The 71,134-nt window shown below is 44.5% G+C and overlaps 3 protein-coding genes across 6 annotated transcripts in view; all 3 read right to left on the minus strand.

The window, feature by feature from the left end:
- Positions 1 to 10,821, minus strand: part of LOC118857259 (zinc finger protein 665-like) — a 21,806-nt gene extending 10,985 nt beyond the window's left edge. Inside the window, exons 1-2 of one of the 3 annotated variants that reach the window (XM_036767932.1) lie at positions 9,899 to 10,047; positions 9,508 to 9,599 (exon numbers count right to left, since the gene is read on the minus strand). In XM_036767932.1, coding sequence (XP_036623827.1) covers positions 9,508 to 9,543 — 36 coding nt within the window. In that variant the 5' untranslated portion in view covers positions 9,544 to 9,599; positions 9,899 to 10,047. Of the gene's footprint in view, positions 1 to 9,507; positions 9,600 to 9,898; positions 10,048 to 10,159; positions 10,253 to 10,773 lie in introns of those variants that run through there. The other 2 variants (XM_036767930.1, XM_036767931.1) reach the window with 2 other exon arrangements.
- Positions 10,822 to 38,161: 27,340 nt separating this feature from the next.
- LOC118857421 (zinc finger protein 665-like) lies at positions 38,162 to 47,186 on the minus strand. Its single transcript, XM_036768110.1, has 6 exons — positions 47,181 to 47,186; positions 46,831 to 46,984; positions 46,539 to 46,787; positions 46,248 to 46,342; positions 45,691 to 45,850; positions 38,162 to 41,359 (listed from the first exon to the last, which is right to left on the minus strand). Exons 1-6 carry the CDS (start codon positions 47,184 to 47,186, stop codon positions 39,135 to 39,137), a joined length of 2,889 nt encoding a protein of 962 aa, XP_036624005.1. The 3' UTR covers positions 38,162 to 39,134.
- A 321-nt stretch (positions 47,187 to 47,507) lies between these two features.
- Positions 47,508 to 56,089, minus strand: LOC118855748 (tRNA (uracil(54)-C(5))-methyltransferase homolog). Of its 2 annotated transcripts, XM_036765762.1 has the most exons (13): positions 56,000 to 56,089; positions 55,244 to 55,495; positions 54,118 to 54,172; positions 52,839 to 52,958; positions 52,132 to 52,231; positions 50,805 to 50,875; positions 49,531 to 49,677; positions 49,195 to 49,289; positions 48,896 to 49,113; positions 48,702 to 48,803; positions 48,060 to 48,179; positions 47,839 to 47,938; positions 47,508 to 47,761 (listed from the first exon to the last, which is right to left on the minus strand). In XM_036765762.1, exons 2-13 carry the CDS (start codon positions 55,456 to 55,458, stop codon positions 47,638 to 47,640), a joined length of 1,467 nt encoding a protein of 488 aa, XP_036621657.1. In that variant the 5' UTR covers positions 55,459 to 55,495; positions 56,000 to 56,089; the 3' UTR covers positions 47,508 to 47,637. The 2 variants fall into 2 exon arrangements, with proteins under 2 accessions (XP_036621657.1, XP_036621656.1); XM_036765761.1 differs by lacking the exon at positions 56,000 to 56,089 and having other exon boundaries at positions 55,244 to 55,988.
- Between the last annotated feature and the right edge of the window lie 15,045 nt (positions 56,090 to 71,134).

Genomic DNA, 71,134 nt, shown 5'->3' on the forward strand with positions numbered 1-71,134 from the left:
GCAATACTGGAGGTCACCTGTGCTTAAAGGGTTTGATGTGGAGGAGGATCCAGCAAAGAAGACTGAGAAGGAGTGGTCAGAGAGGCAGGAGGAGAGGGGTGTCCTGAGAATCTAGAGAGGAGATATTGAATATCAGGGAGAAAAGGATGAACACGTATTGAAGCCTGCAGAGAGGTCAATGAAGAACTAGGATAGAAAAAAATGACCACTGGATTTGTCCCAAAGAGATCATTGGTCACTGTGGAGGGAGCAGTTTTGGTGGAATGATAAAGTCAAAAGCCAGACTGTAGGGGGTAAAGAACAGTGAGAAGAAAGTGGAAGCACCAATTATAAATGACCTTTTTGAGGAGTTTAGCTATAAAGGGCTAAAAAATATAGAAAAACAGTTAGCAGGGAGGGATCACATGAGAGTTTATTCATGATAGGGAGGCATGAGCATGTCTGTGGGCAGTAGAAAGGAGCCAGTAAACAGGGAGAGCGAATGGGGATGACAGAGGGGCTGATCTGCTGGAGGAGACAGGATGGAATGGGATCCCTTGAGCAGGTAGAGGGGTCAGGAGTAAGGATATCTCATCATGTGAGACAGGGATGAGAGAGGAGAGTGGCAAAAGGCATCTGGGTGACAGATGAGGAAGGGAAAAGGGAGCTCATGGCAAATGGCCTCAGTTTTTTCTGTAAAATAGGATCTCAGCTGAGAGAGGGAGGGATGGGGCATGGGTGATTTGAGGAGGGATGAGGTTTGGAAGAGCTGCTGTGGAGAGTAGGAGAATGAGTCTAGAAGAGAGGTATAGTAGGATTGCCTGGCAGCAGTGAGAGCCCAACTGAGATTGTGTAACATAAACTTGCAATGAACCCAATTACTATGCCTGATTTTCTCCACCTTTGTTTCAGCAGCACATGTAGACATGAAGGTGACAAATGATGGGAGTGATCTAAAGCTGAAGCCTGGCTGGGCATAATCGGTGATTTGATATGGGGGCTAAGTGTTCAAAAGAAGACAGTGTGGAGTTAGCTTGGTTCACCAAAGGGTCAAGATAGGAAAAAGAGGAAAAAATGGGAGAGATGGCTTGGGAGAGAACTGAGGGATTGAGAGACTGGAAGTATGGAGGAAGAGCAGTTCTGTTAAGGAGACAGAGGTGGGAAGCAACTAGATTATGGTCAGAAAAGGGGATTTCAGAACTCTTGAACATGGATGTGGGACATTTTTGAATGATGAGAAGATCGAGAGTGTGACCATTGAGAGTGTGTGTGGCCGAGGTGGGTTGGAGGAGTAGCTCATGGGAAGTGAGTAGATTGAAGAACTGAGTGGTTCCAGTGTTTGAGGGAGAGTTAGTGTATATGCTGAAGTTCCCTACTATGAGGGCAGAACTGAACTTATTAGAGAAGGCAGAGCAGTGACCTGGAGCTCTGTAGACAACAGCTACAAGGATTTTCATTGGGTGCTGGAGGTGGGGAGAGAACCTGGAAGTGATAATGGGGAGTGAGGAATATCCTAACTTCTCCATCTCGTCCAGTGAGGAAGGGGAATGAGGTGCAGCCAATACTGGAAAGGGTGGCCAGGGAGGCTGAGTTATCAGAAGGAAGCCAGGTTTTAGACAGAGCCAGTAGATGGAAGGATGGGAAATGAAAAGACAGAGGATGAAGGGGAGTTTCTTTCTTATAGATTAGGCATTCCAGAGGACACTCTGGAAGAGGCGGGCAGTATCTGGTGGGAACTGTGGGGTGAGTTAGGGTTGAGGTGGATAGAAATAATCAAACAGGTGGTGGAGGATAGGATGTGGGGCTTAGATGATGACAAGGGGGGTTCAGAATCATTGGGGTGTGCAGGGTGTGACCAGGCGTGTCAATATTTATCATTAAGTGGAAGGCACCACTCTTCTTCCCAAAGGAGGCTGGAGATGGGAGGCACATGGTCAGATGGTCAGATGGGAGGAACCATTTCACTCCTCCACTCAGGGAGGAACGGGTGCAGCTGGAGACAGAAGTCCCATTCCCCACGGACTTTCTTCTTTCTCTTCCCCAACACAAAGCACTAAGAGTTGGAAAGCCTGAGGCCAAAGCAAAGACTGGTACTGGAGGTACTCTTGGTCCTGGAGGCTCTCCACACCACAGTGGGGAGATCAGGCCTGGTCCTCAGGTGGCTCTGAATCTCACAGGCCCCTGCCACCTCACCTCAAGGGACATGAAGTGCAGCCAGAGAGGGAGAGAGAAGGAAGATGCATGGTTGGGCTCCTCTCTCCATATGTACAGATCTTAGCACAGATACATATTAAACTAGAATGGGAAACTGGAGTAGATGGGGCAAGGGAGGAGCAGAGAGAGGTCTAACAGAGAGGGCAGCACAGGTAAGGGATCTTTAGAAGCAAAACAATCTCCAGGGTTAGAGGGAGCATTAAAAGGAAAGGAAGAAAAAGTCAAAACCCGGGGGCAGGTGAGGAGAAGAGCCAACAGAAGGGAAACATTTCACTTGCACACATACAAAATGCTTAGCAAACCTTAAAGTGTTATCATTGTCAGGCAAACGCTCTCTTTCTTCTTATTTAGAAAGAGGGAGGTGGGAGGAAACCTAAGGAAAACTCATAAGTGACAATCTTAATTATAAATGTGAGTGGGATGAACTAATCCGTAAAATGGAAAAAGGGAGCAAAAAAGTGCAACAACATGTTTGCTTGTTTTAATTATAAAAACACAAGCTTTAAACACATTGATTCACAAAGAATTAAAATGAGGGCCTGGAGCAAAATCTGTGATGCTTCAGCTGAACTCCAAAAAGCAGGCAGAGTAGTGACCATGATCTAGATAAGGCAGCAGTTAATGTAGAAAAGATAAAAAAAGACAAACAGGGAAATAACATTCTGCCAAAAGACACCACTGATGACAAATCAATATAAAAACATTATACACACACACACACACATAACTAATAATTATAGCAGCTAATACTTTTTTTTGGCAAGGCAATTGGGGTTAAGTGACTTGCCCAAGGTCACACAGCTAGTATATGTGTCAAGTGTCTAAGGTCACATTTGAACTCAGGTCCTCTTGACTCCAGGGCCAGTGCTCTACTCACTGAGTCACCTAGCTGCCCCAGCATCTAATACTTAAAGGAAAAGTTAATTGAATTTGAGGAAGAAACAGATAGTAAAACTATGGTAGCAAAGGACTTTAATGTACTACTTTGAGACTTAGACAAATCTAACCCAAAGAAAAATTAGCATGAAGTTAAGGACCTAGGTAGAACTTTAAAAAAATGAAGGACGTGTTTCTTCTTTCTTGTCGTTCCTCCCATTAGTTCTAATTCTTCTTTACATCATGACTAATGTGAAAATGTTTAATTTAATAGGAAGGTATAAGTAGAGCTTATATCAGATTGCTCACTGTCTTGGGAAGGAGGAGGAGAAGGTGGGAGAGAAAATTCAAAACTCAGAATCTTATGGAAGTGAATGTCAAAAACTAAAAATAAATAAATTAATTATATTAAAGAAAAAGAAAAGTAAAGTAAAAAAAATTAAAGATGATAAGAGCTCTGGTGATTACTAAATGAGAATAGAATGGAATTTACATTTATATACTACTTAGCCATACATAGAAGTCTAAAAATATCTGTGTTTGGGGCATAAAGACCTCAGCCAAAAAGAAAGGCAGAAAAGCAAAAATGCTAAACACCTCATTTATTAATTATAATACGATAACATTATCTTCAGTAAAGGGCCTCAAAGACAGACTTTAAAAGGAATTGGAGTCTAAATAACATAATGTTAAAGAACTGGCAGGTCAAAGAACAAGGTATAAAAACAATAAAACATTTCAACAAAGAGAATGACAGCAAAATACATGAGAAGCCTTTACGCAATTTTGAGGGCGAAATTTTATCTTGCTCTGTTCTTCCACTGACAGAAGAAAGAACAAATCAATGAGCTGGGCACGCAATTAAAAAACAACCACCACCTAAACAACAGAATCAAAAGCCCTTAATCAAATAACGAAGTAGAAACTCTCAAAATTAAAGAGTAGGCAATTAAAAGCAAAAAGACCATGGAATTGATAAATAAAACTAGGAGCCGGTTTAAAGGAAATACTAGTAAAACAGATAAACAGTTAACCTGGTTTTTCAAAAGAGAAAAATGAAATTGTTTATATTTAAAATGAAAAAGGAGAACTTACAACAACTAAAAAGAAAATGAAGGAAATCATTAGAAACTATTTTGCCCAATTTTATGCCAATAAAACTGATAATTTAGAAGAATTAGATGAATACTCAGTCAACAAGCATTTATCAAGGACCTACCATGTGCCAAGCACTGTGCTACGTTCTGGGTATGAGATAAAGAAAGGCCAAATGGTCCTGCTCTCAAGGAGCTCCCAGATGACTAATTGCAAACAAGATAAATGCAGGATAATCGGGATTATCTCAGGGGGGAAGGTCCTAAGATTAGGGATGATTGGGAAAGACTTCTTGCAGAAGGTGGGACTGAGACTTGAAGGAAGCCAAGAAAGACAGGAGGTGGAGACAAGGAGGGAGCAAAAATACCAGTGAAAATGCTGGATGTTGGCAATACTTAACAAAAATATAAAATACTCACATTAACAAAAGAAACAAGACTATTTGAGTTACTCAATATCAGAAAAAGCCTGAATAAGCCACAAAGGAATTTCCAAAGGGAGGTGGGGGTGAGGAGCTACTCCAGAACCATACAGAACCACCAGTGATTCTATCAAACAGTGATTCTGGGATTCTATCAAACATTCAAAGAACAATTAATTCCAAAACCACATAAATGAGAGAAGAAGACACCTTCCAGTCTCTCAGTATATAAACAAGGTCTTGATACCCATATCAAGGGACAATGGGAAGGACAAAGGAGGCCATTTAAGGAGGAGTCAAACATCTCATCTCTCAACTGGCTGAACTGCTTTGGGACTTCACTGACTTCTCCACCACTCCCCAACCTTGGGATACTTTACCCCTACCCCCTTTTAGCTTTTTATGTGCTATCTTCCCCAAGAGATCGCTCCTAGAGGTCAGGGACTGCTAAATGTTGATTAACTGCCTGACCAATACTCCTAATGTACACTGATGCAAAAATTTTAAATATTAGCCAGTAGGCTAAAACAACACATTAGAAAGATTATGCACCTATGAACAAGTTGCGTTCATACCAGGAATACAGGGTTAGCTAAACTTAAAGAAAATTATAAACACAATAAATCATGTTAATGATATAAATAATAAAAAACCATATGGTTATGTTGCTAGATGTTGAAAAGGCTTTTGACAAAATCCAGCACACACTTCTATTACAAACACTATGACTACAAAATCATAGGAAATGATGGACCTGTCTTGAATACAGTATACAGTAATGATCTAAATCCAACAGCAAACAATATATGCAATGAATGATTCCCAGTAAGAGCAGGGGTAAAACTAGGGTGTCTAATATTGACATTACTACTGGACATACTGGTAGAAATGACAGCACGAGTAATAAGACAAGAAAGAGAAATCGAGAGACTAAGCATTAGACTGTGAGCTCCTTGAGGGCAGGGATGGTCTTTTGCCCCCTTTTGTATCCTCAGCACTTAGCACAGCATCTGGTACATAGTAGGTGCTTAATAAGTGTTTATTGATATTGTTAATACTCATATGCAAAGAGTAAACAAAATTATTGACTTTTGCAGATGATATGATAAGGTACTTAAAGAACCCTAGTTGGTCAACTAAAAAATTAACTGAAATAATTAGTAATCAATCAATCAATAATCAACATTTATTAAGTGCCTATTATATGCCAGGCACTGTCCTAAGTGTTAGGGATGTAAAAGGAAGCAAAAGGCAGTCCCTACCTTCAAAAAGCTTACGATCCAATGAGGGATACAATATTCAAACAAATATAGACAAAGTGAGCTCTATACAGGATAAATAGGAAATAACTAAAAGGAGGAAAGTGCTGGAATTAAGAGGAGTTGGGGAAGCTTCCTGTAGGTGAGATTTTAATTGGGACTTAAAGGAAGTCAGGGGACAGCCAGCCAGAGACAACGCCTGAACCATGAGATGGCGGATCTTGGTGGAACAGGCAGGAGGCCAGTGCCACTGAATGGAAGAACACATGTCAGGAGGTAAGGTTCAAGACCACTAGAAAGGGAGGGGGCCAGATTATGAAGGGCGTTGAAGGTCAAACAGGACATTTTGTATTTGCTTCTGGAGGCAACAGGAAACCACTGATGTATACTGAGTAGGGAGGATGGATGACATGATTGGACCTGCACTTTAGGAAAATCACTTTGATTTGAAGGATATAAAATAAATCATATAAATCATCAGCATTCCTATATAAAACCAGCAAAATTCAGTAAGCAGAGCTAGAAAGAGAAAGTCTATTCAAAACAACTACAGAAGGTATAAAAAACTAGGGCACATATTTTCCAAGATCAAGGAATCTCACTATTAAACATTCTGCAGAAATAGACAGACCTAAATCACTGAATAAACATTAGTTGTCCATGGCTAGGTCAAGCCAATATAATTTAAATGACAAAACAATCTAACCTAATTTACTTATTCAATACTGTACCAAACTCTCAAAAGAATATTTTATAGAGCTAGAAAAAATAACAACAAAATCCATATCGTGGAACAAAAGGTCAAGAATCTCAAGAGAAATAATGAAAAAAAAGTGGGATGGAAAGGTGGTCCATCAGTACCAAATCTTAAATTATACTACAAAGCAATAATCATGAAAATGATTTGATACTTGTTTTAAGAAAGAAAGAAAGAAGAGAGAGAGAAAGTGAGAGGGAGGAAGGAAGAAAGGATGGAAGGAAGAGAAAGATCAATTAGTGGATCCAATCAGGTATACAATAGGTAGGGGAAAATAAACACAGTAGAATAGTGGCTGATAAACCCAAAGACCTAAATACTGAGAAAGGATTATTTGAAAAAAACTCCTGAGAAAACAAGATAGCAGTCTGACAAAAATAAGATTTAGCGCAAGACCTCACACCATACACCAAGATAAACTAAACAGATACATGACATAGTCACATTGTAAACGAATTGGAAGAGTATGAAGAAATTACTTTTTGGATCTATGCATAGGTAAAGAGCTCATGACTAAATAAGTGATAAAGATCATACAAGATTAAACTGACAATCCTAATTTAAAAAATTTAAATTTCTTTGCCCAACAAATCTAATATAGTAAAAATTAGAAGGGAAACAGGTAATTGGGGGTAAGAATCTTTGCAAAAATTTCTCTGTTGAAGGTCTCACGTCTAAGATTATATATAAGGATTTATTCAAATGTATTAGGAGCCATTCTTAGAGGATATGAAAAAGCAGTTTTCAAAGCAAGAAATTCAAACTACCAATAATGGCCAAGAAAGAGCTAAAACTCATTAATAATTAGGGAAATGCAAGTTAAAATAACTTTGAAGTTACTCCTCACACTTATCAATCTGCAAAGATAATAAAAGAAGAAATTGAGAAAGGCTGGAGGAGCTGAGGGGGAGGACTATTGGTGGAGCTGTCCAAAATGGTCCAGCCAAACCTGGGAATGATGCCCCAAAGGTACCAAACTGGGCCTAGTCTTTGCCCTGGCTGTACTGCCCCTGAGCCCAGCCCCAAAGAAATCAAGAAGGGGAAAAAGAACCCTCATGTGCAAAAAGATTCAAAGGAGTTCTTTTTATGATATCTAAAACTTGGAAACTAAGGGGTTGTCATCACTTTGAGGAATGAATGGGTAAACAAACTGCCACCTATGAACGTAATAGAATATGGCTGTGCCAGGAGAAACCGTGAAATGGATGCTTTAGGAAGAAACTGGGAAGATCTCTAGGAACTGATGCAGTGTGAATGAAGTCAGCAAGACTTGGAAAATATTAATCCTATGATGACATTATAGAGAAGGACAACTCTGAAAGACCCATGCTGGGTAAAGCTCCCATCTAAGTTACCCTTCGCCTGTTTAACAGCTTTGCTAAGGCAGCATTAACCCCAATAACAGCCCCCCTGCCCAGCCCTTCAGGTTAGAATAGAGAGGCCCCAGCCCCCTGGTTCCCATAGGAGGACACTCGTCTTCTTTTTCTGGAGACTCGCCACACCTCTCACCTACTCCAGCTGACACAACACAGGCAAACACAAGATACAAATATTCAGCCTTTATTTATTCCTGGTCTCCTCTCATCTTGGCTAGCAATGGAGAGAACCTGGAGGCAGGAAGAAGCCCAAGAATCTATCAAGAATCCAGAACCTCGGAGCTTGGAAGAGGCACCAGAGAAAACGGGAGGGAGCTCAGTGAGGTGACAAGAGGGTTCAATTGGAGGAACAGGGCCTGAGTTCAAGTCTGGCATTCGAGACTTCCAATTTGTGTGACCTTGGCTAAGTCCTGACCTCTCTGGACCCATTTCCTCTTGAGGGAGATGGACTCAATGGCCTGGGAGGCCCCTTCCAGGGGCAGATGTAGGTCCTAGGACTGAAATCTCTACAGCTTCCTAACAAGGGGTGGGCCCAGCTCCAGTGGAAGCCCTCCAGGGCTGGGGAACTCACTACCTAATAGAGCCTGCAGCACTTCAGGATGGCTCTAATTCTTGGGAGCTGTTCCTGACACCAAGCCCAAACAGAACCTATCAGACCCTCTTCCACAAGACACCCTAGAAATACTCGGTAACAGTTATTGTGGCCTACCCAACTCTCGGCTTTCCCAGGAAAAGTGCACCTGACTCCTTTGATGCTCCCCCCATGACATGAGTCCCAGGCCCTTTCCCTTCCTGGTCCCTCCGCTGGACACCTGCCAGCTGCTCTGTCCTTTGCAGGGCCTGGGACCTCACTGGTTTGGGGACTGATCCCCTCCCCCAGAGCCTTCCCCTGTCCACCCCAACCCAGGGTGTCCAACCAAGGCACGAGAAGATGGTTCTTCCATGTCTTCTTCCACACTAGACTGTCCATCCCCCATCCCTCATTCTGCCCACCTGAGGAGCCCACCATCTGTCCTAGTCCCACGGGTCTTTCCCAATACTCCTTAAGCCATGTGGGTCTCCACCGAACGAGGAGTCTTTCTGCTGCTGCCCTGGGTAACCCACAACTCTGAAGCCTCAGAACGAGATGTATGACCACATACCACTGCTCCAAGAACGCGTGACAGCAGAAGGTGGGTCTTTGGAAGCAAAAAGAAGCCCAGAAAGGTTACTACTATGTTAAATTTAATATACATTTTATAAACAAAGTACCTAAGAGAAATGTACAATTTCACATAATACTTTTTCTTGTTTTCCTCATGCATTGGAATGTCTCTGGAGGTGTAACAGCGGTTCTGGATTCCAGTTCTAGGGCTGCAATTTACAATGACTAAGTCCTTGGGCAAGTTGCTCCCCTGAACACTGCCTCCGTTTCCTCTGCTGTAAAATGAGCGTGCTGCACTAGATGACTGAGGCCTGTCCAGCTCTAAATATACAACTGTGTTGGGCCCAGGGTGGGGCCATTTCTGGAGGCAGGAACCCCCCACTCACCTGGTGAGCCACGGCTGTCAGGAGCACAGGAGCCATTCCAGTGTCCAGAGCTCCCTCCTCTTGGGGAAGGGCAGAGAGCTGGGCAGGCCGAGCTGGGGAAGAAAATGAAACCATGAGTGGGGCTGGTTCTGCTCCACAGAGCCTGAGACTCAGGCTTGAGAATACCCCCCAAAAGCCCCTCTCTTCAGTTCTCTAGCACTGTCTGCGTGCTGGATGCCAGGGCTACAAGGAGGAAAGCAAGCCTGCCTGCTTGCCTGCCCTCCAGAAGCTTATATTCCCTTAGGAGAGGCAGGAAAGTCTAGTCTAGAGCACTGGACTGAGAATGGGGAGACTTCGGTTCAATCCCATCTCCAAAGGGAAGAATGACTTCTCTGAACTTCAGCTTCCTCACCTAGAAAATGGGTAAGTCCCACTTGCCTCCGAGGGCTAGTTTGGGCTTTAGGACCATGGACATCAGCTGTTACTACATCAAATGAGTAAAGCCAGGGCTGGGGAACCTGCGGCCTCGAGGTCTTCCAGGTCCTCGGGTGCGGCCCTTTGGCTGAGTCCAAGCTTTACATGAAGGGGATTTGTTCCGTGCAGTTTGGATTCAGTCAAAGGGCGGCGGGTGGGGGCCCCCAGCCCTGAAATCCAGGCAGAGTGCTTGGCAAACCTTAGAGGACTAAGTGCCCGCCTTTGTCATCATCATCATTATTACTGTTCCCAAGGAGAATGGAGGCTGGCCAATAATTCAAGGGGAGAAGATGATGAGGAGTGGGGGGGGGGGGAAGAGGGGGGAAGGGAGGAGGGGGAAGAAGGGGAGGGAGAGGAAGAGGAGGGAGAGGAAGGGGAGGAAAAGGAGGGGAGGAGGGGGAGGAAGAAAAGAAGGAAGACGAGGGAGAGGAAGGGGAGGAAGGGGAGGGGAGGAGGGGGAGGAAGAGAAGGGAGAGGAAGGGGAGGAAGAAGAGGGGAGGAGGGGGAGGAAGGGGAGGGAGAGGAAGCGGAGGGAGAGGAAAGGGAGGAAAAGGAGGGGAGGAGGGGGAGGAAGAGGAGGAGGAAGAGGAGGGAGAGGAAGGGGAGGAAGAAGAGGGGAGGAGGGGGAGGAAGAAAAGGAGGAAGAGGAGGGAGAGGAAGGGGAAGGAAAAGAGGGAAGGAGGGGGAGGAAGAGGAGAAGCAGTGAGGGAGCGAGGAAGAGAAAGGGAGGGGTAAGAGGGGAGGTGGGGGAGGGGAGGAAGACAGCAGGAAGAGGTTACAGGAAGGGGACAGGAGGCGCCACCGGACACTGACCAGGAGTTCCCCTCAGACACCCGCGGGTCCTACCCGAGGAGGGACCGGGACAGTAAGAGGAAGTGGAAGTCACGTGAGAAATGCACCAATCAGTCGCCCCGAGGGGTGGGACCTATGGGTGTTTCCACGGCAACCGCTCTGTAGTGGACGGCAGCCAAGGACCGGCGCGCCAAGCTTTCTGGGAAATGTAGTCTTGAGGCTCGGGAGGGCAGTGCGCACACGCCCTATCGTTGGTGGTTGCAGCTCTGGGGTCCTGGCCACGCCCGGGTGGAGGAGGAGGGAGGGTGGGGAAACCTCTAAGATGAGGCCGAAGCTGGGGTTGGCCGCTGCTCGGGTTTTCCTGCTGCCTTGCCTCCCGTCCCCATAGACCTGCAGAGTCAAATGCCCAAGGCCTGGGCACGGGATGGGGCAGCGGCCACCCGCTGGCTGCGGGGTCAGAGGATGTGGGTTCAGGTCCTGACTCAGGCCCGGGCCCTGAGGGGCAGTCCCCAGACTGTGCCTGGAAGCCAAGAGTGTCAAGGAAGGGGGGTCAACGGGGCTCCATAAACAAAGGTCTTAGTAAATGGCACGAAATGGAGCCGCGCAGGGGTCCGTGACGTCATCAGCTTTCCCATTACCTTTCCGGTGGTTCCCACTGGGCCACTTTATTTGTGAGGGTCGTGAGCCCGGGTAGAGGGGCTGCTCAGGGCAGAAGTGTCCCGAGATAACCTCCCAAGGCTTGGGGACTGGCTCAGGGCTCCGAAATCAATGACCCAGGAGAGGCAAATGACGTCACAGCACGGGTCTTGTCCCTGGTTCAGTCTGCGTGTCTTTGTGGGCTGTACAAGTGAATGAGAAACGCCGCGACCCCGCGTGTCCTTCAAGGTCACGAGCTGAACATGCCCGAAGGAAAGTGACCTTGCTCAGCTTCTCTATGGGGAACCGGCATTTGGGGCCCACGGAGAATCCTTCCCAACTCCTTGGGCTTCCATGGGCCGCTTTCAGCCAACTCAGTGACCCCTAACTAGGAGAAAGGGCTCTGACCCCCTCCCCCAATAATAAAACAAGAAAATCAAGAATCGAAATTTCTCATAACCGGGGTCAAAGACTCCTGGCTCCGTTTTAGGGTAACCCTTTGCTAGACCACTGAGATCAGTTACAATGGGATCTGACCTCATTTTTCTGCTATCTTGACATGTAAACCTCCATGGATGATTAGATAGACAGGAACGTTTTATACCATTTTATATCATTTTTAATTTCAACTAGACCCAGAGCCTGAATTAATGAGTAACTGGATGAAGATTCAGGACCCGGGCTTCTTTGTTCTCTCTAAAAGTTTGCTCAGGAAATACCTTTACCACTGTCAACAAGGCCAGATTAGACTGACCTAAAGACATTCTTATCCCTGTTAGCCATTAAGGGATGAGACCCTAACTCCAAGGGAGAATATTAACTGACCTTGGTCAACATTCTTTACAACCCTATTCCATTAAGGAAAATCCTCTTCTTGTATCATGGTTAAACATACATGGGGGTCATAAACATGAGGTAACACAGGCTTGCTGGGTCTGCTACAATAATGTATATAGTTTTCTCATTCCTTTGTTCAGACAGCCAGAGCTTAAGCTCTGACTCCTTGTATGTACAAGTAAGCTAGCTTAGCTATGCTTGAAGGGAAAATAATAAACAACATGGATTTTTCTATCACCTAGCTCTGTTGTTTCCTTCAACCAAATTTTCAGGTTTAACAGTTATGGTGCCATGACTTTCGGATGGAAATGATGGAAACGGGACAACGCAGCCCAACCTTGCCAACGCTTTTGGGCACCATAGGATTAATTTTTCCTGGAATTTTGGCCTTGACAAGGTGGGGGTAAGTTGTCTCCATTCCCAGCTTCCAAAAAGGACTTCCACAAAATTGATTGAAGTCTGAAAATTCCCTTTAAGCTACCTCTGAGGGCAGCAATCAAATCTGTGTAGAACACAGATCTGTAGTCAAAAGCACATAGATCACCTGGAAACACTGATTGATCTAGAAAATTAGCTATGGACCAGTCAAAAACTAGAATTAGAAGTCCAACCGTTCCTCCACTCCCTCCACCCTATTCCTCACCCTCCCTCCCTTCCTTTCCTTGGAGGCCTGGATCTGGGGGAGAAAAAACTGCATTTTGCTTTTACCCCCTCCCCCTCTGCCTCCCAGGAAAGGCCCTAATCCAGGAGGAGGTAACTCTGTTCTGCTACCGTTGCCTTCTCTCTTCCCTCCCCCTTTCCCCCTTTCCCTTAAGGGCCCTGTTTTTGCCTTCTGCCCTATTCCTACTTCCTTCCCTTAAAGGCTCTGATTATGGGGAGGATAAATGCATTTTATCCTTACTCCTAGCCTTCCCTTACCTGCCCTAGTCCTCCTCCAGCTCCCCTTTTCCCCTTCCTAAGGAATACTATATGATATGGAGAGTCAGAAAAATCAGGAATGCCAAGGCTTCCCCAAAGACCATAGGGGTGGTAATAGCCAACTCCTGAAAGCTTCTAATTCTCTGTTATTTAAACTCTGAGCTCAGTCTGTATTTGTTCTGTATTTGTTTTGTTAATTGTCTGTTAACTGTCTGTGTGAGAGCATGTGCTCTATGTCTATACCGTGTAAAATCTGAAATGCAGGTAGCCAGAGAATTCTAAGGCTGCAGTTAGGGAAACAGAGACTCTTTTTTTTTTCTCCTTGTCTGGTCTGGCCAACCAGACTTGAAGAAAAAAATAGAGCTGAAACATTTTAGCAGATTCTGGGATTTAATCATTAAAAAGTTTGGAAACTGATTAGTTGGAATTTTGGAAGAGAAAACTCCTGAGACTATAGATCACTCCAGGAACTCTCACTGGTGCTAAAACACCCTCCCAATGCTGTTCACTTAGGTAAAGTTTACTTGAGTTAAAATCATTGAAATCTTTCACCATTGTTGTCCTGTCTCTGACCTCGCCAGGGCTTCAGTAAAAGAGCAGCTAAACAAACTCCTCTCTTCCCAGATCAGATTAGAAGAGAATGCAGGAGAACTGTGGGGAAAACTTAAATCACCCTTCCCCACCTGGCAAAAGGAGGAGGACAGAAATTCACAGACTGACAGTATCCTGACAGTCCTGTGCCCCTGGGTACCTTTGCAGCCCATCCTTTTTGGCAAAGCTTGGAAATGTCATCCAGGTCCTATGAATTCTGCCCATTCTGTCCCCAGAAGCTGCAAACTGCCCTAGGCTCAGTAACTTCTGCAGTTGTGGGGGAAGGGCGAGGTAGATGGATTTAGACTTTCTGCCTCCCAGAATTGTCACCACTGGGATACTAGCTTCTGCTCTAGGTAACTTCACACTTCTTTGTTCCAATTGCTAAACTGTATTTTAATCTCTGTTTGATCTGTTTCCTGATTTGTAAAGGGAAAATAATAATGATGGTTGTTACGGGATCAAAATGATAATGATTGTAAAATGCGTAACATAAAGTCTGGTATATGTTAGATACAACATTATTATTATCTCTCTCTGATTTAATGTAACTGTTAACTTTTGAAGTGGTTTTTTAAATACCAAAAGTAATAAGCTGAATAATTTCTATATGTGGTAATCTGGAAAAGCAGTTGATGTCATCTGAAAATTATTGTTTCTGTATTTCTAAAAATCTCTTAGATTGTGAAATTTGAGAAGACCATTGTGTGGTAAGAAATGATATTACAGCAATTTTAATCTGATTTTGATATATGTGAATTGGGTTTTTAAAAGGCATGTAATGAAATTTGGAACTGTTATATGTGGTTATAACAAGTAAATAATTAATAATACTGATGAGAATACCATGAGAACAGACTTTCTATGTGAAAAAGGTTTCTATTATGAGAATATATCTGGTGATTTAAAGTTATAGTTTCAATGATGAGATGAAAGATTTAGAAATGTGTTCACCTAAATTGATAAATGGGTTGTTTCAAGTTTTAAAATGCATAATTATGTTTAGGGCGCTGTTACATTTCTAAATTGTGTAATTTGGCAAACAGATGTATCAGCAATATTGGAAAAAAATGTGATTTTATAAATAATAATCTTTTACAATGCTAAGACTATTGGGCCTTAGAAATTAAAATGTTACCACTAACGAATATGAATTCAGATTTGATTTGCTCATCCAACTAAGTTATAGTCACCTGATTTTTAATTAATAGATTCTGTTTCAAGTTTTAAATACATGATAATTGTTTGTGGTATACTTATATTTCTAAATTTGTTATATTATGCAACTTGGTTAACATTGCATTGCCTCTGCTGTTAGAAAAATAATTCCCTTTCCTCTAGAATGAGTAAACAGGGAACATAAATCCATCATACTGTGAGGTTGGTCATTAACCTCTTTGCTTTGTTTAAGCTGGAACGGACTCCAGTTCAGACAGTTATGTCAGTAAAAATCACTAATTTATGAGCTATTTTGTCTTATGGTTGAAACATAAAGGAAGACTGAATAATGGGTTTGAAAGATTTGGAAAGGTAAATAAAGGTTTGATTGGAAATACAAAAGGCAGATAAGAAGGTTTACGGACAAATGGGACTTAGCTAAGCCTCTCCTGTCCCAAGAGAATACTAGTTTCATATGGTTTAAGTAAGTTGAGAAAGAGTGTGAGAAAGTATTTTAGAAGACAGAAAAGTTATGTAGCTTGATTTGATAATTATTAGCTCAATGAAGTTTGGGACAGTCCTATCTGAAGGATATTTATTTGCTATTTAAGATTTTATGGGACTACAATTTAATATTGTTTTAAGCTCTGATTACAGGGATAGGTCGCATGAAGCCAGTAGTAGAATGGCAGGCATTACAAGCTGAGAACTTTAAAGGTGGACATTTGTGCCTGGGAAAAAGTTTTGAAGACATCCTTGGACACGGCCTAGGTAGGATCTTCCTGACTCTATTTCCCAATTCTGCTATTTCCTTTCTGAAAAGGAAAATCCCCACCTATTACTCCTAAGCTCTGCTTTCAGCACCTAGTGACTATATGATTGGCTATCAGATATGACTCATGCCTGGAATCAAACAGAGCTAAGGAAGTTCTTTCCTTCTGTTAAGATATATGACATTGTCCCTCTTCTCTTTCATAGCAAATTTATATTATCTAGAAGTTTTGTAAGCACAGTGCTAAATCTATTAGGTAATAGATGAATGTTGGAATATCTCTGGGTTATTATAATAGGATGCAGGAATGAATAGCTAACAATTTTAACCTATGTTCATGACCAAATAAAAATTAAAATAATACAGAGATAGCATCCTCCAAAAGGAGGAAATGATTCGACAAAGTAATAAGAAAAAGATGTAATGTGATAAATGTCTAATAAAAAGAAAGGGGATAGCAAATTTTGAGGAAAAAGCCATAGGATCAGCTTGATTCCCCTAAGAATTATATACAGATGTGTGTGTTTGGCTCCAAAATTTATCAGTCATGGAAATTCAAGCTAATAAGTGTGTGTTGGTAATAAGATCTTAAATTAGGATTTTTGCACAAGAAAATTGTATGAGATATTGTCACAAGTGAAATTATATCTCCTTTATTAAGGTGTCTGATCATTTTAAAGGGAAGATGAGTTCAATTTATGGTTGGACCTTCATGTTTTAAAGGATTCTTATACCAGGTACAAAATTTAGGTAAGGATAGAAACAGCGGATGATACATAAACTGAAATACTCTGAAGTTTCAAAAAAGGACAGTCAAATTTAAGTGATTGTACTAAGTTATGTTAAGTAAGAATTGTCTGAGAATTTCTAGATCTGAACCAGAGAAGCAGAACTCTCTTTTACTATCTAGGGACCCGATAACTACAAACAGGCGTCTGGGATTAAAAAAAAAAATGCTACTTTAAATAGACATTGGGAATATGTAACTGGGATTTAAAGTTACTTTGTATACAAATTGTGCAATTAATTGCTGGGATTAAATCAGAAACATTTTAAGCTTTGTTAAGAATGGCTTGTGGGTTATTTTGTAAATGCCATCAAAGAGACACGGCATGATTAAAAGTTTATGATGTTATACGTACTGTGCTACTGGGATACGAGGAATTTAATGTTAGTCAACACTGCATTACTTTGTATGGTTCATGTTTAAGTTTTCTTGGTTATCTAATGTGTAAATGTAAAACATGTGACATGTAAATCTCCCCCTCTCAGTACCAGTCTATTGTGAGCCATCTAAGTGGTTTGGTTTGTACTTATTGTAATTGTACAAATTTGTGAATTATGAGAAGAACTTTATTGTATTTGTTTAAACTCAGCCCTGTGTGGCTGGGATATTGAACCATTCATTTCACTGTTTGAACTGAGCCCTGCGTGGCTGGGACCTATGTTATGCTGTTTTTCTCTCAATTATCAAATCATGTGTGTTCTGGGAGCTCCTGTCAGATCTGACTACTTCTACAGCTGCCAACTTGTGGACTGCCCCTGCTCCTGAGTGGACTTCTGAGCCCATAGGAGACTTTGCCCTCCGGTTTCAAAGAACCCGAAGGGGACAGCATCAGACGGCAGGCAGACCCTCCCAAGACTCTGGACCAGAACCTGTATGAAGGACAGCTCCCTTTCTGAGTCCCTTGCATTCCCAAGACTGTTTACCTGTACTTTTGGTGTCTTTGGCTTATTACCCCTTGCAACTTACTCCCTCTGCTTGTTTACAATTAGTTTACAATTACTGTCCATCTCTGGGGATGTCCAACCACAGAAAGAAAAAAAAACCTGAATCCACCCAGATAAGGATTTTTAGAACTTCACCCCTGAGGAAGATAGAGGCTTTTCCATACCTTAATTGGTCTTCAGGCGAAACTTCCAGTTTGCCTTCGACCAAAAGGAGGAAATGTGGAACATTTTATACCATTTTATATCATTTTTAATTTCAACCAGACCCAGAGCCTGAATTAATGAGTAACTGGATGAAGATCCAGGACCTGGGCTTCTTTGTTCTCTCTAAAGGTTTGCTCAGGAAATACCCTTACCACTGTCAACAAGGCCAGATTAGACTGACCTAAGGACATTCTTATCCCTTTTAGCCATTAAGGGATGAGACCCTAATTCCAAGGGAGAATATTAACTGACCTTTGTCAACATTCTTTACAACCCTATTCCATTAAGGAAAATCTTCTTGTATCATGGTTAAACATACATGGGGGTCATAAAAAAATGAGGTAATACAGGCTTGCTGAGTCTGCTAAGATAACGTATGTAAGTTTTCTCATTCCTTTGTTCAGGGAGCCAGAGCTTGTGCTCTGACTCCTTGTATGTACAAGTAAGCTAGCTCCGCTATGCTTTAAGGGAAAATAATAAACAACATGGATTTTTCTATCACCTAGATCTGTTGTTTCCCTCAACCAAATTTTCAGGTTTAACAACAGACAGACAGATGGATGGATGGATAGAGATAGATGGAGAGCTAGCTAGCTTTGCTTTGCTTCTCAACTCCTCTTCCCTCCTTCCAGGAATCTCAATATGTAAAAATATATTACTATCACCACTACTGATCCTAAGATGCTCATAAAGATTAGACAAAGGAGGAGATATCATATGATTTTTAAAATCTATGCAAAAAAGGTAGGCTCATATGCAATGGGAAACCCCAGAAGCTTTAGCAGTAATCACCAGGATAAAGCAAGGATTACTCCCCTTCCCCCGATGTTATTTGATATAATTCTAGAAATGCTAGAAGTGATAAGAAGAAAGAAAGATAAGGTACAAAGTAGGCAAAGAGGAGACAAAATTTTCCTCGTTTGTTGACAATCTCATGATTTACTTAGAAAATACTGCAAAATCAACAAATAACTGAGACAAGCTCCAGAAAAGTCAGAATCTACAAAACAAACTCACAAAAAGGAAAAGCATTTCTATACCAAGATAACATTATCCAGGAAGAAATATTAGAAACAAAGTAGCATTCGAAATACTTACAAAGTATCTAAAAGTTATCCTACCCTAGTACACTTGGAACGTTTAAAGACACAATTTCAAAATACAACAATGTTTCTTAAAGAACAACTTAAACACCTGGAGGAACACTCGGAGCTCATGGCTGGGCCGTGCCAAGGTAACAAAGATTAAGATACTATTCAAAGTTTATTTACAGACTTAGTGCCACACCCACCAAAATACCAAGGAGATACTTGGCACAGCTAGACAAAATAATGAAATTCATTTAGGGAAAGAAATTATGTGGGATATCAAGGGGAATAATTCAAAAGGGCCTGGCGAACAAGACCCTCCATCTCTGGGCTCTGGCCATTGTCCCCCAGGCCTGGAATGCTCCCCCTCCTCCACTCAACCTTCTCACCTCCCTGGCTTCCTTCAAGTCCCATCGAAAATCCCACCTTCTACAAGAGGCCTTCCCCAACCCACCAGTTCCAGTGCTTTCCCTCTATTAATCATTTCCTGTTTATCCCATATAGAGCTTGCCTGTGTAGACTTGTTTGCATGTAATCTCCCTCATCAGACTGTGAGCTCCTCGAGGGCAGGGACTGTCTTTTGCCTCTTTTTGTATCCTCAGAGCTTAGCACAGTGCCTGGTACATAGTAGGTGCTTAATAAACATTCCCTGATTGACTGAAAAAAGGTAGGAATAAATGGAGAATATCATGCCCAGACCTCAAACTCTAAATATATAAATAAACTCACAAACATTTGGTACTTGTCCAAAATAAATATGTAAAAGTCAATAAATGGGATTAGTGAGATAAGGAAGGAAGAATGGCTGGTGTAATTGTGGGAAATTCCTTTCTCTACCCTTAGTCTCAGAACTCCCTGTATTGGCAGGAAATCTGTAAGAAGGTAGGAGAGCCTTTAAAATAGAAACTTTCTTTTTCCTCCTGCTGTTGCCAGTAGGGAGGGAAAGTAAAGTGCAGACCTCACTGTTCTGGTCTCAGAAGTTTGTTAATCTGGAGAGAACATGTTTCCTTCAAACTCACAGTGCCCAAGTTTAGAGTCCCGAGCCCCCACAGAGCAGCTGAAATCATTCTATGCAAAGTAACCAAGGTGATAGAGACCTCCAAGGATTCCAAGTAGGGACCGCTCCAAGGCTCCGGGCTCTACATGACCTCTGGGCCACAAAGTTCTGATGAGGCTTATATAGTTACTAATTACAGCAGAGAAAAAAAAAATGCAGCTGCCAAAAAGAAAAGGTCAAGATTTGAATTTCAAAGTTAAACTTGGAAAATTTGTAGTAGAAATAGACAGACAGATAGACAGACAGATAGATAGAGGGATGGATGGATGAATGAGAAAAACGATTATTTTCTTAGTATATTAATAACTAATTTTATATATGCTTTCTCGTTCAAAGCCCAGTCTCTCAAGGCCATTTCTGACCTTGCCTCGAAGTTTGCCCCATGCAGACCATCTTATCTAGGAGGAATTCTACTTGTAACCCCCACCATCAGTCAACTCAAATAGGACCTGGTGGAAAAGAGATTCTTTCGTATTGTATAGATTGCAGAAAGCAGAATGAGCTAGGAGTGCCAATATGATCAAAGCCAAGGTCATTCCCCGCCCGCCCCCCCAGTCCCTCATTAGAAAAAGCCTACCTCCCATCACAATATTCATTCTCTCATTGATTGTTCACCAATCAGAGTTGATTTTCACCCTCTGGGACACCCCCTTTTGAACATTTATTCAAACATTTAGTGACCTCCATGTGAGGTCTTGGGTTAGAAGAGAAACCACGGACCTCAATTTATTATTTGCTAGCCTAATAAATTATTAATTACCCAGAAACTGTCTCTTGGACTTTTCATTTGTCTCAGTATGTATGTGCGTGTGTGTGCGTTTGTGTGTGTGCATACATACATATACATATATATGTATTTTGTATATTTTCGTATATGTATACAATTTTTTGCCACCACCAAAAGAATTGCTATAAATAGTTTTGTACATGTCGGTTCTTTTCCTTTTTTTATGATCTCTTTGGGATACAGACCTAGTAGTGATATTGCTGGATCAAATGGTTTGATTGCCTTTGAGTATAGTTCAAAATTGTTCTCCAGAATGGTTGGATCGGTTCACAACTCCATCAACAAAGCATTAGTGTCAATAAGTTTATGACCAAACAAGAGATAGAGAGCATCACAGGAAGTAAAATGGATCATTTTAATTATACAAAATTAAAAAGATCTTGTACAAACAAAAATAATGCAGTCAAAATTAGAAGGAAAATAGGAACTGGGGGAAATTTTACAGAAAATTTCCCTGATGAAGGCCACACTTCTCAAATTAATAGGAAAATGAGCCAAATTTATAAAAATAAGAGCCATTTCCCAGTTGATAAATGGTCAAAGGATATTAAGAGAAAGTTTTCAGAAGAAGAAATCAAAGCCATCAAGAGTCCTAGGAAAAAATGCTCTAAATTATCACTTATTAGAGAAATGCAAATTAAAACAATTCCAAGATACTGCGTTACAGCTATCAGATCACCTAACATGACAGAAAAGGAAATGATAAATGTGGAAGAGGATGTCATACTAAGGCTCTATTGGTAGAGTCAGAACTACATCCAAAGAGCTATGAAGCTGTGTATCCCCTTTAACCCAGCAATACCACTACTGGGTCTATATCCCAAAGAGTTCAAAAAGAAAGGGAAAAGGACCTACTTGTATAAAAATATTTATAGCAGGTCTTTTTGTGGTGGCAAATAATTGGAAATGGAATGGCCATCAATTGGGAAACAGCTGAACAAGTTGTGGTATACGATTGTGATGGAGTACAATAAGAATAATACTACAAGTACTATAAGAAACACTGATCAGGATGCTTTCAGAAAAACTTGGAAAGACTTACATGAAAAGGTGCAAAGTAAAATGAGCAGAATCAGAACACTGTATATAGTAACAGAAATATTATAAGGATTATCAACTGTGAAAGACTTAGCTATTGTGATCAAGACAATGATCCAGGACAATTCCAAAGGACCTATGATAAAATACTATTCACGTTCAGAGAGAGAAGCGTTGAACTCCGAATTCAGATTGAAGCAAACTTTTTTACTTTCTTTTTTTCTCATTTGGTTTGTGCTTTCTATTGCAACATGGCTAATATAAAATGTTCTGCACGACTTCAGATGTATAATCAATATCAAATTGCTTGCCTTCTCAAAGGAGGACAGGGAGAGAATTTGGAACTCAAAATTTAAAAAAATGAATGTTAAATATTTTTACATGTAATGGGTAAATATTTAAAGAAATAAGAACATGTTGATAAAATAAAGAGGAAACTGAGCCAAATTTAGAAAAATATGAGCCATTTCACAATTGATAAATGGTCAAAGTATATGAACAGGCAGTTTTCAGAAGAAATCAAAGCTATCAATAGTCACATGAAAAAGTGCTCTAAGTCACTTGATTAGAAAAATACAAATTAAAAGAACTCTGAGATGTCACCTGACACCTGTCAGATTGGCTAATATGACAGAAAAGGAAAATGATGAATTCTGGAAGGGAGGTAGAAAAATTGAGACATTGATACACTGTTGGTGGAGTTGTGAATTCATCCAACCATTCTGGACAACAACTTGGAACTATGCCCAAAGGGTTATAAAACTGTGTATGTCACAAAGAGATCAAAGAAAAGGGAAAAGGACCTATTTGTACAAAAAAATAATTCTAACAGCTCTTTTTGTAGTGGCAAAGAGTTGGAAATCGAAGAGATGCCCATGAACTGCAGAATGGCCAATTTGTAGCATAGGATTGTGATGGAATACTGCTATGCTGTAAGCAATGCTGATCAGGATGACTTCAGAAACACCTGGGAAGACTTACATGCACTGAAGCAAAATCAAGTGAGCAGAACAAAGAGAAAAGGGTACACAATAATGGTAATATTGTAAGGATGATCAACTGTGAAGGACTTGGCTACTCTGATCAAGACAATGATCTAGGATAATTCCAAAGGGCCTGGGATCAAAAATGCTATCTACCTCCAGAGAGAGAACTGATGAATTCTGAGTGCAGACTGAAGCATTTTTAAAACTCTCTCTCTCTCTCTCTCTCTCTCTCTCTCCTTCCCTCCCTCCCTCCCTCTCCTCCTTTTCCAACATGGCTAATATAGGAATATATTCTGCATGGCTTCACATGTATACTTGATATCATATTGCTCACTTTCTCAAGGGGTGAGGGAAGAGAGAGGAGAGAATTCAGAACTCAGAGCTTCAAAAAATGAATGTTAGTTTTTTATGTATAATTTGAAAATATTTAACAAAATAAGAATATATTGAAAAAGAAAAAAAAAAACTTCAGGACTAGAGTATTCCATAAGACAAAAGCTGGTGGGAAAACTGGAAAGCAGTCTAGCAGATAACCCCAAATGGGTACATGACTTAGAAGTTCACATCTTAAATTAAAGGAGTAAGAAAGCAATACCTTTTTGCAACTATGGGTGATGAAAGAGTTTATGAGCAAACAAGGGATAAAAGATGCCAGAAGTTGAGATGTATAATTTTGACTACATAAAATTTTAAAAGCTTATGCATAAACAAAACCAATGCTATTCAAATCATAAGGTAACAGTTAGGCAGATAAAGAATCTCTGCATGAAGTGACTTTGATAATGGTTTAATAATAAAGATATGTAAAGAACTGATTCATCTTTATAGAAACAAGAGCCATTCCCCAATAACTAAAGGTCAAAGTAATGTCAAAAGATAGTTTTCAAAGGAAGAAATCCAGGCTGCCTACATTGCATTAAAAAGTGCTCAGAATCACTCATTAACAAGAGAAATCTAAATTAAAACAATTTTGAGTTTCCACCTGCATTTATCATATCAGCAAAGATGGTGAAGGGGGAAGATGAGAGTCATTGGAGGTGCTCTTGGAAAACAGAAGCAGTAATGCTCTGTGTTGGTCCAATCCTTCTGGAAAGTAATTTGGAACTATGCATGTGAGAAAGTGGATTTTTGCTGACTGAAAAATATAACATTTAATTTGAAAAAGAGCAATAAAGACACAGACAGAAGAGAGTATCCAAGAGAAGGCAATAAATAGTGGCATACATTGCAGAAGGGTCAAGAAGGCTGAGAATTAACAGAAGGATATTAGATTTGGCAATTAAGAGATCATTGGGGCATTGGGATTTCCACTTCCGGGAACCAAGATGGTGTAGTTAGAGGTAAGTCACTCTCACCCTCTCTTATTGACTTCTGAAAGCCCAGAAAATATCCCCCAAAGAAAAACCTTGAAACAGGTGAGCCAGCAGAAAGACAGGATGCAGCAGTCCTTCAGCCCAGGAAACTTGGGGGATTAACTGGAAAGGCCCCTCTCGCTCTGAGGGAGGGGAAGCAGTACAGGACAGGAGGCATTCCAGCAAGCCCCACTTCAGCAAACCAGGGGGAAATCCTGAGCCCCAGGGTGGTGGAACAGCCATGTGCCAACACCAGGACCCCCCCCCCCCTCCCCCAGTGCTTCAGCACAGGTAGGACAATTGATAGACACCAGCTCGAAAAACACCGCCTGGGCTGATGTTCTCTAGCAGCCAAATCTCCCGGTGCTTCAGCACAACTCTAGGAGGCACTGCCCCTTTAATCAAAAATTCCAAAAAATAAAAAAATTACAACCCAAACACACACACAACCTGTGAGTAGCCTCCCCTCCCCTCTTCTCCCCATACATTTTGATGGCCAAAGGCTGCCTTCTTTACTTTGGGTTTACTGGCTAGATGTCTTTCTCAAAAACCAAGCCTTAAACCCACTTCACTCTGGAGCACATAGATTGGACAATAGGTCTCTATCCTCCTAGCACAGAGTGAATGTAAATACTAAATAGCAACTGTTCCTCTTTTGGCCAGGAACCCTGAGGGTCTTTTCCCTCCCAGTTTGATTTTTTTTTTTTTTGAGTTTTTGATTAAACGGATCATTCCTTAAAGACTGAATGAGTGTTACCTTGCTCACAGTGAGCACCTGAGAAGACCTTAGCCTAAAAGGGTCAGGGTCTCCCAATGCATCCTGGGCCATCTCCATTCATCTTGGTGAATATCAGGCCACTGGACCCAGATGGCTCTGGGGAGAAAGTGAGGCTGGTGACCTTGCACAGCCCTCCCTCATTCAAATCAGAGTCAACTGCAAATCATGTCATCATTTCCCTGATGTCATGTTCCTCTTCAAGAATGAAGGACAAACACACAAGGAGGCACAGCTTTAGGCTGGCAGACATCCCCCAACTGCCATTCAAGTGAAAAGCCTGGGTGAGGAGGCATCCCCCAGGGACCAGACTCCCCACCTCTACCCCGAGAACTCCAGTGTTGCTGACCCCAGCTCGACACCAGGTAAGCTGCCAGCACTTGAGGCCCCAGCACACAAAGCCAGTGACCAGGTCCTGGGCTCCTAGGACAAGAAGCTTGGGTCAGTTCCCCCTGAGCTCCAGCAAGAGAACTCAACTTTAAAAGCCAGGAAATAGGCAAACACCATGAGTAAAAAGCAGAAACAGACAATGACCGTAGATTCTTATTATGGGGATGGAGATCAAGGCACAAATTCAGAAGAGGATAACATTGTCAATATACCCACATCCAAAACCTCAAAGGGGAATATGAACTGATCACAAGCCCAAAAAGTTTTATTGGAAGAGCTCAAGAAGGATTTTAAAAGTCAAATAAGAGAGGTAGAAGAAAAATTGGGAAAAGAAATGAGAGGTGTGCAAGAGAGAATCAATAGCTTGGAAAAGGAAGGACAAAAATTGACTGTAGAAAACAGTCCTTAAAAAATATAATTGGCCAAATGGAAAAAAAAAAAGCAGACAGAAGAAAACAAGTCCTTAAAAATTACAGTTGGGTTTTCAAGTTAAATAGCTTGGTGGGGGTCAGGCCAGTGACCCAGCTGCTTACAAGTGCTGGTCTCCTGCTGGCCTGGCTTACGATCATGATGGTTCCTGGTATGGGAGGCGAGGGTGGAAGGCCCACTGGCCACTCCAGGAAAGGGTTTGTCTCAGCATCTCAAAAGCGAGTTCTGGGGCTGTTTGGATAACATGGTTTTGCAGTGTCTCCAGTCTTGGGCTTGACATTTAGGGCACATTTGGCCAAGGCTTCATCTCCAGTGCCAGCTACTGCGCTCCTTCGAAGTTCTGCCTTTTCTTTCAAAGGCCCGCTGGAAACAGGACTTCTAGAATAGCAAAATTTCTGGAAGACTGTGATCCAAGGCCATTTTTGCTGGCTACAAGCAAGGCCTACGAAACCAGAGGGAACATACAGCTTTTCTGAAAATTGAAGGAGTCCGTGCTCGGGATGAAACTGAATTCTATTTGGGCAAGAGACGCGCTTATGCATACAAAGCCAAAAACAACACAGTGACTCCTAGTGGGAAACCAAACAGAACAAGGGTTATCTGGGGAAAAGTTACTCATGGAAATAGCGGAACGGTTTGAGCCAAGTTCAGAAGCAATCTGGTACTGACGCAGAAACAGAGCGGTGGATCAGTGGAATAGACTAGGTACACAATATATTGTAGTAAGTGACCATAGTAAGCTAGTGTTTGATTAAAAAGAACTCATTATTTGACAAAAATTGCTAGGAAAACTGGAAAAAGCAGTATGGCAGAAACTAGGTAGAGAGTAGACCAAGATAAGGTCAAAGTAGGTACATGATTTACACATAAAGGGTGATACCATAAGCAGATTAGGAGAGAATGGAATAGTTTACCTGATAGATCTATGGAGAAGGGAAGAATTTAGGGCCAAACAAGATACAGAGAGCATTATGAAATATAAAATGGATCATTTGGCCCAAAATTAGAAAGTTTTTGCACAAACAAAACCAATGCAACTAAGATTAGAAGGAAAGCAGAAAACGGGGGAAAAGTTTTCCAACTCATATCTGTGATAAAGGCCTCATTTCTCAAATATATGGAGAACTGAGTCAAACTTATAAGAATCCAAGTCATTACACAATTGATAAATGGTTAAAGGACATGAACAGGCAGTTTTCAAAGAAATCCAAACTATCTAGTCATATGAAAAAAATGATTTAAATCACTATTGATTAGAGAAATGCAAATTGAAAAAACTCTGAGGTACCACTGCACACCTATCAGATTGGCTAATATGACAAAAGAGGAAAATGACAAATGTTGGAGAAGATGTGGGAAAATTGGGACACTAACGCCCTGTTGTTTGAGTTATTAACTGATTCAACCATTCTGGAGAGCAATTTGGAACTGTGCCTAAAAGGGCTATAAAATTGAATACCTTTTGATGCAACAATATTATTAGTAGGCCTGTATCCCAGAGATTTTAAAAAAAGAGGAAAGGAAAGGAGTTATTTATACAAAAATATTTATAGCATCTCTTTTTGTGGTGGCTAAGAGTTGGAAATTGAGGGGATGCCCATCAATTGGGGAATGGCTGAACAAGTTGTGGTATATGATTGTAATGGAATATTATTCTGTTATAAGTAACAGCTTTTTTAATCAATTAGGGGGGCATGAAGTTAGGCCTCACTGAGGGTCCAGGTAAGATGAGTTTTCTCTGGAAGGGATCTGTGACTTCTTTTGATCAGCACCTTGTTTTCTCTACTCAGAAGTTCCACAAGTTTTCTTGTATCATTTCTTGCATGATGAGGTTTTTGATGTATTCTTTTCTTCTGGCAGACCTTTGGTCCTTAAGTTATCTCTACAGATGCTGTCTTTAAGATCATTATATTGGATTTTGCTTCTCATCTTCCAGATTGTCTTTCACTTTATAATATTCGTATCAGTTGTTCTCTTTTGCTTCTTAGAAGGGATTCACTTCCATGGTTTCAAGTTTTCCTTTTCTATTTATTTCTTCCATAAGGACCCCAAATTCTTCCATTTGTTCCTTTTTAACATCTGCTTTCAATTTTCTCATTTCTCAAGCCATTCAGGAACACTCTGTTGTGGTTCTACACCCTCTTGGGAAGACAAAGGGACCTTAACTTCATCAGGTATTGCATCAGTTTTCCTTGTCTTGCAATATTTAGAGATGTTTGGAGGATTTAGACCTCTCGGTGGTCATTTCCCTTCTGTTTTGATATTTTCCCTGCTATTTATCTGTTCTCACTACAGGTTTTTAATTGAATTTTCTTTGCCCTGAGAACTTTTGTAATTTTGGAAAGTCTCATACGAATTGGTATATGTTAGAGCAGAATGAGAACAACCTATACAATAATAATGACATTTTAAAACTTAATTACTTGGATCCATGCAATGACCAATCATAGTTTTGGAGAACTGATGAGGAAACCTGGCCCCACCTCCTCAAAGAGATATGAACTCATGGTACAGAATGAAATATACATTTTTTTCAGTAGGGGTGGGAGGGAGAAGAAACACATTCATATTAATTTTAATATAAATGAGGCTACTGGGTGATTGTTGATGGGGAGAACACCAGTGAGGGCTTAGTTTAATTCCTCAGGATTACCCCTCTATACCTGAGAGATGTAGTCACTCCTCAGGAGACCCAACCTGTGGCTGTAATTTGGAAGGTGTGGCACCAGAGTGCTAAGAGTGTATGTAGAGAAACTAGACTTAGCAAAGAAGGGCTATTTCATTAACAAGAGACTAGGGGAAAGGAAGAGCAAGGGGTGTGCGTGCGTGTGTATGTGTGAAAGTTCTGAGATAAAGAGAGGTACGAATGATCTGTTTTCTCTCTTTCAGTTCAATGATCATTTTTCTTGGCAGAGAACTCAGAAGCAAAATAAGAATTCAACAGATCTCCCTTCTTTGTCATCAGTGGTCTCTCCATCCCAAGCAATGGGTCTGTCCCTTGTTTGATCTTCTTTCTCCCCCAATATATACCAAACAGAAATTCTAGAATCCTTCTTTGCTTCTCCACCAGCCTCAGTCTGTTTTGCACTGTAGCTTATCGTATCAATGTATGCAGGGGAGAGTATTCCAGGCATCTTCCATTTTGAGAAAATAAACTGACATATAAAACCAGAAGGAAATGAGGGAGTAAGCAGTTTTTTTCCCTTCTACCTTTTTTCAGATTTTCTACCCTTCTCACTCCCCCCTCCCACTGAGCAATAAAAAACCCCTCATAACAAATATGCATAGTCAAATAAAACAAATTCCCACTCTGGCCATTTCCAAAATTGTCTGTCTCACTCTGCACTTTAATTCCATCACATCTCTGTTAAGAGGAGAGTGGCGAGAGAGGAGTATACTGTTTGTTCCTCAGTCCTTTGGAATCGTGGTTGGTCATTACATTGATCAGACTTCTCAAGTCTCATGATTCTAAAACAGAAGAAATGAATGTATGTCTGTGTTTGTGTATACACACACCTTAACACTAAATTAGCTTGTACTCAACAGAAGTAATCCAAAAGAGAGTTCAAATACCGAGGAGCCACAGTCAGGTTTACATAAGACTTGACAGCTGTCACTCAAGAGAAAAATGGAGCTTGGAATGATAATCCAAAAAGCAAAAAGATAAAGACTTGTAAACCTATATAGCAAAGATAAGTATAATTGTATAGGGGAAAAAATAGACATTTAATGAGATAGAGAACTTCCACGAATTCCTGATGAAAAGGACACAGCCAAATAGACATTCTGAAATGGAAACACAGCAGCTGGTTTTCTTTAAAATACTGCCATCATAGAAACTGTTCTCCTAGCTCTGCTCACTTCAGTTTGCACCATTTCTTAGAGGTCTTCCATTTCCTCTGAAACTACATTTTGTCACTTATGGTGAAAGAATATTACATTCACACATCATAATTTGTTTAGCCATTCAATAGGCAGGCACTCTCTTCATTTCTAATTGCTGAAAGAGCTGCTATATTTCTGTATATATGTCTCTTTTCTTGTTCTATCTGTTCAAGATCTAGAAGCGGGATGGAATCTGGGGATGTACTTCTAAACTGCTTTTCAGAATGGCTGCACCTTCACCACGAGTGCATTGGTGTGACTATTCCCCTATATCCCTTCCAAGAATTGTCATTTTCCTTTTTGGTCATCTTTGCCAATGTGATGGTGATGAGTAGAATAATGTGCATTTCTCTCACAGCGCTTTGGAGCATTTTTCATGTTTGTTGATAACCTTTTGAGACCTGCCTATTCATATCCCAAGATTAAACCAGTATCAATTCTCCTTGACTTGACTTCCTTCCCAGATACTCCAGCTTACATTGTTTTGTTTCTTGCAGGTAGTCTTGTAATCTTTGTGGTCAGGACATTTTTTTTTCGCCTCTGAGGTTCTATGTGGATTTGTGAGTTACTCTGTTCTTTGGGATTTCTCTTGGGTATCTCAGCCCAAGGTTTTTCATTGTACTTGCTGTTTTCTTTGGCTTGCTCCTATTACTAGCCTCAGTGTCTGGGTTGAGAGCCTGTACTTGGATCAAAAGGAGTACCTCTTTGGTTTAAGCAGGATCTACTTCATCTTGAGACTCCACCTCAATTGGCAGCACTTGTTTGGCCTTGTCCCCTGTTAATGGTTCAGGTCAAGATGGCCTGGATGTCATTCAGGATCTTTTTTTCCTACTGTTATTAAGGCTTTAGGGCTGCCCTTGGGCTATGGTGGGGGTAGGGAACCTATGGCCTTTTGACTGAGTCCAAGTTTTACAGAACAAATCCTTTTATTAAGGAGACTGATTTGATCAAAGCATTGCATTTGAGGACCTAGAGGGCCACATGTGGCCTCAAGGCCACAGGTTCCCCACCCTGGTAAGGCCTTTTTCTCCTGCTGCCATGGGACTCCTGAAAGCTTCCCTCCCACAGGGGCTAGCTCTTCTTGGGGTCTTTCCTTCCCTTTCTCTTGCTGCAGACAGTTCCTTCTCTTTGGGCTCTGCCAAAGCCCATCTTCTATTCTTTTACTGTAGGAAGGTAGGCCAGATTGCTAGGGCTTAATTGCAAAACAAAGTTGTTTATATTTGGTCTTAGATACAATAAGATAGGGTTGGGCCTAGGTAACACAAGAATTATATTGGATTCTTCTTCCCTGGGTTCAACAGACATTTGGCCATCAGTGATTAAAGGAAATACTGTCAAATGAAAGCAACATCAACAGCAAATCCACCAGCATTAACTCTAATCAGTAACCTTCCAATACTGAACTCCCCAAGTTAGTGAAATCCAAATATGAGCAAATTGCTGTCATAGATGCTAGGAACAGACTGGTGAGGTACAGGGAGGTAAAGGGAGCTGCCACCTATCCTGAGACAATCAGTTCAGCTGTGTCCAGAACTTAGCCCAGTGCTAGCACGCAGTAGGTACTTATGTTCATTGATCCGTTGTCTATCCATTTCCTTATCAGTTCAGGGGCTTGGACTAGATGGATAGCTAATGGTCTTTCCTAGCTCCAAATCTCTTACCCTCAGAGCTGGCAAATGTTTCTTTTTAGTTGTATTTGTTGCCCTCTTTCTGGTTGTATCCACAAGAACACTTGGAGTCTCACGACAGATTTTCATCAGGCTCATTATTTTGCCATCCTACCCTGAAAAGTACTCTGCAAATGAGCTTATTGCTTTTGGCTGCCAAGTCACCCTGCTTGTCAAGAACAGTGGCTGCTCCAGTGGTTTCTTCAATCTCCTGGCCTCCACTTCTGGCAACTGCTGGCTTTCTTCCCTTCTTCATCTTCTGCAAAAGGTGTTACATGAGTTACAGTGATGCTTCTGGGATCTTTTTGCTTATATTCATTATGAATAATTCAAGGGAAGACATCCACGTATCATCAGAAACCATTTCTTGTCTTTGGGCCCACAACAAAACAAAAAAGTCTCCTCCTCCCTCTGTCTTCTACCAGAGTGTAGACTCCATGAGAACAGAAGTGATTTCATTTTTGTCTTTGCTCCCAGCACTCAGCTTAATAAATGCATCTCCTTTATCTACCTCCGAGAACATGTAGCAATTCACCTCTAGAGCTTTTCAGCTGCAACGTTTTTGTGTGGGCTATCTCTGAGAGCAAGAATGTCAGCAGAGTTGGATTTCCTTTCCTTCAGTACAGTATTAGCTCACTGGATGTGGACAAGGAGGTGGCATTTATGGCATGATTATTAAACACTAATGTTTACAGAGGCCACAAGGTCTAGTGGCAGGGGTGGGGAACCTGCAGCCTTGAGGCCACACGTGGCCCTCTAGGTCCTCAAGTGTGGCCCTTTGACTGAATCCAAACTTCACAGAATAAATCCCCTTCATAAAAGGATTTATTCTGTAAAACTTGGACTCAGTCAAAAGGTTGCACCCACATGTGATCACATGTGCCTTGAGGCTGCAAGTTCCCTATCCCTGTAGTGGTTTTAGCTCGAGTTAGGATCTGGGTTCAAATTCTACCTTGACACTGAATAGCTGTGCAGCCCTAAGCAAGCCAACAAACCTCTCAGAGCCTCAAATTCCACATCTGTAGACTAGGGATAACAGAAGACCTCATGAAGATCCCACGAGGACCCCCATGACTATAGCTCTTTGCAACCCTTATGCTGCCATACAAATGTCAGCCACAATTCTGTGCTAAGATTGACTCTTGGCAGCCTCCATCTCTTTTCCACAATGTGTTACTACCACCACTGGAGACACAGGGAAGGTCCCCCGAGGGAGACAGGAGGCAGCACGTGTCAGGCAAGTCAAACTACCTTTCCTCAGACCCTGATGGAGAGAGCCTCAGAGCCTTGGGAAGAGCAGTCACCTCCTAGGCTGCCAGTTCTGTCTCTAGCTTGGACCCTACTGCCATCATGGAGAAGGGTCAGCTTCCTCACCAGCTGCTAAGACACAGGTTAGCCCAAGAGCTCTGGGAGCAGCAGCACCCTTAGATTATTAATCCTGTTTCCAACCAACCACAACAGCCATCACCTGAGGAAGCGGCCCTAGCCACCTTTCTGTACTGCTGCAGTCATAGCTACTGAAGATACACTGGAGGAAGGTTCACCACTGGCAAACGGGCATCTCACTAGTGGCAATGACACCCAAGAGGCCTTACGGCCAGCACTGATACTCTAAGGAGCACCTTAGGGCCTTTGTGGCTGACTTGCAGCTGAAAACCTTGCCTGGGTATTGTCCTCCCCATTAGAATACAAATAGCTCACACACAGTACTTAATAATTGCTTTTTCATTCATTCCAAAAATAAATGCAGGACCTCTACTCTTACCATAGAAGGTAAGTTTCTGGAGAGTAGGGATGGTCTTGCTTTTTTCTGAGGCAGCTGATGATGAAGCGGAGTGCTGAGCCTACAGCAAGGAAGACCTGAATTCAAATCCAGCCTCAGACGCTGACCAGCTGGGTAACCCTGTTTGTTAGTTTCCTCAACTGTTAGATGGTTGAAATAGCACCTGCTTCACAGGGTTGTGAGGATCAAATATTTATAAAGAATGCTTAGCACAGTGTGGCACATAGTAGGTGTTGTATAAATGTGTATTTCTTCCTCTTTGTATCTCTGCACTTAACACAACAGTAAGTGCTTAATAAATATGTTTTACTTGCATTCATTGTGGAAACAGCTCCAGACCTGGAATCAGAGGACCTGGGTCTGAACCTTGGCTACTCACTGTCCACAGAGCCTTAAGAGTCACCACCTTGAGCCTCCACAAAGACAGGGGTTTAGCCCAGACCAGTGCTTCTTAAACTGTGGGTTATGACTCACCTGGGGTCACAAAAAATTTGGCAACAGTAAAAGGTTTCTGCAATGACAAAAAATTAAAAATCAAACTCGTAATGAATCCAAAGTGTTTCTGGCAGTGCTTGCCTGTGTTGCATTCCACAACTTCACTGCAGCCTTGGTTCTGAACACAAAGCAGGTGCACTTTGCACTGCACGTGCCCTCTGGCCATGTAACACCAACAAAAGCTGCTGAACCACGAAAAGGGGTCAGGAGTGGGAAAAAGCTTAAGAAGCCCTGGCTTAGACAACCTCCAATCCTGCACACCCCCCCCCCCCCCCCCGCTCTAAATCTACATTCAAGCAGAATGATGTAGAAAAGCACTTTGAAAACCTATATAGAATGTCAGCAGTGATGACCATAATCCCAGGTCCAGTCCTTACAGGCTTTTCAGTTCGGAACCTGGTAAATCTTGGCCATTCCCTTGAAGATCCAGTCACTTCCAGTCCATGATGAGGCCTAGAAGACAAATGTGATGAGATCTGCTTCCTTGACACAAAGAGTTATAGCCTTCTTATGGGAACCACAGGTGCAGCATCCACCATGAGCCTCAGGTAAAGCTGTGGCTATCCAAAAGATACTGATGATCCTGGGAGCCACTTAGCTGGATCTGGACCAAGGGCCTCCTGGCCTGCAAGCCCCTTAGAAACCTTGCTTTGGCTCATTTACTGGATACAGAACAGCCACAGTCACATCATTAGAGGCAAGTAGAGGTTCTGAATGGCTTTCCATGCAGGCAGGTGCCAGTAGCTGTGACACTGGAGTGGTTACCCTTCCCAGAATTCCTGCAGAGGCTGGTTACCACAGGTGAAGGTGCTGAGTGCTCTGGGTAGCTCTCGATGTTCCTCCTGGACAAGATTCCTGTCCAACTTCAGCAGCATTGGAGATAGTCTGGCAGGTATACTCTAAAATGGTCAGGAACTGTCCCTAATATGAAACCTTAATTGATTCAAGGCCCCATTGGGGTAGAAAAGCTTACAGATTGGCTTCTCTCTCTCAAATTTAATATTCCCAAGCCTTACAAGGCTAGAAAAAAAAAATGACTACTTATGAGAAGTACCAAATAACAGAGATGTTAAATACAGGGAATGGCAGGATGCAGTCAGGCTGACTCCCCCTTTCCTTCTCACCTCCCCATCTAGCTAGCCTGATAGGTGCTGAACAGGGATTGTTATTTAAACCCTGGGGAGGTTTTTCCTCAGCACTATGTTCTGGGGAATCAGGGCAGACAGTTAAGAACTGGCCTTCCACTGGCTGTCACCCACTACATAATTCTTTGGGGAGTTTGTTCACTTTCCACTGCCTCCTGGTTTGGTCAGCAACTCACTTGTATTTTAAGCCTTCCTACCTCTAAAGTATCTTGAAGACTCCATCAGGCCTGGAGTCACAAAGTCCCACCCTGCCCAGGCCATCACAAACCTGAGTTTTCCTGTAATACCTCTCCCCACCCCCAGGCTAGCCTGTCGAGTTTCCCTGACCATCTCTGAGAAAGAAGGCCGGCCTAACCCCAACTAAGACCAGTTATGAGCTTCACTTCTACACATAAGTACTTGGAAAACATTGGGCATGGATGGGCCTCCAAGCAGAAAGGGTATCAGTTAATGCTGGTAAAAAGCTGGTGGGCTTGACTGTTCCAGCAGGTAGGTTGAGAGAGCAGCCTCAAAGCCACATCAGAAATGTGCACATTAGTCTGGACTGGACTGAAAGCCTGGACTATCTGGCAATTCCTTGGGACAACTAAGAAGCTGCCAGTCCTCCATGGGCACTTGTCTGTAAGATATCAACTGCAACACAGAATGACCCCCTCACTGAACTGGCCAGCTGTTCTAGAAACACAGTTGACATTTGCCCTGAACTAGGATACACATCAGGATTCTGAGAAGCTGGTGATGCCCCAGGAAGCAGAGGGTTAGGGAAGAAGCCCTCAAGACTTCAGGATTCTCCTGAAGGACAGATTCCCTGCACTCCTTTTAAGGCTGGGCTCCTCACAATAAATACTCAAGAATGTCTGAATTTGCCTCAGATGAAGAGTTGTTTGTAGAGAAGCCGCTCCCTAGGTTAGAAAAGAAAACAACTTCACAAATGTGTTTATATCTATCAGGTGTCCACGGCGTTGGAGAACTCTGGCTTGGAAATATTACATTCCAACAGGGGCTCTGAGATTGGTTTCTTACTCCTTTGGGAGCTGGCAATTTCCCCACCCATCTTTCCTGGCTACATCTTTTTCTAGTTATCAAAATCAAGAGGGCAGCTAGGTGGCACAGTGGATAGAGCATCAACCCTGGAGTCAGGAGGACCTGAGTTCAAATCTAGCCTCGGACACTTGACAGTAGTGTCTAGTCACCTAACCCTGAGTGCCTCACCAAAAAAAAAAAAAAATCAATAGGAATGGACCATATGGGCTTCTGATTTACAACTATGCAGGCTTTAATTCCTAAATCAGTTTTTTCCCCTGCAGAGGGAGCTCTTTGTTCACAGAACCTGTGATGAAAGAATCATTCCTCTCCTTTGATGCTTCTTACAAGTCCTGAATCACTGAGGCAAAGGGACTTCTACAGACCCTTTGTTGATCTCTCAAAAACTGTGCCTGTACCTATGTGTACAAAAATATTTCTAGCAGTTCTCTTTGTGGTGGCTAAGAATCAGAAATCAAAGGGCTGCCCATCAGCTGGGGAATGGTCGAACAAGCTGTGATATACAATGGTGATGGAATATTACTGTGTTCCAAGAAATGACAGGCAGGATGATTTCAGAAAAACCTGGAAAGACTTACATGAACTGATGCAGAGTGAAGTGAGCAGAACCAGGAGAATGTTGTACACAGTAATAGCAACCTTGTACGATGAAGAACTGTGAATGACTAGGCCATTCTCAGCAACACAATGATCCAAGACAACTATGATGAAGCAGACTATCCACCTGCAGAGAAAGAACTGATTTTGACTGAATACAGACTGAAGCAGGCTATTTTACACCTTTTTTCCTTTTGCGTGAGTCTTCTTGTATAAAATGACTAATATGGAAATGTTTTACATAATTGCACACGTATAACCTATATCTGATTGCTTTCTGTCTCAGGGGAGGAATAGATTTTGGAACTCTATAGCAATCAGTCCTCATCTAACTTGTAACATGCCTTCTATGGTTTAATTTGACCTCTTATTTGCCTAAGACAGAGTTGAAGCCCGTCAAAGCACTGCGTAGTGTTTTAAAATGTCAGAAATAACCAGGTGAGACTCTAGCTTAGTGTTTTGATGCCTGAGAGCTGTGGTGGGAGCAATATCCTCAGGTCCCACCTTATGTATCCATGGGAGGTCAGTTTTTTCTTTAAACAACATTGGAACCAACAAGTTCTAGTAAATGAACCAAATACCTGATATGGTGCTCCAGCTGCTGGACAGGAGAGAGAAGCTATGCTCAACAGAATCAAGCATGTTTTCTTGCTGAACATTCCTTCCTTCTTTTCTCTGAACATCTTTCCTTAGTTATGCTTTTATTAACTGCTAGTATTCCCTACATGCTTCATCTCAATCCAATACTGAACCCAAGGTAGCAGAAAGGATCGGTCAGGGATGGGCTGCTGTAAGAGTTAACTTATTCTTATATCTTCACTCTGGCGTGCCCTCAGCAACACTGGAAACTACACCCTCACCACAAACTATTCTGGGGTAGAGGAGGAGGGAATCTGATGAATAAATCCTATTCAAAGCAACATGCACCTCAGGTTCAATATGCATTTATTAGTTAAATCAATCTGCTCTTGGTTGGGGAGCACAGAAGCAGTTGGGCTACAATTTACTGCAAAACTAATCCTGAGCTTCTCTTCTCAACTTATATCTGCTCTCTCTGCTGTCTGATCCTTCAAAATTAGAGGGATTAGTCAATACAAAGTATGATGTAAGAACTCTCTGCTGAGAGAAGTTATGATTAGACAGTCATCTTACATTATCTTTGGTTGAGGAAACAAAAAAACAAGCAAAAAAAAAAACCCCAAGCTGAATGAGAGTCCATGAGACAAATTAGACAATTTTGATGATATAAGATTAAAATAATTTTGAATAAAACAATGTAACCAGAAGATATGATGGAACAGGGAAAATCTTTGCCTTGGTTATCTTTCATCAATCTAATGTCCAAGATGGAAGTGAGTGACACATGTCTAAGCCATGCCTAAAGAGGTAAAGGGTTAATAACAAGATATTCTGAGGGCAGCTAGGTGGCGCAGCAAGTACAGCACCGGCCCTGGAGTCAGGAGGACCTGAGTTCAAATTTGACCTCAGACACTTGACACATTTACTAGCTGTGTGACCTTGGGCAAATCACTTAACCACAATTGCCCGTCTTTCCTCCAGAAAAAAAAAGAAAGAAAAAAAATATTCCAAAGAAATAGAAACAGTAAACCACCACTAATAGTGAGAGACATACCATTTAAGTAACTCATTTTACCTCACTCCCATTTAATAGGCAAAGGTGATAGAGGAACGAGACCACGTAAGACAGGCTAATGGAGAGGTAGAAAACTTCTAAGATTCCAACAATTGGTTAGGAATAACAGGAAAAAAGTCACCCAACCATATCCTCTAATTTACTGATCCCGCTACTAGGTATATGTCCAATAACAGAATTGTCCCATATATACTAAAACAATTATATCATTTTCTACTACTTAGTAGTAGGAGAAAAAAAGCTATCCATTCAGTAGGAATGGGTAAACTGTGTACTGGGCATATATCCAAAGGGATCAATAACAGAATTGGCCCATAAATACTAAAACATTTATATATATATATATATTTAACTACTTAGTAGGAGAGAAAAAAAAACCTATCCACCCTATATATTAAACCTATCATATAGATTTTAGTCTCCCCATTTTGCAGATAAGGAAAATAAGGTCCAGAAAGCTAGTGACATATTCACACTCCCACAGACAGTGAGCAGCAAAGGAGAATTTAAACTCAGGTCCCTTAGCTACGAATCAAACATTCTTTGTCCTGCAAGGACTAGTACAAAGGCAGAAAGCAGAACCAGGCAGATGGTGCACACAAGGATGAAAAGACAACAAACAGAATAGTTCTAAGGGGCAGCTGAACCAAAATGACCAACCTTGATCCTGGAGAACAGAGGAAACACTTCCCTCCTCTTGGGAAGCGGAGGGTGGTGATGGGTACAGAATGGTGCCTCAATGATCAGACACTGGCATCTTGTAAGCCTCATTTGCTTGACTGTCTTTGTTGTAGGGGAGGATTTCACAGGAGTGAAAGTAGGGGAGGATCTACCATTACACAGGGTGATAAAAATAAGAGGCAGCAATGAAACCTTTTTTAAAAGGACATGGGTAGCATTCCCAGCATTTAGTCTTTTACTGAGCTGGTAACATGTGATAACCCTGTTTGTACTCCTCTGGATTGATGTAATTTACATCACTGAACATTAGCTCACCCGGCATACTGGAAATGGGGTGAACACCTTCCCAGAAGGGATGGCTTGGTCACAGAACTTGCTGATACTTTTAGTACACCTCCCTCACACTGTCAAAGCTGTAATCAGCCCTGTGGAAGTTCCCTGTAGTTCTGATTTTATAGAACTGCCCTCTAAAGACAGATCACTTCCCAAAAGAGCAGTTGTAGATAAAATAAATTATCATTTAAATTTCCATCCATCAGAATCCCTGGTTTGCTTCCTAGTAAACCCATTTGTGCTGACTAAAGCTGAGGTCTGACAAAAGCTTTTCTCACCATCACCACCTCTCCCCAAATGTAATATTCAATACTGAAAAAGCTGTGACATCCCAACAAAAACCTCTTCATTAATCTAGATTCTCTTTAGCATGCATTTCCTTCTGCTGAATATACACCAAATTTTGACTTAAGAATTTGCCATATTCATTGGGTTTGTTCTCTTTCATGTGAATTTTCTGGTGTTTAGTAAAGATTGAATTTCGAGTGAAAGATTTCCCACACACATTACATTCAAAAGGTTTATGATCTTCACCATGAATTTTTTGGTGCTGAGTAAAGACTGAACTTCGACTGAAACACTTCCCACATTCATTACATTCATAGGGTTTCTCCTTAGTATGAGTCCGCTGGTGTTCGATGAGATGAAAGGTCCGATTGAAGGATTTCCCACATTCGTTACATTTACAGGGTTTATCACCAGTGTGAACTTTCTGATGGTCACGAAATGTAGATTTGTGCCTAAAGGCTTTTCCACACTCATTGCATTTATAAGGCTTCTCATCATTATGGATACTCTGATGTTGAACAAGATGTTTTCTCAGACTAAAAGCTTTCCCACATTGATCACATACATACGGCTTCTCTTTGGTGTGAATTATCTGATGTCCAATAAGAAGTGCACTTCGACTAAATGATCGCCCACATTCGCCACATTCATAGGGTTTCTCTCCAGTGTGAATTCTCTGGTGCTCAACAAGACGGAAACGTCGATTGTAGGATTTCCCACATTCGTGACATTCAAAGGGTTTCTCTTTGGTGTGAGTGATCTGATGTCCAGTGAGGTATGATTTCTTACAGAAAGCTTTCCCACATTCATCACATTTGTAAGGTTTCTCTGTGGTATGGATTCTTTCATGCTCAATAAGAAATGAACTATTGCTAAAACATTTGCCACACTGGTTACATTCATAGGGCCTCTCCCCAGTGTGGATTTTCTGATGACGTATAAAACCAGAATTCCTAGTAAATGACTTTCCGCATTTATTGCACTCATAAGGCTTCTCTCCAGTATGAGTTCTCATATGTTCAAGAAGTTGTGAACGGTGGCTAAAACTCTTCATACATTTTTCACATTCATAGGGTTTTTCTCCAGTGTGGATTCTCTGATGGTCCAGTAGCCGGGACTTGCGCCCAAAAGCCATACCACACTCATTACAGCCAAAGGGTTTTTCTCCTGTGTGGAGTTTTTGATGATGGAAGTGACATGAGCTGTCTCTAAAGGCTTTCCCACACTCGGTGCATCTATATGCTCTCTCTGGGGCGTGGCTTCTCTGATGCTCTGTGAGGTACCAGGAACGTCGGAAAGTCTTCCCACACTCCTTACATGCATAGGGTTTCTCCCCTGTATGAATCCTCTGATGTTCAATGAGACATGAGTTACGGATGAAGCCTTTCCCACATTCATTACAATGATAGGGTTTCTCTCCAGAATGAATTTTTAGATGCTGGAAAAGGCTTGAGCGATTACTCAAGGTTTTCCCACATTCATTGCATTTGTAAAGCTCTCCTCCTGTGTGGATGAACTGATGCCGAAGCAGGCTTGAGCTATTTCTGAAGGCTTTCCCACATTCACCACACGTGTAGGGTTTTTCTCCTGAGTGGATGAGCTGATGCTGAAGGAGGCTTGAGCTGGTACTAAAAGCCTTCCCACAGTCATCACATTTGTAAGGTTTGTCCACAGTGTGCACTTTCTGATGCTCCAAGAGATCTTGGCTTTGACTGAAGGCTCTCCCACATTTGTTACATCTATAAGGTTTCTCTCCAGTGTGAATTCTCTGGTGCTCAGTGAGGGTTGATTTTCTCTTAAAAGTCTTTCCACACTCTTTACATGAAAAGGGTCTCTCTCCAGTATGAATAACCTGATGTCGGATGAGGTGATAGCTTCGGGTAAACGTTTTCCCACACTCATAACATTCATAGCGTCCTGGTCCAGTGTGAATGCTCTGGTGCTGAGTGAGGTGGGACGTGGTAAGAAAGCGCTCTCCACACTTCTGACAGTCGTATGGTGCCTCATTAGTTTGGAATATATTAAATCCAACTAAGGCTGAATTCTGGCTGTTAAAAAAGTCTTCATATTCATTAAGCAGGTGTGTGTTTTCCTCTGTGTGGAGGAGGAGCTGCTTATTATGATCTAGGATTCTCTGTTTCAAAGTCATCTCTTTGTTCAGGCTGAAAGAGTTTCCATGTTCATTAAGCATGTCTGGTTTTTCCTCTGCTTGGAAAAGCCAATCATTGCTGTCTACAATTTCATGCTTCAATGCTGCCTCTCCATTCCCTGTCCTGTCCTCATCACCTAAGAAAAAGACAAAACAGGAAATGAGAGTGTGAAAAATAATGCAAACGTCAGCTACTCTGGGAGATGAAAAGTGAGAAAGATGCAAGAAGGGCCAAATGTGAACATGGTCCAGAACACGCCCCTAGGACTGCCTATGGACAGATAGGCAAAGAAATCCACGGTCTTAACCTGGGTTCCAGATCTTCCTTAATGATGAAGCCCTTTGCTTACCAGCACCAAATGGCCACAGAATCCACAAAGTAACAGAATTTCAGAGTTGGAAGGGAATTTGGAAGACATCTTTTTAAAAAGTTCTGAACGTAACACCAAGTAAAATGAACATTTCCATTTACACAGTAAGAAAGAGAATTAAAAATGAAACTGAATCTCAGACATAATAGTTTTTCCTTTTAGGTTTATAATTCAGTATGTAATTTTTAGGTTTATAATTCAATACATAGTTTTCAAAGCTGTCCTACTTGTATATTCTTCCTTCTGTTCTCTCCTGCTGCCCCCCAAATAATACAATTAAAAAACAAACAAAAATCAAACCACAACAAGCACACATAATCCAGCAAAATATTCCCACGATGGCCATGCTTCATTTTAGATTTTAAGTTCATCATCTCTAGCAGTAGTTAGGTGGTACGATCCATTTTCAAACCTCTAGACCTTTGGATTATGATTCAAAGATAAACATTTTATTTTATTTTATTTTTTTTGCTTTTTTTGGCAGGGCAATTGGGGTTAAGTGACTTGCCCAAGGTCACACAGCTAGTACTTGTGTCAAGTGTCTGAGGCTGGATTTGAACTCAAGTCCTCCTGACTCCAGGGCCGGTGCTCTACTGACTGCGCCACCTAGCTGCCCCATGATAAACATTTTAAAAGAACACATAATCCCTACACAAGCCAAAGTCACTGACCTTGAAGACAATTTGCAAAGGCAATTTAAGAACCATAGTTCCTCCATAATGTGTAAAATAAAAAACCTGAGTTCCTTAATGCAGAAAATAATATGAGAAAGCTGCCCAGAACTTCTGAATTCAGAAAACAAAGTACAATCAAAAGAACCTCCAGATCATCTCCAGAAAAACAGAAACAAAACACAGCATGGTATAGTGGTTAGAGAACTGCACTTGGGAGTTTGGAAAAGAAATACACATCTACCAAAATGTTAAATACTCAAATGAACAAAACCCCAAATAGAGATCTTAAATATTCCAATCATAGGAAAGGAAAGAGAACTACAAAAGAACTAACAAAGAAAAATTCCTGGTCCAGATGGACTGGAAAACTCAACCAAATTTTTTTTTTTGGAGGGGGGAAGGCCAGGCAATTGGGGTTAAGGGACTTGCCCAAGGACTTACAGCTAGTAAGTGCGTCAAGTGTCTGAGGCTGAATTTGAACTCAGGTCCTCCTGACTCCAGGGCCATTGCTCTACTCACTGTGACATCTAGCTGCCCCTCAACCAAATTTTAAATGATTCTAATTATTATACACAAGTTATTCTCAAAAATTAAGGAAAAAACACTCTACCAAACTTGTTTTATGAAGCAAATATAGTCTTAATACCTAAACTAGGGAAGGATAAAGCAAAGAAAGAGAATTATAGTCAATAATATTAATGAACATGTTTTTAAAAAGAAATTAAATGAAATCTTGGCTAAAAGACTACAGCAATTTACTAATTTCTAAAAAATCACTTTCTATTATCAATCTGGATGTATACCTGGAATACAAAGATGGTTCAACATTAGGAAAACAATCAACATAATTAATCATTAAGAAAAACATTTAAAACCAAAAGCAGTAAATTTATGTGGTAAAGAAACTTGGAAGCGGTGCTAGAAACTCTGGCAACAGAAATGACAAATGAAAGAATTCAAAGTCTAAAGATTGGTAGAAGATACAGAACTACTCCTATGTAAAATGACTAAAGTTTTAGGCATCAGCAAAGAAACTGAGACAATTAAGAGCCTCAGTAAAGTTTTTGACTATAAAAGTCAATAACTTTTCTATAAAAGTTGACTCTAAAAATTAAAAGGAAAATCCCACTCAAAAGAACTATAAAATACACAAAATAGCTCTGAGTCAATATGCCAAATTTCAATTGATATCTGATGACTACAATTACGAAATGGTTGTGAAATAAAAGACAACTTTAGTAGTTGGAAAAATTAAATGCTCATGGCTGGGCAGTGCCAATCATACAAGTGACACTGCTGCTGAAGTTAACCTATCAATTTAGTGATATACCAATCAGACTTCCAAAGGGACCCTTTATAGAGTGACGCAAAATATCATTCTTTTGGAAAAGGAAAATATCCGGAGAAATAATGAAGAAAGGTAGGAATGAAGTGGCAACAAATAGCATTTTTAGACCTCAGACTGTGAGCAATTATCCTAACCAACGGGCTGTGACGGACAACTAGAAAACTATTCATGGAACAGATGATGCCAACTACTACTACTACAACTCTGAAGTTACTACTTCGAGCTTTAAGGTATGTCAAGTGCTTTAGGAATATTTTTTCATTTGATCCTCTTCACAACAACCCTATTTTACAGATGAGGAAACTAAGGCGGAGGGAGGCTGGGTGTCTGAGACCAGATGGGAGCTCAGGTTTTCCAACACTCAGGCCACTCCCCACCATGCTGCCCAGACGACACAAGAGATTCAGAAAGTGTCAGTATTCAGAAAGAACCTCAGTGTAATCACTCTCTGGCAGAGAATTAGGTTTAGACTGTCTTACACCATATTCCAAAACGGATTCAAAATTGGTCAATGGCCATAATTTTAACAACCACATCATTAACAAATTGGAAGTAAATCATTTCCCTTTTCACAGCCATGGGTGGTGGTGGTGGTGGTGGTGAATTCTCAACCAACCAAGGATTGACGTGATACTGAAAGACAAAAACTGGTAACTCTGATTACGTGCAATGGAAAAACTTGCTCATGAACAAAACCAGTAAATGCTCATTGAATGATAATGCTTTTAGAGGAAGAAGAGGAGCCAGTCAATTGGGGAAAAAAAAATCTTTGTATTTAATATTTCTTAAAAGGGCCTGAGATCCAAGACATGGACAACTAATGGAAAAATATAAGACCAAAAGTCATTCCACAACAGAGAAGGGGTCAAAGGATAAGGCAAACTAGTGATAAGCGTGTGAAAGAATAGTTCAAATCTTTAAAATAAACAGCGCAACTCAAAACAACCCTGAGGTGTTTTACACCCAGCAAGGTGAGAAAGAGGGCAGAAAATGGAAGCAGTAAATGCTGGGGGCGGGATGAAGCATTGAGGACCTCACTGCATTCCTGGTGGAGCTTTGAATTCTTCTGGTGGTTCTGGAATTAGGCCCACAAAATTACCACCCTGCACATGGTTCTGACCCAAACATACCACTGCCAGCCATAGACCTTAAAGAGAGCAAATAAAGAAGGAATGGACCCAAATGGACAAAGAGACTGCCAGTGTCTCTTTCTACGGTAGCCAAAAAATCAGAAACAAACAGGGGGTGTCCTTCTACAGGACAACGGCTGAACAAATACAGTATGACATTAACATATGCTAAGAAATGATGAAGCCGACTTTCAGAGACTAGGAGACCTCTACAAACTAATACAGAGGGATAGGAGCCTAAGGAGTAAAACTTACGCAATGGGCGCCGTAATTCAGAGAAAACCAACTTTGGCAGATTCCAGAGCGTTGGCCAACGCAAGGACAAGACATCAGGCCAAAATGATGAGGATGAAGACACACAACGAACGGCAGACTCGGCTGTCTAAGCAGCTGCAGATGTGGCTAATTTCTATGCAGCTGCCCACTAAGGGCTTTATTCTATTTACTCAATTATGTGTGTTGGGGTGGGGGTGGAGGGTGGAAGAGGTAGTGGGAGAGACAAAAAGAGTTCTATAAAAATGCTTATTAACTGAAAAACAAACACGCTGCCTCAAAAAAGTGAAGATTACTTTATGTATTTCCTTAGGCCAATGTTAAAATGGCCTTATAAACATCCTTTGGTGCAGAACTCTATTCTTATCTTTTTGTACGGGTTCCAGATCCCTTGGGCAGTCTGGTGAAGTCAAAGGACCCCTTTTTTTTTGGAGGGAAGGAGCATTATGAATTAAAAATTTTTTAATTTAAATTTTACATCTTAAAAACTTTTAAAAAATTACATTAGAAGGAAATGACCCCAATTATCTTCCTCAGGTGTAATTATAGTCTGGGAGGTTTAAGGTCCTGCTTTTCTGAATTAACAATTAGGCAAACCTGTGATCAAGAGTTCCAATGTCACCAGCTAGAGGGGGACCCCAGAGCAGACCAGACCACGGCCCCCCAGCTTACCGTTCTCTCCCCTGGGCAGCAGATCCTGGGTTATTCCCTCCAGCTCGACCTTCACAGGTGGAAAGAAGAGGGTCCTTGGGGCTGGCTGCTCTATCGGGGTCAGCATCTCTGGGCCAGGGGCAGGACCCCAGAGCTGCAGACAGGTCATATCAGAAGAGTCCTGGGATGGGGGGGAGGGGGAAGGAAAGGAAGATGGGGGGAAGGGGAGGAGGATGCAGGAAGAGGGAAAGTGGTGGGAGGGAGACGGAGTGGGAAGGGAAGGGGGACAGGAGGAAGAGGCAGGGCTCTCTCCCTTAAGCAGAAGTACCCAGAGACACTCCGAAATCTCTAAAGATGCCCTGGGGCTCAGGTGCCCTCCCACATCCTTCCCTGGCCTGGTCCCAAGTGCATCATGCCATCCCCTCCCCCATCTGCCTATGGGGGCTCCCCCTCTCCTCCCTCAGCTCTGAGAAGTCTGGGGACTGGAAGGCTGGGCTAGGGTCTCCAAAGGGATAATTCCGGGGTGTCCTGCCCCTCCCTCGTCCCTAGCCCACCCGCGATGGCAGCAGGGGTCTCACCTGTCCAGGTCGGGAGGCCCCAGTGGCCGCCATCCCGCTGCCCCCGACCCAGCCGGGATCTTCCAGGTGCTCCTCCTGATACCGGGACCCCAACTCTGAGGAGAGACACGGACACGCAGGGGAAGGGGAACACCCAAGGCTCGTGGGGGAAGGCTACACACGCAGGGATGGTAGACTCCACGGGAGGAGACATCGCTGACAACCCCCCCACACACACACCCAGGGGTGGTCAGGAGAAGGGGAGACGCCCCCCCACCAGGAGCCCACGCGGAAAGGGAAAGGATCACTCACCTAGAAAGTGGAGGTGGCCCCTATGATGCCCCGCCCCCCACAGATCACCCACGTGCAGTGGGGGGCCAGAGACCTCCCCGGGGGAAGGGAAAACCCACACGGGAAGAGGCGCCGCTGACAACTCCTTCTGACAGCCCCGGGGGAGGGGAACTATAGCCCTCGGATCCGCGCCGGGGCTTGAACCCACGCGGGACGTGCGCCCACGAACCACGTGCACCCAGCGAGGGGTACAGACGGGAAGTGCCCCCGCTGGCTCGTGGGTCTGAGCCGCTACCCCGCCTGCCCAGTGCACTTCCGGGGCGCTCTAGGCTGCTCGGAGGCCGCTTGATCTCGGCGGTTCGGGGCGGGGGCAGTGCCAATGTTTCGTGGGTACGCCAGGCGGCAAAACACTGAGTGCTGTTCCGGTGCCGCTCTAGGCTGCCCAGAGGCCACTCGTCTCGATGGCTCTAGGACCCCGAGGGGCGGGGTCTGGGAAGAATAGGGCGGTGCTAGGGCTGCACCCTTCCCCAGCTAAGCAAAGAAGAAAATGGGCTGCTGGGAGAAGGTGGAGAGCACAGGTTCTAATCCCAAGCCGGGTCTGGAGTTGCCCCCCCCCCCCCCCCCCCCCGCCATGGTTCTCCGCAATCCGGAGGCTCCCCTGACCTGCATGTTCCTCAGTTTACTCTTCTGTAAAATGGGGTGGTGGTGGTGGTGGTGGTAATAAAACAATTCCAGAAAGGCTATGAAGCCCCTTCACCCCATCTCTGGTCATCTGTGTCCTCTGACCCTGCCTATTCAGCTTGGTCAGAAGCAGGACCTTGAACCCAGGGCTTCCACCCATCACTGCTTCTCATCCAGCTGCATGTCCAGGGGGATGCTGGCTCGGAGTCCGGGCAGAAGAGTCCCCAGCTCTGCCCAGCCTCCCCTTCCCCCGCTGGTCAAACAGCCAAGGACCTGAATATCACTCCATGAAGACTCGGACCCTGCAGATTCCATCCATGACCATTTATTGAGAGTTCCCTTGAGCAAAATGGGATGGCAGCAGGGGGAAAGAGCAAGGCCCCCCCCCCCCAGTGGGGCAAGGGGATCTGGGCATGAGTCTGGCCCCTCCATCCGTGGGTCAGCGGGTGAAGGCCAGAACCAGCTGTGAAGACAGAGTATGCGGGAGCATGTCCACAGGCACAGCTTGGCTCAGTGTGAAAGGTTTGCCTTGGAGGTCCTGGCCAGACACCGGGCAGCACAGCCTGCAGACACCAAAGGGCCCTGGTCAGCCCCAGAGACCCCTGGGGACACCTCCCCAGCTCAGGCCTCCCTCACTCACTGAAGGAAGGTCTCCATGTCTTCTGCATGGGGCCGGCCAGAGATGAACACTAGCTTCTGGATGGCTGGGCAGCCCCGGATGGCACGAATGACCCTGTGAGCTGATAGCAGAAACGAGCGATGAACATCAGGGTGAGGCTGGCTCAGGTCTGAGGGCCAGCCTGCAGAGAGAACCTCTGGAACCCTCAAACTGGGGGGATGAGTACCACGGTACATGCTTACACAGTACAGCGCCTGCCGGGTCCACCACTGCCACCAGCGCCTGGCCATCCCCTTGAAACTTCCTGAGCCTGGCCACAGCCTTCTCGACATCTTGCCGCTGGCACTCCCAGTTGGTAATCTCTGCAGGAGAAAGATGCTGCCCTCCAGTGTGGCAGAGGCCCCCTCCCCCTCCTTCCATTCTCCCTGGATCCTAGGTGGGTTGGGGGGATAGGCCAGGCCTGGCCCTGCTTGGACCCAGGGGGTCTTTTGCAGGTGCCCAGTGAGGGCTCCTCAGGAGTCAGTGAGCTGGTTTGTGTGACAAACCCTTCTGGCCACTTGGGGAAGCCCACAGACCGCTGGCCCCACCCCTCCTCACATGGTTAAATAATAGGAGATTCTCAATCTGGACCAGAGGCAAGAGAAAATAAAGATAATTTTACTTCCTTCCTTCACCCTCGTCCAAGTTCATGGACCCTCTGAGATCTATCCATGGATCCCCAGAATTCTTGTTTAGGTCCCATGGACTGACTAGGTGACCTCTGAGGTGGCTCTGGGATTCTGGTAAGGGCTGGGCAGGACAAGCCTTTGGCCCCTCTACCCCTGCTGCCTGTCCACACCTCCCTAAGAGGTAAGGAGTCCACCTCCCAGGCCCCCTTCCTGTACCATTGAAGGCCACGCTCCACCTGGCATCCTCCACAGCCTGCCCGACCAACCTCAGGCTGAGGACCTGAGCCGCCCACTGAGCTAGGGAGAGGCCCAAGGCACCTGTACACAGGAGAGTCAGAAGCTGGGATTAGGGATAGAGGCCACAAGACTTCCTCCCCACTCCCGCTGCCCGTGGGTGAGTAGCCTCTGACCTGTGCCGTGGCTAAGGTCGAGGATGACGGTGCTTTGGTCCACCCCACCCAGCTCTGCCACAACCCGGTAGAGAGCCTCAATGGCACCCGTATTCGGGGGGAAAAAGGCCCCGGGAGAGATGCGAAGTTTCACGCCAAGGACATCCTCAAACACGTGGGGCTCCCCTGCCAGCAGCTGGTAGCGGTGGAAGCAGGATTGTTTTGGGCGGGGTGTGACCCTGCGGATGGAGATGGGGCAGTCCGTGAGGAACGGCCCCGCAGGTAGCACCAACCTCTATCCTGAACCCTGCCCGGCTCACCTCTCCTTCAGGTACAGTGAGGTCAGGTCACACACAGACCCCCATCCTGACATGAAGAACTCCTTGGCTCTTTCCTTGTGGGCACAGATGGCCTCCTGCTCAGACCCAAAATGAGGAGCTGTGGACAGAGATGGCCAGCCCTGCCTGCTGGGCACAAGGCCTAGCTCCGTGACAGCTGCTCAAGCCCACCACCAGGCTGGCCTTGGGGCCCATCTGACTTCCAGGGCAGGGCATTTCTCCTGGCATCACCTGGGTCATGGCCCTCTCCCCCTCAGCTCTACCACCACGCCCACCAGGGACCAACAGTTCCAGCTCTGGAGCTGCCCAGGGTCTTACCTGACTTAGTCCCTGGGCATGAAAAGTGATGATGGCCATCGTTTGTCCTTGGCTGCTGGTCCGTACTCTGAGTCGACGCCAGGGCCCAAGCTGGTGAATGTCAAGGGTGGGCTCCAGGGGGGTTTGTCGCAGAAATGCCTCATAGCACTGGGAAGCAGAAAAGACAGAGCAACACCAACCCTGAAGCCCAGTCAGAAAAGGGAGACCCCCAGTGCCCATGCCTGGCCTGACATACATGTTTGGGTCTGACTTTAGGGAGAGTCTGTGCCGCTACCTTCCCTCCATACAGCCAGAAAGTCTTGGGTTTGAGTCCAGCCTTTGAGCCACGCTAGCTGGTGATCCAGGGCCCCCAGCAGCTCTTTATAGTGGAAGTTCAGAAACAGACTGGCCTACTGGCACTTCTGGCAATGCCTGCTTCCTCTCACTCCTATGGCCTCCCGCCTGGCTTGCCAAGGGTGTGAAGCTCTGAATGGAGAGGACAATTTCTTCCTGCATTTCTCTCTGTACCAACATTTCTAGCATCTTGACTAATCTTCTCCTCAGCTTCTTCCAAGTGAATACAAGGAGGCTCCCAGATGTGTCTGAAGGGAAGGTGTGCATCTGACAGATGTCCAGGCCATGGGCCTGAAGGTGCGCATCTGACGGTCGTCCAGGCCACGGGCCTGAAGGTGTACATCTGACCGATGTCCAGGTGATGGGTCTGAAGGCAAACATCTGACAGCTGTCCAGGCCATGGGCCTGAAGGCATGCATCTGAAGGACATCCAGGCTGTGGGCCTGAAAACATGCATCTGACACATGACCAGGCTGTGGGCCCGAAGGCGTACATCTGATGGACATCCAGGTGATGGGTCTGAAGGCACACATCTGACAGCTGTCCAGGCTGTGGGCCTGAAGGTGTGTATCTGACGGATGTCAGGTGATGGGTCTGAAGGCGCGCATCTGTCAGATGTCTAGGCCATGGGCCTTTTGTGGGCCTGAAGGCACACATCTGATGGACATCCAGGCGAGCTTTTGAGTGGGCCTCTTCTAACCCACATTCAGTGTATCTAAGCCCTGGGCCTCAAGGGGGGCCACTGTGAGTGTGGAACAGAGGAGATATGGTCCCCCATGGTCAAGGAGTCAGTATGTTCTGCTGACCTGAGCTTTGTCACAAGGGAGCTGTGATGGTGGAGCCAGATGGGGGCGAATCTGGACAAAGACACCTGTCTCTAGAGACAGAAGAGCTGGTTGGTCAGGGGCTCCCTCCCCCCAGATGCCCTGAGTCTTTCTTACCTGGGCAACCTGGAGGTGCCTGGCAGGAAGAGTTCTCAGATGGCCAGCAGGTACGCAGAAAATTTTCTTCCCTAAGAAAAAACCAAGATTTATTTGGCCTGTTTTTTCCCAAAGCTTTCTAGAAACAGGATCTGTGATCTCAACCCTGTCTGGGCAGGAGAGGCAGATGTCCAGGAAGGTCCTAACAACAAAAGATCATGGTCAAGGTGCCACTACGAAGGTCTGGCTCCCTCTAGCTGGCTTGACTTCATGTGACCATCCCTAGCCGTGCTCAGGCCCCACCTGAGAAAACGTTCTGGGAGTTACAGTTTAGCAGAAACACTGATGGGCTGGCCAGGGTCTGGGAGGAGGGGTTGGCCTTGAGTCCTCACTAGCTGAGGAGAAGCTGAAGGGCCAGGGACAGGTGTGGTCAGAGAAGCCTCAGGGGGCTAACTGTCCATGTTAAGTGGATGATGGATTTGCCTCATCCTGTTTGGCCCCATGGGGCCCAATCAGGAGCCATGGATGTGACATGCAGTGTTAGGTTCCATGCCCTAACTACTCCTGGAGTGTAGAGGTGGGGGGCTCCCCCTCTCCGAAGGGTTTCCAGAACACGCAAGATGCCCACTGGCTGGAGAGGTTTCAAGGAAGGGGACTCTCCTTGGGTCCCTCCCAACTCAGACACAATGGCTTTGGTCAGCCACAGATGGCCCCAGTCAGCCCAGCAGGCTCTTCACAAGACCCAATGGCCCACTCAGACCTCTTCGAAAGGATGTTCCACCTAAGACAGCTGAATCCCAAGTCCCTCCCGTGAACAGTGTGCTTGCTCTTCCCCAAACCTGGGACCCCTCATCCACTCTGAATCTCAGAGCTTCCTGGAAGGCTCCAAGTAGGGGCAGCCTCCTGCAGGAACCCCCTCCTCATCTCCTTAGCTGTTTATGCCCTCTTCTTCCTCTTCAATTTATCAGGAAGGTGAAGGTAAGGCCTTGAGGGCAGGGACTGTTTCCCTGCTGTCTTTGTATCCCCAGAAAAACATCTGGTGCTTAATAAATGCTTGTTGGACTGGACCAGACCCATTCAGGAAAGAGCTACCAGTCAGAAAGATAACTAGCTTTCAGGAAGGTTTGAAATGAGGGTGGTCATTGCCTTTGGAACCAGGAGGCCAGCTGTCCCAGAGAGAAGGAAGGAGAGACAGAGAGAGAGAGAAACAGAGACAGAGAGACAGAGAGCAAGTAAATTTGAAAATGGCCTGGGGAAGCTGAGCCAAGGGATTCCCTGGTCTCCACTGGTCCCTCCCTTGCCGGCCCTTTTCTCTCAGACCCTTCCCTGCCCACTCCCTCAGACTCACCTCCGGGGGATCTCAGGAAGCACCCCACAGTCCTCGGGTGGCCATCTGGGCCCCGGTTTATAGAGAAGACAGATTTGTTTCTGTAACCATCGATGACAGGCTGGCAAGAGGAAAAGGTTGATGGGGAACGAAGGAGAAGATGGGGAGGCAGCAGGTTAAAAGAGGTTGTCCATTAACCCCAAGGACAGGAAAAGATTGACCTTTCTGATAGGGACAGCCAAGGGACAAGATCCCCACAGGGAATGGGCCCAGGAGGGGCCACAGAGAGGGTCATCACCTGGAGCTCCTGGCCACATATGGGGCCGTCACCGCTGGGGCTCCTGGCCACATATGGGGCCGTCACCACTGGGGCTCCTGGCCACATATAGGGTTTCACCACTGGTGCTCCTGGCCACATATGGGGCCGTCACCACTGGGGCTCCTGGCCACATAGGGGCCGTCACCACTGGGGCTCCTGGCCACATATGGGGCCATCACCACTGGTGCTCCTGGCCACATATGGGGCTGTCACCGCTGGGGCTCCTGGCCACATATAGGGTTTCACCACTGGTGCTCCTGGCCACGTATAGGGTTATCACCACTGGGGCCCCTGGCCAGGGAGGGGGTTGTCACCACTAGGGCTCCTGGCCACGGAAGGGGCCATCACCACTGGGGCTCCTGGCCACATATGGGGCCCCTGGCTAGGTCCTAAAGCAGAAAGAACTCACTGATGGAATCAAAGGCTGGAGGAGGGCACCTGGCCCTTGGACCTCCACCACCATGGTGCCCAGCTTGTGGAGACGACTCTGTAGCTGCTCCAAGGTCTTCTTGGTCACTTCGAATTTGACCTGCATCAGGCAAGGGGACACAGGGCTCTTCCTGACCCCTCCTGGTCTTTCTCCAGACCCAGAGCTCAAAGCAACCTTCTACCACTCACCAAACTGCGTTCACTAGCCTGGGCCTGGCATTCAAGGCCCTCCACAGCCTGGTGCCTTATTTCAGGCTGCCCCACCTCCCTCCACTGGGTCTTTGCATCTCCCACCCATCCCTGTGCCTGTGATGGCCCTCTCTTCCTCCAAAGCCACTGGGATCCCTTCTCTCCCCACAAGGGGCTGCCCCAATCCATGGAAACATCAGGTATTGGGGTAGTGAGCCATAGAGATGTCTGAGCTGATCCGCGGCCCCTCACCACAGGCTACAGAAGGGTGGTGGGGCTCACCCTGGGAAGAGGCAGAGACAGAAGGCCTCCTCCCCAGAAGGGTAAGTGCCAAGGCTTTGACAAAACCAGGGGAGGCTTGAAAATCATGCCCTGCAGCACAGTGCCCACTGGGAGAAGGGGCAGCCCAGCAGGGGCAATGGTCACCCCTATGTCCTTGGGTGAAGTCTGAACCTGAGTCATCTTTAACTCAGGGACACAAAGGGTAAGAAGAGAGAGGAGGCCAACTGAGGCAACTGGATGAGACCAGTGGATTGCAAAAGTGGCAAACTCCAATGCTGGCACACCATTGGCCCCCCTCACTGTTAACACTGGCAGTGGGTGCTGGAGCCAGAGTCCCCTGGGCAGACCTCAGCCTACGCGTGTCCCTAAAAGGAAGAAGGGACTGAGCAAGCAGTGGGAACAAACTGTCCAAATGACTGTGCCAGCGCTCCCTGCTGGCCCATCTGTGCCCAGGGAGGCCACAGGTTACAGACTGTCAGGATGCCTTAGTGGAGGCTTAAATCCCAGGTCCATCCCTTTTCAGTCACTCCCCACCCCATGTAGAAATCTGAAGCAGCACAGGGAGCCACAGTGGCTGGGACCCAAGCCTGAGATTCCAGGGAAATGGAATCACCCAAAAGAATCAAAGAGAGAGAGACAGGTCATTAGAAGGAGCCAAGCACAGAAACTCAGGGTCAGGCCCAGGGCCAGTGGGGCCATGGCTTTTCTGAGTCAGGGGACAAAGAAGGCTCCTTCTACAGATCCTGCAAGGGCACATTCTAGTTCTTACACAAGAATTGGACCCTTACCTTTAGTTGTTCATCATAGTTCAGTCTCCAGAGGGGCAGCAGTTGGTCTGCCAACCTGAAATAAATCCAGGCCTGAGCTCCACCTATCCAGTCACCCATTCATCCATCCATCTACCCATCTATCCATTCATCCATCCATCTGTTCATCTATCCATCCACCCACCCATCTATCTACCCACTTGTTCATCCATCCTTCCACCCACCCATCTATCCACCCATCTGTCCATCTATCCGTCCATCCATCCATCCATCTATCCATCCACCCACCCATCTATCCACCCGTCTGCCCATCCATCTGTCCATCCATCCACTCATCCATCCATCCATCCACCCAGACCCAGGAAAAGTTTCCCAATTGCCTCCTATGGGTAAGACTACATTTGGGAGAGAGCTTCTAATCCATTTTACCTCCTTCCTGTTTTCTGTTTCTCCCTCTAGAAGAGAGATTCCCACCCAATGCCCACTTCTCTGGAGCAGTCACCATCAATGTTTTCTCTCCAGGTCTCCTAGGTCTCTTCCTCCCTGTTTGCCCCCTCCTCAATCTCCTTTGCTGGTTCCTCATCCACACTCATGCCTCTACACGTGGGTGCCCCCAAGGCTCTGTCCTGAGCCCCGTTCTCTTCTCTCTTTACACACACTCTCCCCCTGTCCTCATAAGCTCCTGTGGGTTCACTGATCATTTCTACGCAGGGAACTCCCAAACCCAACTCCCCAGCCACTCTTTCCCCAGGCAGGGGCGTTTCAAGCTCACCACGTCCCCAACAGACTCCTCACCTGGAGGCCCAAGGCCACTCCTCCTCCTTCCGACTTCCCTATCTTCATCAGTGGCATCTTGACAGTGACCCTAGTTTACAGCTTAGGGACCAGCCCTGGCCCTTCTCTCCTACATTGTGTGCCACCCCTCCCCCACATCCAGTCAGTTGCTAAGTCCTCAACCTCTCCCCAGGTACAGGGCACCTCTTCGCTCTCCTGGATGATTTCAATGGCCTCCTCACTGGCCTCCCTGACTCCCCTCCACAACTAACCTTCATACAGCCCAGATCTGATGGAGGTGCTGCCCTGCCCAACAGGTCCCAGGAGCTCCCCATTGTCCCTGGGACCAAAAGCCCTCAGGACTCAGCCTTACCTCTTCTGCCAAAAGCCCAGGTCTTGGCCTGGCTGCCCTTCCAGGTGCTTTCTTTCTCCCTGTTGGTGCTCTGATGCTGCCTGGGTGAAGTTTCTCTCCCCTGCTGAGGCCAGTGATGCCTGGGGCTGACCCTGGGAGCCCCAGGCCCACCAGGGAAGCTGTCTCCTTTTGGAAAGGAGAGTCCCCGAAGACAGGATGGACCTTGGGCCGGCCATCAGCCCCTTCCGACAAGAGCAGCACAAGAACCTTCCCCTGCAAGAGAACATGAGGCTGAATAGAATGGCTGAGATGAAGAGGCCAGCCTCCCATCTGCCTTTCTCCCCTCCACCCCTTTGCCCAGGCTGCGTATCCCGCCTGCAGGGCTCTCCCTCATCATCTCAGGGACCCCTATTCCTCTTCACCTCCCCCCGCAGGTAGAATGTAAAGTCCCTGAGGGCAGTGGAAGGCTCAGTCCACAGGGCTTTGACCAAGAGGTAGTTAGAAGCTCACTGAGAGCTGTCCCACGTGGAAGGGACGGTCAGAGGCCTGTGGTCCAGAGCGAGGGGTCCAGGTAGGCCCGCGGCCTCCTCCTCTCCAGGTACCGCCCGCTAGACTCGGGACAAGCACTAATTAGGGGCCAGCGCGGGCCAGGCCACGAACACCAAGGAGGGGAAAGGGAGGCACAGGAGTGGGGGCGGGGCTGGACAGAGGCGATCCCCGCCCCGCTTAGATGGGCGGGCTGGCGCGGGGGTGGGAGTTGGGCTGGGGGGCAGCGACCTGGGCAGCACCGGCGGCAGGACGCGAGCAGACCGGGAGGATTCGGGCCAGGAGACCCTTCCCAGTCCAGCCGAGACTCCAGCAGCCACTTCCGGAAGGGGCTCCTCCTCCTGAGGGGCGGGGCCCCAGACGAGCGTCCTCTCTATTACTAATCCGGGTTTCACCTCTTCTCCATCAGAAGTCCCGACAGCTGGAGGAGGAAGGGGGGAGGGTGCGCCCCCCCTCCACGTGCACCCCAACACACCCGTACAGTACCCCCCCAAGTTCCCCTGGCAATCTGGAGCTTCACTTTCACGTCCCCCTTTGCCCGCTCCAGCCCGTGGTTGTATCATAGGCAGAGACTCGAAGGAGCCTCCTTTTCACAGGATTTCCAACAGTTTTTTGAGATAATGGAATTAATAAATTACGCCATTCCCGCGTCAGTTTCCGCGTCAGTTTCCCCGTCCCGCATCCCGGAGTTTTCCTTTGGGAGTTTTCTCTGCCTCTTTCACTTCTGTTTCTGACACTGGGTATTTACATTCGTCTCTTTCTTTTGTTAATTTGGATACTTTGTATTCTTGGGGAGATTCCTTCCTCCCTCTCTGGGGGTCTGTGGCCAGCCTTCCGTTCAAATGCCACAATCTGGCCAGCCAATCCTCAGACAGGGCCCCCTTTATACAGATTTCAGTCCTTTGGCCCCACAAAAAGGGCTGCTATGATTTTTGTACACATGGGGCCTTTTTGCCCTGTAGGCAGGGTGCGGGCGTAGGGCATACCCAATTTTCCAAGGGGGCCAGTGGCATCTCGGGGTGATGTCTTGAATTGCCAGTGAATCGGATTTAAGTGAGGCAGAGTTGCCCAAAGTCATTGGTGTCCAGGGGCAAGACAAAAGTCAAGATGACCAGAGATGGCCCCAGATACAGTGGGTGACCTTGGCTTTTCAAAATTAAGGTCTTTCCCAAGCCTCAGTCTGTCTGAGGCCATACCCTTTCAATAACTAAAGGGCTGGGTGGGAGCTGAGACAAAAAAAAATGACCTAATTTACCGTCACAAAGATGTCTGCCTGGGAGGGCACAGAAGTTAGGGACAGCTCAGGAAAAGAAGAAAGGCTTGAACTTGTCAGAAAGTTGACCTAGAATTCCCAGAGGTGGAGGGGAGGAGAGCATGGAATTGGAAGACAGCCTCATGTGTGAGGGATGGCAAGAAGGGAACCTAGCTGCACCCTAGTGTGTAGGGAGGGAATTACTGCATTAAAGGCTGGAGAAGAAGGTGGGGCTCGGTAGTGAAGGACCTCAGATGCCTAACAAAGGAGCTAATGTTCCCTCTCAGTGATAGGAGGGAGCTCCTGGAGGTTATTGAACAAAGCCCAGTGACATTGTAAGGGAAATTAAGATGTTTAGGTCTTCTATTTTGAATTTGTGAGGCCATGCAGGGACTTGTGTCCCCCACATGACCTAATACTGACAGAAGTCACCTGATGTGACTTGTGGAGTAAATCAACCCCATATCATTTCCCATGAAGATTGGAAGTTCCTGTCTGGACCTTTGGAGGAATATAAACATCCACGCCCTGGAACAGATGGTCAGGTCTTGTATAACTATTTTTAAACTCTTTGTCTAAAACCTTATGAAGTGGGAATTCTTTTAGCCAACTGAAGTCTCATCCCTGGGATGGATTTTTCCAGTTGGGATTCCAAATGGCTGAAACGGGACTTCCCAAGCTGACTGACCCAGATGTAGGTACTTCCCGATTTGGTGACGTATAGACACACACACACACACACACACACATATAATCTATATCATTTAGTGGCTTATAATCAATAAATAATACTTTAAACTAACTAATCTGCCTGAAGTGTGCGTTATTGCAGCAAGCGTGATCTGAACTGAAAGCAAAATTCAGAGGCGGTGCATGGCATTGGCAATACAAAACATGGCATTAGCAATACAATTTGGCATCAGGAACAGGATCACGGAAAGCAAAAATGCCCCTCTTTAAGGGCAAACCTATTACCCAGGATCTTGTGATACCTGGTTGGGATGATTCCCCATGTGGGTTGGTAGCCAAAGAATGGGCTAAAGGAACGGGGCTGTGTGGAAATTGGGAAAAGCTTACTAGGCAGGCAGAACCCAGAGAAGTGCTAGACTGTGTGTAGTTCTGTTAGGAAAAGGGAAAGAAATTGCATGTATTAGCAGAAGAGGTTGGGCTCTGCTGACTGCCCACAGGAAAATGTGTCAACTTAGGGATAAAGCTGTGGAGGATAAAATTCAATTGGAAAAAGAGCTGGCCAACCAACAGGGTCATCTAGCCATGTTGTAATGTGGGAATTTTATCCTAAGCGATCAGGTTCATTCTTTTCAAACTGTGGCCGAAGAGGCAGCTGTTAAATTGGCTCAAGTATAGAAAAAGGAAAGGGAAAATTAATGAAAGAAAGGTACCCATGGCTGTAGTGCAGGCTGGGCCAGATTGGGACCCAGAAACCTGGGATGGAGACCCATGGAGTGATTCTCCAGGCTCCGATGGTGAGGTGGAATATTTGGAGGAAGCCCATGTCCCCTGTGGCATGTGGGAGAGAGGGAAATATGATGGGGCAGGATGTAAGAAGGGCTCTTACTGAAGATCTTACTCAACAAGGAGTGGGAGATATTTTTTATTAATAAATTTATTTTTTATTTTTAGTTTACAACACTCAGTTCCACAAGTTTTTGGGTTCCAAATTTTCTCTCCCTCCCTCTCCTCCCCTCTCTCCCCCAAGATGGCATGCAGTCTGATATTGGCTCTACATACACCTTCACATTGAAGTTATTTACATAATAGTCCAGTTGTAAAGAAGAATTATAACCAATGGAATGAATCATGAGAAAGGAGAAATGGAACCAAAAATGAAGGAAAAAAAATTTAAAAAAAGAGAGCCAATAGTTTGCCTCCATCTGCATTCAGACTCTGTAATTCTCTCTCTGGATGTGCATAGCTTTTTTCATCATGAGTCTTTCAGGGCTGTCTTTGAACCTTGCATCGATGAGAAGAGCCAAGTCTATCAAAGTTAGTCCTTATAGAGACCGTGTGTCTGTAATCGTGTATAATGATCTCCTGGTTCTACTTGAAGTGGGAGATATTTTGACTAGACTTTCTCAACAGCCTGGTGAACCCCTTATTACTCGGTTGGTCAGACTAAGTGATACAGAGGCAGCTGGGATAGCAGTGGATGATCATGACTGTATTAAACAGATGGGTCTTGGCATATGACTGTGGATGACAGACAATTGAATAAATTAACCCCGTCCCTAGTGGCTGCTGTGCCAGATACTATCTTCTTAATAGAACAAATCCAATGCGATTTAGTATCCTGGTATGCAGTACCAGTTCATTAGGATTTCAGACAAGAAAATTACCTGAAGCAGGGGCATCCTATACCCCTTTTGAAAAACAATCACCAGCATGCTATTGGGCATTAGTAGATACTGAACAATTAACTCTGGGGCACGATGTGCTTTTATGACCTGAGGTCCCGATTATGAATTGGATTATGAGTTCACCCAAAACACACCACATTGGCCATGCACAGGAAAGAAGGACTGTAAAATGGAAATGGTACATTCAGACAGGGCCAAGCCAGGGAGGGCTGGTGTCACTACGCTTCACGATAAAATTCCTAATGTGATACCCTTGTCTACTGTCCCTTTGATTGACAATGTTCCACATATTAGAGAATCCCCAGTTAAATGGAATAAGGGTTTCCAAGTTCTCTCCTTAGAACAGAAAAGCATGCCTGGTTTACTGATGGATCATCAAAATACATAGAAACAGTTAGATATTGGAAGTCAGTTGCTTATAATCCTACTACAATGAAAACCTCTACTGGGGAAGGTCATGGTAGTTAATAAGCTAAACTTCAGGCAGTTTGTTTAGCTCTTAAACAAGAAGAACTAGGGAAATGCCATGTTTTTACAGATTCCAAGTGGATTTCTGATAATTATGGAGCACACCCCTGTGGAAAAGCATATGGGAAATAATACAACATACTAACGTGTCAATTTTTCACGTAGATGTTCTTGCCACCCTGGGTTCAATGGAGCAGTGAGATAATGCACAAAAAGACACATTGACCAAAATTGTTATGGCCAAAGAAGATCTAGAAGAACTGGGCCTGGCAGAATGGGTCCCTCAAAAGTCAGGACATCTAGGGGAAAAGGCTACATACAGGAGGGCACAGGATAGAGGTATTCCATTAACCTTAAGCAGGCAGTGATTTTAAGGTGCCCAGTCTGTCAACATATCAGAGGCCAAGTAGTGCCTCAAACAGTAAAAGGGAAGTTGGCAAGGGGAAAGCTTCCCGCTTAAATTCAGCAAACAGACTATGTAAGGCCTTTGCCTCATTCCAGAAAGTGTCAGTTTACATGCATGGTAGTGGATACTTATTCTGGAGTTTTAGAAGCCTGTCCATATGCACATACTAATCAGAAAAACACTATTAAAACTTGAGAGAGTGTCACTTTATATTATGGACCACCTGCTCAGATACAAAGTGATAATGGGTCCCATTTCAAAGGTTAATTGGTTCAACAACATGCTCAAGAGAATGATATTCAATGGATCTTTCATTTTCCCTCTTATCCACAGGTCTCTGGGCTGATAGAATGAATGAATGGCCTATTAAAAGCACAATTAAAGAAATTAGGAAATTTTTAAAGAAGTGGAAAGAGAGCCTATGGGATGCTCTAAAAATATTAAATAACCGTCCACTGGGCAATAGGGAGACACTCTTAATGAGAATGCTTACTCCTAAGCTGAAGATGTGTAACACACAATGGGAAGCTAAATTAGAATTTAAATGTTGGAAAACTGATGAGTGCACCCTAGCTACCTGGAGGGCCACTCCTGGATCAGCTGGGTTAGATCTATACTTTATACAAGATTCAGTCCTGAAACAGCCTGATCCTATGATAGTCCCTGCTGGAAGAGGTATTGAACTGCCAGGTGGGCACTTTGGTTTGATAGCCCCTCCTTCTGGGTTAGCCATCCAGGTAGTCCATGTCTTGGGCGGAGCTATTGAACAGGATTATCAAGGTGAGCTAAAGGTCATACTATAAAACCTAGGACCCAAAGAACTGGTTGAGATCCAGATGATGGACCGGATCTCCCAATTATTAATATCGCCATACAAGAAGCGGGAGGCTAAGTTATCCTCACCACCCACATAAGTTACCATAAAAGGCAGAGGAGGGTTTGGATCTACTGACATATTTAAACCCGGAGCTAAAGTATGGGTTAAATCCACCCCAAAACGACATGCTTAGGGCAGCTGAGATCACTGCCTAAGGGAAAGATAACATTGTTCTCGTTGTGTATTCAGGGGAAGATACATGGAATCATGTAACCTTTGGTTATGTATGGTATAGTATTTTGTAGGAGTCCTTCTCTGGAATATTAGCATCGCTAGGGCACGGACTCCAGGGACTTGACTCACCTGGATGGGAAGCACAAACTTGACTCTGAGCTGGGTTAACAGTCCTCAGGACAGAAGGCGAGACAATTTTACCTGCTCTGCCAATCCCTCATGTGTTCATACTAATTTTACCCTTAAAGGCAATGACGTGACTTGGTGGTATCCAGAGGACCGTACTTTTGGATGTTTGCCACGGCTGAGGGGGAGATGAATATTACCATAACTTCCAACATTTCTATCATTCCACACATTCCAGAATTCCTTTACAAACTCAATTATTAGAATAATATAGGCTGTGTGAAAATAACCCTTCCCCTATTATGAATATAATAGCCAATGAAGAAAAACTTCTGACCATTTTGAACAACCCTATGCTGTTTTGTCTGAATTCGACTCAAATTTATAATTGGACGTGGTAGGTAGATTATATTAAAATTATATCCCATCGAACCCCACTGCTGTCTGCCAAAAATGTTATCATCAGAGTGCCCAAAACTTGTACTAATGTATCCATGAATACTCAGAAACACGTTACATTTCAATATCACATTCCCTAAATCCCCACCATGCTACCTGTGAAAGCAAGCTTGGTATGATCCCCTGATAGGCGGTGCTGGTGCGGAGTTAGGAGTAATTAATTCCGTTGACCTGGAGACTTTATCATCTAGACTAAGGAGTGCAGGAAAAGAAGTGGCAGAAGCTTTGACTGTGAATGAGCAATTCACACCAATGAACAATGAACTGGTGGCTGTCTGCCAGTGTAGCTCCTCACCAACAAACTAAAAACCACCAGAACTCCTTCTTAAAACTGTTCGGTGCTAACATACTAGCCAATTTACATATAGATACCAATATTTCTGAATTGATTGACTGGACTAAATGTTCTTTAAATACCATGTACTATGTTATGCAGAAACAAAATGCACAAATGTCTCTTATGACTGGAAATGAACTTTGATGGCACTCCACCTTCACAGCCTGGATACCCAAGGACAACTCAATGGTCACGGACTCTCCACATTTGAAATGCACTGATGAATGGTGTGCTGGGACCTTAGAACACTATGATGTTAATCACAATTGTATGATGTGTAATTTTCATGTAATACCTATGATATTAGGAAATGATTTTGCTCTGCCACATGTATAGGGAAAATATATCGATGAGAAAAATCATACTCATCTCTTAGACAATTGTGTGGATACTTCCAATGGTTTAGTGTGTGGACATGCCACCAAGCAAATGGAGCCTTGCTTGTTGGGCTACTCACCAAATACGTATGACTGGCCTTTGTTCCCTATGCATAATTATGCTATGTTGTATGAACTAGAACCTCAACGTGTGTGCTTAACAACTGCTAATTCAGTCAACTTACAGCCTATAGGGCTAACTGCCCCTTTTTCAGGTTGCCTCAAAGGCAGTTAATACTTTGAATGGGAGGGTGATGATTTCTATCCTGCCCCTCCACTGGGAGACATCCTCACAGGGAAGCCAGGAGAAGGAAATGAGGAGCTTGAGTACTCCAGGCAGGGCCAACACTGCTGGGACTGAAGTAGGAAAAAGGCTCAGAGGTGTTAGGTGACCACAGGAGCCAAGATAGAGCTCCAGACACCTCAGTCTTCCCAAAGTCCAAGTGTGGCCTATGGGGATGCCCTGCTGGATGGCCCGGGAATGCCACACTCTGCAGGCCCAGCCTCAAATACTCCAAAGGGGACACTCGGATCCCTTTTCTGGAAGTTTGCCAGCCCTCTCACCTACTACAGCTGATATGACATGGGCAAACACAAGATACAAATATTCAGCCTTTATTTATTCCTGGTCTCCCCTCCTCTTTGCTTGGAATAGGGAAGACCTGGAGGCAGGAAGGAGCCCAGAGATCATTCTACCAAGAATCCCGAACCTCAGAGCTTGGAAGAAGCACCAGAGACAATGGGAGGGAGCTTGGTGCAGTGACAGGAGGGTTCAATTAGAGGAACAGGGCCTGAGTTCAAGTCTGGCATTTGAGACTTCCAACTTGTGTGACCTTGGCTAAGTCCTGACCTCTCTGGACCCATTTCCTCACCTTTTATAAAATGAGGGAGATGGACTCGATGGCCTGGGAGGCCCCTTCCAGGGACCAATGTAGGTCCTAGGACTGAAATCTCTACAGCTTCCTAACAAGGGGTTGGCCTAGCTCCAATGGAAGCCCTCCAGGGTTGGGGAACTCACTACCTACTAGAGCCCACAGCACTTCTGGATGGCTCTAATTCTTAGGAGCTGTTCCTGACACCAAACCCAAACAGATCCAGTTGGACCTTCCTCCATAAGACAGCCTTACAAACACTCGGTAACAGTTGTTGTGGCCTCCCTGAATCTCGGCTTTCCCAGGAAAAGCGCACCTGACCCCTTCGACCTCTCCCCACCCACGTGGCACTCCTGGTCCCTCCACTGGACACCTGCTAGCTGCTCTTTGCTGGGCCTGGGACCTCAACGGTTTGGGAATTGATCCCCTCCCTTGGTACCTTGCCCACTAGGCCATCTCTCATCCACCCCCACCCAGAGTGTCCAACCAAGGCACGGGAAGAAAGCTCCTCCAAGTCTTCTTTCATGCCAGGCTCTCAGGCCATCCATCCCCCTTCCCTCATTCTGCCCACCTGAGGAGCCCACCATCTGTCCAGGTCCCACGGGTCTTTCCCTACACCCCTTAAGCCATGTGGGTCTCCACTGAACTAGGAGTCTTTCTGCTGCTGGCCTGGGTAGCCCACAACTCTGAAGCCTCAGAACAAAGTGTGTGACCACATAGTTTGTCTGAAAAGACGCATCTTTGAAGGTAAAAAAAAGCAAACCAGGTAATGATATTTCTATGATGTGAAATTTAATACAAACTTCCCAAAAGAAATTCAGTTTGATGTGGATCCTTTTTCTGTTTTTTCTTTGTATTTGTGATGTTTGCATTTAACAATGACTAAGCTATAATATGTGGATTTATCTTTTAAAAAGTTGGATTATTTTTACATTAATTGGGAAAAAATAAATTATTATTTTAAAAATACATAGAAAAAAATGGATCTTTGCTTAATCTCATCACAAACACATATAACCTCCCGAAACCCCTCCAGCTCATTCCCTCCCCCTCAATTCACAGACCCACAGTCAAGGCCTGTCTCTGAGAGTTTTGCTGAGGGACCTGCTCCGGGGCTGCCCCCCTAGCCCCTCATCTCAGGCTCTAGTGTCTTCTCCCTGTTAGCTGTGGAGCCCATTTCTGGAGCCATCCTGAGGCTCAGCATGTCATCAGGGGCCACCAGGGGCCTCTGCAGGAGCCCCCCAGCTCCAGAGAATCCCTCATGCAAGAAGTTCTCCTAAGCAGCCAAAACAGTTCCCTTCTTATGGCTCACCTGGCATTAATGGTCACAGAAGAACAGGATTTCCTTCGAGGCTACATGGGTCATATGCATGGAACCCAACCACAGGCAGGAGGCCCTTCTGGCAGGCGGAGAGCCCTTAATGCAGGGCTTACCTCTATCAAGACAACTACATCTTTAGAAATGACAAACTATTTATCAATATCCTTCTGAAAAGGGGGGTCCCTCAATCAAAATGTGATGGGAGCCCCGGGGACTACTCCCTCCCTAGTCCTGGGCATCTCAGCTGGACTGGTCAATCTGTGGCGCTGTGGCTCTGGCATTCCCAGACTTGGGCCTAGCTGGGTGGACATATCATCGTCCTCGCTCTCAGCCTAAAACTGGCAAAAGTCTCTTCCAGGCTGTTCAGGCACCTCTCAGGCAATACAGAAAACCAGATCCTCTCCACTTTTCCTCTCGCTTCCAGGCAGATGTATATACTTGAGCTCCCAAGCCACAGGACAAACTCTGTAGAGAAACTGAGCTCCTCCTTCTTTTCTCTGGACTTGCTCCCCTGCTTCCTGATTCAAGAATGGGACCTCAAAACGAGAAATAGCCTTCTAACTTAAGGTAAGTAACTGAATCTTTGTCTCTGAGCACGGAGGCAAGATGGCAACGTGAAAAAAGCATCTTACCGGAGCTCTCTCACAAGTTCTGTCAGATACCTCTAAAAAAGTGAATCTGAGCAGATTTGAGAGAATTAGAAGCCACTAGCTGACTGAATGGGGCAAATTTCCAAGCCAGGAGAGTCTGCAAGGTCGACAGGACAGATCTGTAGGCTGGGAGAGTTTCTGGCTCGTGATGCTGCACCAGACCACACCAAATTGGAAGCAGCTACGGAAACCAGCCAGCAATCCAGGCTGGGAGAAAGCTGTGCACCTGAAACTGGTGGAGATCCTCAGGCCTCCCAACACAGGACAGGAATCTGTCCAAGCAATGGAAGGCAGCAGTGCAGCACCTGTGGCCATGAGACATCTACTCCTGAGGCTTGTAGCCCAAAGGTTTGAAACTTGCCCTCTTGAACTTCCAGGAGACATAATGACCAGGTAAATGGCTCTCATTCCTCCCTCCCTCCCTGACCCAGAGAATATCTCAGGAAAAACCCTGGAATAGAGGAGCCAGAAGTAGGGCTTCAGTAGCCAAACAGTGGTAATTCCTGAGTCCCAGAAGGGTGGTGCCAGCAAGGGTCAACACCAGAAACTCAGATGTGCCTTTGCACAGCCAGGGGGAGTGGCAGACACCAGCAGAGACAACAGCTGAGACCACTGGTGCTGGAGAGCACCCCCAGGAGAAGAGGAGACTTCCGGCAGCCAGACGATCCCTCCCTCACACCTCAGGAAACCCAAGACCACAACACATAAAGCCAGTAACTAGGCTCACAATTCCCAAAACAAGGAACCTGGGACAGAGCTCCCTGAGCCCCAAAAGCAGAAATCTACTGTAAAGCCAGGAAAAAGCTCACCAACATGAAAAAGAACATGAAAAAACTGAGGACCACTGATTCTTTTTATGGAGACAGGGAAGATCAAAATACCAATTCAGAAGAGAACAGCAATGACAGTATACCCACATCTGATACCTCAAAAGGGAATGTGAACTGGTCTCAAGCCCAAAAAGCATTCCTGGAAGAGCTAAAGGAGGATTTTAAAAACCAAATTAGGGACGTTAAAAAAAATGGAAAAAATGAAAAAAAAACCCACTGATGAAATCAAATCAAAATGGCTAAGGAGATTCAGAATCTAAATAGAGAAAACAACACCCAGAAAGGTAAAATCAACCAATTGGAAAAGGAGACTCAAAAGCAAAATGAAGACAGTAACTCATTAAAAATTAGAGTTGAACAAGTGGAAGCTAATGACTCTGTGAAGCATCAAGAAGTAGTCAAACAAAATGTAAAGAATGAAAAAATAGAAGAAAACGTGAAATATCTGATTGGAAAAACAGCTGACCTGGAAAATAGATCCAGGAGAGACAATTTAAGAATTTTCGGTCTACCAGAAAGCCATGATGAAAAAAATGAGCTTGGACAGTATCTTTGAAGAAATTATCAAAGATAACTGCCCAGAGATCCTAGAAACTGAGGGGAAATTAGTCATCGAAAGAATCCACTGATCACCCCCTGAAAGAGATCCCAAATTGAAGACTCCAAGAAATATTATAGCTAAATTTCAGAATTATCAAGTCAAGGAGAAAATATTGCAAGCAGCCAAAAAGAAACAATTCAGATATCATGGAACTACAGTTAGGATCACGCAGAATCTTTCAGCTTCTAAATTAAATGACAGGAGAAATTGGAATAGGATATTCTGAAGGGCAAAGGAACTTGGACTACAACCAAGGATCGACTACCCAGCAAAGTTGGGCATAATTTTTCAGGCAAGGAGATGGGCATTCAACGAAATAAGGGAATTCCAGACCTTCCTGATGAATCCTTGTCTCTGACTCTGAGCCCTAAACAGGGGACACACATTGGTCCAATCATCATAAAATACTTCTCAGTTTCAGAGTTCCCCAATTAACTCCAAAGCTCTCCAATCTGACACATGCAAATGAACACCTTTAATACAGAACTAGAAGCTGAGTTTGCCTTGAATGAGGTAATCACTTCTACGACTACCTTTATAAGTCTTCTTTTTCTTAAAAAAATTATTTTGAGTTCCAAATTCTCTCCCTCCCTTCAGTCCCTGTAATAACAATGTTACTAGCAGCTGCCATGGGTGTGTAAGACCAATAACACCAGCACACAGGAGAGCTGCTAGGACAGGTTCTTTTATCTGCTTTTCTAAGAAAAGCAACTTTAAAAGGTTTAAAATCTCACTTTAATTAAACATACATATATCATTTACTTAGTTCAGGGGGAAAAGCCAGCACCCTGAACTTCAGAGAGGATACAAACAGAAATTACAAACAGAAAATAACATAAATCAACAGACAGGCCTCTGTCTGACCATGGCAATACATACATAGTTACCAGAGAGAGAGGCACTAACATCTGGGTTTTCAAAGTCAGGGGGCTCCTTAATGGCTATGCAGAGTCTCATCTGGCCAAATCACATGAACCCTCTTCCAATGAGTGAGCCCCCAAAGCAAAATGATAACCTCTGAACATATATACATGCTTCTCCAGGGTCAAAGGGCATCACAACCATGTGACTCAAACTCAAATGACTTAGGCTTTCTTGTGACTTAAGTAGGTCATCAAAGACTCTTGATTCAATCAAAGATTCTTGATTGGAACAAAGGCAAGACTCAAAGGTATTTGATTGCCTTAGTGCTGAGAAGCACTCCAAAAGAAAAAACAGCAAAGAGTCCCATCTGCTTGCCATTACAGCCTCTCCCCCACCCCTGGAGAAGGCGAAAGAAATAATTCTTACTCAAGTTAGTATTGATTACCCTGATGATTTATTTTGGTTTGTAAGATCTAATTCAGATAGCTTTTGAATGGAGAGATCTGCAATCACAGTATTCAGTTAGCTATTAAGAGAATTTCTGTCAGGATCTGTGTCCCCCCTTTTGTCAGCCTGAGTAAGATTCTGTTTTTGCACAGACCCATCCGTGCTTTCCTAGTAAGAGTCTTCCTCTGTACTCCAGACCACCTGTACCTTGACTGTAACTTTCCAGCTGGAGCAGGATGATGGATGGAGACTCCTGCTCAATAGAATAATGAATCTAGAATGTCCCCCTCCCCCAAGATGCCCCATTATGGCCATGGCCCAAATGTTGACAACAATAAGTTATACCCAGACTGTTCCAGGATGTGCTCGGCCCAATCAGAGGTCAACTGACTTGCCTCGTCCAATTGAATTATGTTCAAAACAAATTTCTCAAGACACCTGTAACTTGTAATTCCCTTTTTCTACTATAAAAATAAGCTCCCTAAATCGCTCCTTTGTCTCTGAGTACTGAGGAGTCAGATGACCTAACTCGTTGGCAATTGCTTGCCTTGTAAATAAATAAATCCTTATGTTTAGAATTTTGAACCTCAGACTCTATTTCAAATAATGAACAAAGGCAAGCAATTGGATACCTATCATACATATGAAATCATGCAAAATATATTTTCATTAGTTATGCTGTCAAAAAAAAGTCTGCTTCAACCTGCACTCAGATTTCATCACTTCTCTCTGTCTGGAGGTGGAGAGCATTTTCATCATGACTCCTTTGGAATTGTTGTGGATCATTGTATTGATCAGAATAGTCAAGTCTTTCACGATTGATCACCATTACAATGTTGCTGTTACTGTGTACAAAGTTCTCCTGGTTCTGCTCACTTCACTCTGCATCATACAAGTCTTCCCAGGTCTTTCTGAAACCACACAACAGTATGCCATCACAATCATATACCACAACTTATTAAGCCATTCCCCAAATGATGGGCATCCCTTCAATTTCCAGTTCTTTGCAATCACAAAAAGCTGCTTTATTCTTCTCTCTCTCTCTCTCTTTTGATTTCTTTGGGACCTAGCAGAGGGGCATATTTTCAAATTGGTTGCCAAGTTGTTTGGACCAGTTCACAACTCCACCAACAGTGCATTAGTGTCCCAATTTTCCCTTATCCCCTCCAGCATTTATCATTTTGGACAGGCATGAGGTAGTACCTCAGAGTTTTTTTTCTGATCAATATCATTTAGAGCATTTTTTCAAATAGCTTTTGATAGCTTTGATTTCTTCTTTGGAAACCTGCCTATTTGTATCCTTTGACCATTTATCAATTGAGGGATGGTTTTTATTTTTACAAATTTGGCTCAGTTTCCTATATATTTGAGGAATGAGACCTTTATCAGAGAAATTTTCTGTAAAAAAAATCCCCCCCCCCCCCAGTTTCTTCCTTTCATTTCTAATTTTGGATGTATTGGCTTTGTTTGTGCACACAGAATTCTTCATAGGCCAGTCTTGGTTTTGCTTTAATCTTTGTCTCTTTCAATCATGAAAGGCATCAAAGTCTGAAAGGGGAACTCACCTCCCCCAACTTGAAACAAGAACTTCCCACTTACTGGCTGGGCCCTGGCTGTCCGCACAGGGGCCATTTCTTCTTTTCCAAAAGTCACTCTTCTTGAGGAAAAGCAGAGGGCTGGGAAGGAAGAACAGGGAAAGAAAAGCAAACCATGAGAGTTGCTAATCTTACCTTTGATGCTGAAAATAACCCAAGGAGCCAGAGAGAGAGAGAGAGATTATTTTGGTAGCTAAATAGAAAACAGATTGGACAGAGCAGAGACCTGTAGCAGGAAGATTAATTAGGAGTCTATTCCAAGAGTCTAGGTGAATGATTAGTACCTGAACTAGAGGGATAGTACCTATGGGGATGGGAATAAGGAAACAAAAGAGATGTTGGACCCCCAAAATGGGAAAGACCGAACAATTGCATCAGAAAGACAAGGGGGCAACCTCCCTGCAGTCACTCAGCTGCATGAGGAGGGGATGGGAAGAGAGCCAGAGACAGGAGGGGAGGGAAGAGACAGATAAGGCTACTGGGCAAGGCTACCTGAATGGGGGCAGATAACCCAGCTTCCCTACACCTTCTCTGGCCAAACTCTCAAGTTCAGACCAGACTGAAGAGGAATCAGGAAATCCAAAGAGAAACAACAGCAAGTGACTTCTTCCATTTGAGAACTGCACAAGAGTTCAGCCATAGGCTGGAGGGCAATTGGAAAGGGGGACACCAGAAAGCTAGTAACATGTAGGAAATGAAGCCTGTAGTCTCCCAGTGGGACCAGAAGGCTGGAGACATGTATCACCTGGAAGGCTCTGATTCTGGAGGCAGGAAGAGCGGAGGGTGACCACAGTGGATGTGGGGGGAGGGTCGGGTCTGGGAAGCCTTAGACTGGGACACCCTGGGTATCTGAGGTTCCTAGCACCCTGTCCTAAGATGTCATAGAGGCTCCTGAAAATCCAATAATGTGAATTTTAAAGATCCAGAGGGGTTTGATCCTGGGAGGATTTAAGTGTAGGAACCCAGGTGACCCAGCGTGAGACCAAGTAGAGCTAAAAACTCATCCAAAGGCAAAACAAGTATTGAATCCTGGTCTGAAACAAAATTGCAATTCAGAAACTAAAGATGGAGAGAGAAGTAAACCAAAAAGGACACTAACCAGGATCAAAAATCATTGCCAATCTGGAGATTCTCCAAAAAGACAGGGAGAGCTAATGTTCTACAGATGGCAAGCATCAAAGAAAAGGGAAAATGGCCTTTCCTTAAGATCTACATGAACACCTGGAAGAATGAGATTTAAAAAATGAAACAGAAGGAAAGAAATGGAAGAATGCAAACTTAGCAGAGAAAGTGGTGGCCCTAACCCAAGCAAGGTAGAACAGACCAAAGAAAAAT

Source organism: Trichosurus vulpecula, chromosome 7 (assembly GCF_011100635.1).
Source record: "Trichosurus vulpecula isolate mTriVul1 chromosome 7, mTriVul1.pri, whole genome shotgun sequence".
Taxonomy (NCBI): Eukaryota; Metazoa; Chordata; class Mammalia; order Diprotodontia; family Phalangeridae; genus Trichosurus; species Trichosurus vulpecula.

What these genes read in the sequence shown, in the direction of transcription:
- LOC118857421 (XM_036768110.1), bottom strand. An exon ending in GGGCCACCTCCACTTTCTAG is followed by an intron (nt 46,343 to 46,538) that starts GTGAGTGATCCT and finishes GTCTCTCCTCAG; the next exon opens with AGTTGGGGTCCCGGTATCAG. An exon ending in GGGCCTCCCGACCTGGACAG is followed by an intron (nt 45,851 to 46,247) that starts GTGAGACCCCTG and finishes CCCCCATCCCAG; the next exon opens with GACTCTTCTGATATGACCTG.
- LOC118855748 (XM_036765761.1), bottom strand. Translation starts at nt 55,509, where the DNA reads ATGTTCTCTTGCAGGGGAAGGTTCTTGTGCTGCTCTTGTCGGAAGGGG. An exon ending in ACTATGATGAACAACTAAAG is followed by an intron (nt 52,959 to 54,117) that starts GTAAGGGTCCAA and finishes TGCCTGATGCAG; the next exon opens with GTCAAATTCGAAGTGACCAA. An exon ending in GTGGAGCGTGGCCTTCAATG is followed by an intron (nt 48,180 to 48,701) that starts GTACAGGAAGGG and finishes TTTCTCCTGCAG; the next exon opens with AGATTACCAACTGGGAGTGC.